General features: G+C 34.0%; 1 protein-coding gene and 1 long non-coding RNA gene across 3 annotated transcripts; one reads left to right on the plus strand and one right to left on the minus strand.

The window, feature by feature from the left end:
* Positions 1 to 25,644: 25,644 nt before the first annotated feature.
* Positions 25,645 to 36,482, plus strand: LOC114280896 (uncharacterized). Of its 2 annotated transcripts, XR_014362184.1 has the most exons (7): positions 25,645 to 25,892; positions 26,437 to 26,503; positions 30,637 to 32,268; positions 32,365 to 35,159; positions 35,262 to 35,351; positions 35,448 to 35,571; positions 36,212 to 36,482. It is a non-coding gene; the product is annotated as an uncharacterized LOC114280896 (long non-coding RNA). The 2 variants fall into 2 exon arrangements; XR_003635735.2 differs by lacking the exons at positions 35,262 to 35,351; positions 35,448 to 35,571; positions 36,212 to 36,482 and adding an exon at positions 29,993 to 30,249 and having other exon boundaries at positions 25,658 to 25,892; positions 32,365 to 32,501.
* On the minus strand, positions 26,953 to 38,921 carry LOC114280895 (putative ABC transporter C family member 15). The gene is made up of 11 exons (XM_028223302.2): positions 38,418 to 38,921; positions 33,186 to 35,536; positions 32,941 to 33,027; positions 31,939 to 32,574; positions 30,621 to 30,785; positions 29,968 to 30,262; positions 28,984 to 29,198; positions 28,421 to 28,726; positions 27,901 to 27,964; positions 27,575 to 27,814; positions 26,953 to 27,442 (listed from the first exon to the last, which is right to left on the minus strand). The coding sequence occupies exons 1-11, from the start codon at positions 38,455 to 38,457 to the stop codon at positions 27,315 to 27,317; spliced, it is 4,527 nt and encodes a 1,508-aa protein (XP_028079103.1). The 5' UTR covers positions 38,458 to 38,921; the 3' UTR covers positions 26,953 to 27,314.
* Positions 38,922 to 72,089: the final 33,168 nt, after the last annotated feature.

The raw sequence follows: 72,089 nt of genomic DNA on the forward strand, positions 1-72,089 counted from the left end.
GGTATGAACACCCCTTAACACTCACACTTGGTTTGACACCCCAAACCAAGTAATGCAATGCATGTTATGCAAACATTGCTCAAAATGCAACATGATAGCAAGATACAAGGCACACCAAGTGTCATGCAACTAATATGGCAAGCATGCAATGTTTTAGGCATCAAACATGGACAATTTAAGTAATGGAATCATCATGCTACAACACCTAATGAAGCAACCATGCAACAAACATGAAACAAGCATGCAATGGTGGCTTAAAATGGTAAAGGGGCAGACCTTCACCCACCTCAAAACAGTGGCAAAAAGTGTCCAAAAGTTGGACCAATGCTCATGCCAACAAGCAAACCAAAGGCCCTAAGGTTAAGGCACAAAAAAGGAGGCACTTCACTCCCACCAACATGACCACTCATGGTATGATTAAGACAAGTAAAAAATAGAATTTTACATGCAAAAAAAGGACTCCAAAACCTCCTAATATGACAGCTTTAATGGCTCCAATGGGATGCATGCACCAAGGCTTATTTCTAGGCATAAAAGGGTATACCCTAAGAGCATGAAAGAGGTCACAAATGCAAGCATGCAAGCATGATTCTTGGACTAAAATGTGGTCCTAAATGATGCCAAATCATGAGGATGGTCAAAACTATGCATGCTAGAGGTCAACATACTCAAGGCTTACAAGCCAAAACACAAAGAGATGTTATCAAACAAGGCAAACATGACTGAAATAGATGACCAACAGACTTCAAACATGATAAAATAATACCAAAACCTTCATGGAACCATGTTAATACATGCAAGGATTAAGGCCTAAACACAAGATACAATTCTAGGCCAAAAGGAGGAGTGTAAAGCAAGTATATTAAGCATGCAAATGAGTACAAATCTGGCCAAAAACAGAGATCACATATGACCCAAAACACCCAAAAAAACTTCTGAAATGGGGCCAAAAATGATCAAGCATGCATGTTACCCTTTTGAGCCCAAAATGCAAGGAAACAAGACAATGAAGGGATAGGGGTGTCCCTCCCCTATGCAAGACTTCAAACCACCTCCCTCACCACTGAAAATCCACTGGTTTTCAGTGGTGAGAAGACCAAAACACTTGAGCAAACAAAGCCTTACCAAAGAGGCTATGAAAAGGGCCAAACAAGGCCTAAGGGGGTGAGTTCGAACTCAAACCACCAAAGACCCTTAATTAAAGTTCTAAAGCATGAAAATATAAGCCTTTTTTTATGTTATGCACAAAAACTAAATCAGCAAGAAAGATAGGCAAAAGACTAGTGCAAGTTTAGAGAAACTAAAGTAAAATGCTCACCCTTGAAGCACTCTTCAAGAACAGCCAAGGCAGCCTCCTTCTTTTGATCAAAAACAGCCCAAAAACTCAAGAATCAACCCTCAAAGTCCTCAATCTCGGAGCAAGGTGTAATAGTGTGTGTTTTGGTGCAAAAGTAAGGTAAAATCACACTTTTAGGCCAAGAAACACACACAAAGGGAGAGAGTGAGGGAAATATAGAGATAGGGTGTATCTATAAGTGTAAGCTCTGGTTTTTGCCTCCAAAGTTTCTAACCTAGATCAAAGAGGAGAGCCTTCCTCTTATAGGAGTCCCTCTTGCAAAGCTTATTCAACAAGCTTGCTTAGAGGGACATCCCTTCATACACGTGTATGGAGGGAGGCAGAGTTGGTGCCAGCTATCACAGCTGGCACAAAATATCTCCATAAAGTAGATGAACAGTGGTCGGCTGCCCAAAAATGTCATTTTGACAAAATTTAGTGCCGACCGGCAACAAACAGTGCCGACCGGCAAGAAATAGTGCCGACCGGCAATAAAAAGTGCCGATGGCAGCAAAAACCAGCCGGTGGCCTCTAGCCACTGCCGGTGGTGTGTGGGGATGCCTCACAAGGCATTCCCTGTCCCTCCAAGGCAAAACACAAGTGTTTGGTGCAAAACCAGACACTAAACGGTCAAGTTCGGAGATCCTGAGGCAAGGCACGTAGCCGAGACCTTCGGGAACTCCAAACGAACACAAACATAGATGACCACCGAGTGTTCAAACGGTGACGTCCAAGTCTTGAGGACGGTCAAAAATGGGGTGTCTACAGTTGCCCCTCTTTGACAGAACTCGAAAGTCATAACAATGACGGGAGTGAATGTCAAAGCCCAGAGACGACCCATTTTTGACAAGGGCGAAAACTTAGACAAACATGCAAGACAAACAAGGTATGCGCCCGAAGGCAGGGGCAAAATGCAAGACAATGCACGAAGCCGAGCATAACTTATGATCATGCAAAGAAAGCTGTAACGAAGCATACATGCGACAGTTTTAAGCTAACATACACTAAACTACACTACAATGCAGAAAGGATGTAAGAGAATTATGTAATTCTGATACGTCTCACTCGGAGGATACAATACCTATGCGGCTCGTCTGGTTGCACCAGCCTCAAATGAACCGTACATACAATATCGTGCCTGCAAAGAAAACAAACTTAACAGGTACAATATTGTTAACAACATGCATAGTAGTGTACTCGAAATGCGTGACAGCGCAGAGCAAGTGGGAAGCATAACAATGCTGTGAAAATACAGACATGTAAGTGGAGCATGCGGTCTACGTAGGCAATGAATTGATCATAAACATGCGGTCTACGCAGGTAATGATATTAACAAATATGCGGTCTATGCAATCAAAACATGCGGTCTACGCAGGTAATGATATTGAACAATAATGCGGTCTACGCAAACAAAACATGCGGTCTACGCAGGTAACAAATTTTGAACAATTATGCGGTCTACGCAGGTAATGAAATTTTGAACAATTATGCGGTCTACGCAAGCAATACATGCGGTCTACGCAGGTAATGAAATTGAACAATAATGCGGTCTACGCAAACAAAACATGCGGTCTACGCAAGTAATGAAGTTGAACAATAATGCGGTCTACGCAAACAAAACATGCGGTCTACGCAAGTAATGAAATTGAACAATAATGCGATCTACGCAAACAAAACATGCGGTCTACGCAGGTAATGAAATTGAACAATAATGCGGTCTACGCAAACAAAACATGCGGTCTACGCAAGTAATGTAATTAACATGCGGTCTACGCAAGTAATGAAATGATTACAAATATGCGGTCTACGCAGGTAATGTAATTAACATGCGGTCTATGCAAGTAATGAAAATGATTACAAACATGCGGTCTACGCAAGTAATGAAATTGATTACAAACATGCGGTCTACACAGGTAATGTAATTAACATGCGGTCTACGCAAGTAATGAAATTGATTACAAACATGCGGTCTACGCAGGTAATGTAATTAACATACGGTCTACGCAAGTAATGAAATTGATTACAAACATGCGGTCTACGTAGGTAATGTAATTAACATGCGGTCTACGCAAGTAATGAAAATTGATTACAAACATGCGGTCTACGCAAGTAATGAAAATTGATTACAAACATGCGGTCTACGTAGGTAATGTAATTAACATGCGGTCTATGCAAGTAAGGAAATGTACTGTTACACAGCATAATTGAAACAATTTATGGAATCCACAAGGCATGAAAAGGATACGGGACGGGACATTCTTCGCACGCATCGAGCATTGCTCGCAGAAGTTATGGCCTGAGGTCAACTCGAAGGTTCACGTTTCAAAGGTGTGCTTTCCCGCATTGTGAAGGCGTCAAAACGATGTGGTTGAGCCGAACAGAGGTGCGGAAGGTGCGTTGACCGCAAAGGGGAGTTTCACTGGTATCAATTCTGATACTTTGCTACCCTGCCATTCTATGCTTTACTTTCCTTTTTACTGGTAGTTTAAGCACATTGCACTGCCTCGGACAGGTTTTATTTTTTTTCAAAATTATGCATTTTTGCAAAACACGTGATGGGAATGAAACAACCATTTTGTTCAAAGATGTTGCGTTTGTAAACTTTCTATGTGCCGCATCGCAGGGTCTCACACCACAATGTGAACGAAATTGAACTTATTTTGAACACTGAAAATTCGCGTCATAATAATCAGGTAGTGAACCAACTTACAACTCGATAAGCAAAACAAAGACATGATACAACCAAACAAGTGTGGGTACAACTCGATAAACAAATCAAGAGCTCAAAGAAAGTGAAATACAACTCGATAAGCAAATGCACAATAACTGGCAAGCAGACAGGTGTGACTCTGCAAGAATCGATCACCGGGGGAGAAATCGGAGGTGGTGGAGTTCCCCATTCCCTAGCATAAACAGCTCGGGGAACCAGGAGGAAGCCCACCGGCCAGGGGTAGAGGCCACCGGCCGAGAGGAATGGCCACCGGCCAAAAGTTTGTTCGGTCGGCAAAATATAATGGTCGGTCGGCAAAGAGTTTGGCCGGCCGGCACTTAATAGGGGGATCAGCAGAATGTTGACACCTGTCCTCCACTCAACCTTATCTCCTACAAAAGATCCCAGCTTCGTAGTTTTTCTCACTTTCACACTGATTTGCTCCAATGGAAGAGTTTCTTGCTCAAAATCTCACAGCTTGGATTGCTAGCTTGGATGGCTCGGAAAAAGTGAATTTTCGGGGTTTCGGCATAAATGCTCTATTCACTCTGGGTCGTACCCCATTGCATCTCCCGTTTCTCCATGCTGCGGCAAGGTTTTGGAATCCGGTGACGCATGTCTTTAGCTTCGCTGGACAAGAGATATGTCCTACCTTCGAGGATTTCCGAGCCTTAATGGAGTCCGAGCGCGACGAGGAGCTCCTGCCCCAACTTAACTTCGGCCATGCCCAATCCTTAGGGCGAATGTGTGGACTCAGCATGCGTGACGCTCGGTCTCTGATTTGTGACGGGATGTTGGATATTCCGAGTTTGATCGATCAGTTTTCCGATGCCGGCGATCGTAACAACCATCACTGGCAAGGCTTCCGGCGACACGCCCTCTGTTTGTGCATGCTATCTCGCTTTCTATTCGTCTCAGGCTCCGGAGGGTCTAGTGTCCGGCTGACCGAGGTTGCCCAAGGCTTGAAGGAGGGCAAGAGCTGCATTGCCATGACTCTGGCTGAGACGTTGATGGGCTTAGACGCCTTTTATCGTCGTGAGACGACCAGATTAGCAGGGAGTCCACTACTACTACATGTAATGTTTCCCACCTAATCTCACATATATGCATTGCTCACATCACTCGGCCCTCGAGCTCGGTCTTTTCTCACGAAACCCTATTCTTACTTTTCTCTCCTCGTACATCTCTCTATTTTTTATTCTTTCATTTTTTTTTATCCCTTCCCAGGTATGGTTAATGGACAAACTGCAGGTTGTGGACTCTTGCCCAGCATATTCAGCTCGCGGCTACTTCTTCCGGCACCGTCTAGTCAATGCCCTGGACGAAGGATGGTGGTTCGCTTGGATGTGCCACTTGTCTGTAGACCGTATTGCTTGGCAGTGCCCTTGGCTGAGCCTTCCGGCAATGAGTTACAATATGCTCCGGCAGACTGGGATTCAATTGATTGGTCTTACTCACTGTGTATTCTACTTCCCATTCCGGATTCGACGTCAATTTGGCCATGATCAGACCTGCCCGCCAGAGGGGATAGAGTATCCCGCTGCATTCCCAGCCCGAGGCGCACAGCTTGCTTGGCAGGCCACCGCGTGGAGGATGAGAGAACTCCTGGCTCCCGCTCCTACTTTCAGTTGCACTTTATCTGATGAGTGCTTGGATTGGCTTAATGAGGAGGCACAGGTCGGGCCCATCTTGGCATCAGAGGCTTCAACCAGCTCCAAGAGGGGGCACAGGAGCACCTGACTTGACTATGCCCCAGATTTATTGCTTTATTAGTACTTTCAAGTTTTCTCTATGAATGTAATAAAAAGCAACTTCGATTGTATGCAAGAGTAGGAGAACTCTATTTTGAAATCAACGAAATTGAAGATTGTGGTACTAAAAATTTTCCGCTTTGGTCCAAAAATGGTCTTAGTTGTAAAAAGATTAATTTGAACAAAGTCATCTTTATTAAAACTTTTCAAAGACATTTTCAATGTGGATCAGAACTGGACACGCCTGAAATCTGTCATTGAGATGCACAACCCCGGATCCCGGCAACTGGAAAGTTGCCCCTAGTCTGAATAGTACCGCAGCACTGCATGGCAACGGAAAGTTGCCCCTAGTCTGAAGAGCACTACACTGAAGATCATAACCGAACTCTTGAATGCTGAATAAACAAAGATGGCCGAGACGATCAAATAGACAAAGGTGATAGGGGAAAAAAGTTATGGCTGAACTCCAAGGTGAAGTTGCCTACGTATCCCAAAGATGGGAATCAAGCCTTACGTAGTTCAGGCTCAGGTTCACTCGAGTATTTTCACTCTCCTTTTGCGCTCTAACTTTTGCCAAAGCCGCCCTTTGCGGGTTTTCAGCCTTGCGAGCTCAGTTTTTATATTTTCTAATTTTTTGTGCTCTAACTTTTGCCTAGGTCGCCCTTTCGGGTTTTCGGCCTAGCGAGCCTCTCAAGGGTAATATTTCTTTAACTTGTCCATGTTGATCGGTTGGGAGAACTCCAGACCATCTAGGTCCATCAGAACCACAGCTCCACCTAACCAGATAACTTTGATAATGTAAGGACCGGTCCAATTAGGTCTGAACTTGCCCCTTGGGTCGTGGATGGGGGCTCGGTTGTCTTTGAGCACCAGATCTCCTTCCTTCAGATTCCGGGACTTAACCTTCTTGTTGAAAGCCCGGGCAATTCTGCGCTGATAACTTTGAACGTGGTACAGTGCTCTCAGTCTTCTCTCATCAAAGAGCATGAGTTCCTCGAACCTGCTCTGCTGCCAATCTGCTTCGGCTATTTGACACTCAGCCAATACTCGTAATGACGGAACCTCAATTTCGATAGGTAGAATGGCCTCCATCCCATAGACTAATGAATACGGGGTTGCCCCGGTAGAAGTTCTAATTGAAGTCCTGTAGCCCCACAGAGCAAATGACAACTTATCTGGCCAGTCCCGGTAGGTTTCCACCATTTTTCGTAGTATATGCTTGATGTTCTTGTTGGCGGCCTCAACTGCTCCGTTGGTTTGCGGCCGGTATGTGGATGACTTATGAAAAGCCACGTTATATTTCTCCAACAAGTCAATTACTTCCTTCTTAAAGTGGGAACCATTATCCGAAATAATCTCGTTTGGGACCCCGTAGCGACAGATGATGTTGTTTCTGATGAACTTTGCGACGTGCGACGCCTTCAACACCGCGTATGATTGGGCCTCGACCCATTTCGTGAAATAATCTATCGCTACCAGGATGAACTCATGCCCGTTTGATCCCTTCGGAGTAACAGCCTCGATCACATCAATTCCCCAAACTGAAAATGGCCATGGTGAAGTCATGTTATACAACTTTGACGGCGGGATGTTCATGCGGTTCGCATGGATCTGGCATTTGTGGCATCGCCGAACAAAACCGATACAATCCTCTTCCATTGTAGACCAGTAGTAGCCCTGTCTGAGGATCTTCTTGGCCAGCATTACTCCATTCATGTGTGCACCGCACTCCCCTCCATGGATGGCCTCCATCAGGCGCTTCGATTCTTCAGCTTCTACACAGAGCTTATGCATCCCCAGTTGACCTCTCTTGTACAGCTTACCCCCGCAGATGATGAACTGAACAGCCATTCTTCTGATTGCCCTTTTATCCTTGGCATTTGTCCTTGGTGGATACGCCTCATTTTCCAAGAAGTTCCAAATGTCGTAATACCAGGGGTTGTCGTCCTGAGCCTCATCTATGGCGGAAATTGACTCGTACGCTGACGCAAACTTCTGGTCAATAATGACTGGACGCATCCGGACTCCGGACGGAATGTCTATCATGGAAGATAGAGTTGCTAGTGAATCTGCGAACCTGTTGTTCTCTCTTACTAGGTGGGTGAAATTTAGCTTCTCAAATCGAGGAATTAACAAATCCAAGGTTTGGTGGTAAATTATCATCCTTTCCTCTTTGACTTTCCAGTCTCCCTTTGCTTGAGACATAACAAGGTTCGAGTCCCCAATGACGTCCAACCGTCTTGCCCCTAGTTCTAGGGCTGCTTCTAGGCCGGTAATACATGCCTCATATTCTGCTTCATTGTTCGAAACTTTGAACCGGAGCTTGAATGCTAAAGGGATACGGGAATCATCAGGTGCTATCAACAACACCCCTATCCCATACCTGTATTGGTTCGACGCTCCGTCAAAGTACATCGTCCAAGTTTCATCTTCGATATGCAGAATGGCTTCATCTGGGAACAGGTACTCAACCACTTCATCCCCTTCAACCGGGTGGTCGGCAAGGAACTCCGCTACTGCTCTTCCTTTTACTGACTTGCGTGTTACATACTTCAAATCAAACTCTGAGAGCAACAGCAACCAGCGAGCTAGCCTACCCGTAAGTGCCAGTTTCTCGAAAAGATATTTGATGGGATCCAAGCGTGAAACCAACATTACAGAGTGAGCTAACAAGTAGTGTCGCAGCTTCCTGGTAGCCCATACCAAGGCCAGACAAGCCTTCTCGAGCGGAGTGTAGCAGGTCTCGTAATCCAGCATCTTCTTGCTTAGATAGTAGATGGCCCTTTCTACCTTGTCCTCTGACTCTTGTGCGAGCATGCAGCCCATGGTAGTCTCAGTTACTGACAGGTACAATATTAACGGTCTTCCCGGCTCTGGTGGTGACAACACGGGCGGGTTCTGTAAATATTCTTTGATCTGCTCAAAAGCTGCTTGACATCGGCCGTCCCATTGGAATTTCTTTCCTTTCTTCAGGAGACCAAACAGTGGTTCGCAAGTCAAGGTTAATTTTGAGATAAACCGTCTTATGAATTGCACTTTACCTAGAAAGCCTCGCACCTCCTTTTCAATCCTTGGTGTTGGCATTTCTAAGATGGCCTTGATTTTGGAAGGGTCGACTTCGATGCCCCTTTGTGTAATCAGAAACCCTAACATTTTCCCCGCTGTAACACCGAATGTACATTTCTGAGGATTTAGCCACAGCCAAAACTCTCTGATCCTTTGGAAAAACTTTTGCAAGGCGGTGTAGTGGCCTTCTCTTTCTTTGGACTTGATAATCATGTCGTCCACGTACACCTCAACCTCTTTGTGGATCATGTCATGCAGTATCGTGGTTGCAGCCCGTTAATATGTGGCTCCAGCATTCTTCAGCCCAAACGGCATCACTCTATAACAGTATGTCCCCCACGGGGTGGTGAAAGCAGTCTTCTCCCGGTCTTCGGGTGCCATCACTATCTGGTTGTATCCTGAGAAGCCATCCATGAACGAAAGCAAAGCATGCCCTGCTGTAAAATCTACCAACTCATCAATATGCGGCTGGGGGAAGTCGTCCTTCGGACTGGCTCTATTCAAATCCCTGAAATCCACACATACTCGGATCTTGTCATCCTTCTTCGGTACTGGAACAATGTTGGCCAACCAAGTTGGGTATTCGGATACCAGCAGGAAGCCTGCATCAATTTGCTTGGTGACCTCTTCCTTGATCTTAATGGCCCAATCAGGACGGATCCTTCTGAGCTTCTGCTTGACGGGTCGGGCTTCGGGATCAAGAGGGATCCGGTGCTGTACAATCTCAGGATCGATTCCAGGCATGTCTTCGTAGGACCACACGAAAACATCTTTGAAATCTTTTAATAAAGCGACTAAGCGCTCGCGTTCCTCCAAAGACAACGTGGACCCGATCTGGACCAGCCGCGGGTCCTTCTCAGTACCAACATTCACAGTAGTGATTTCATCCATTAAGGGTTTAACAAATCTTTCCTGCTCTTGATCAATTAATCGTTGCAAAACCGGAGGAATTTCTTCCTCGTCGTTTTCATCAAAAATTTTGAAAATCCTGATTTAAGCAATAAATCAAAGGCACAGAAAAATACTCAGAAACCACATCCGCATCATTCTCATTAAATACTTCCAAGCCGTCCGATTCTTCTGTTACAACAGACTCAAAAGAGAAAGAAAAAGACGACCTAGACAAGACTGTGGCATCCGGGTTATCACCCCCAGGAATACCGGATTCAGACTCAGTCGAGCTGGAACCTGATTCCGACTCACAGGACTCGATGGAATCAGATTCCGGCTCACTACCTGACCCGGTGCTGCTGGACAAAAATCCTTTTTCATATTGCTAGATGAGAGAAGGTGCGATGGATGCATCCAAAATAGCTGATGGTAGGCCCGCAGCCGCTTCATTCCCAATCATGCATACCGAGGAGTTGTCCCCCAAGCACTTCTGTTCAATCGGAGGATCTGACAGTAGACATGCCAGTGCTACTCCCATTTCATTTTCAGCGTCCTCAGACTGCGCTTCCTCACTCTGCTCAGCCTCAGCTAATGAGTGTGTCCGCTCTTCGGCGATGTCATTCTCAGGTAGCTGGAGGTCAAAGAAAATCTCAAACCCCGGTACGCGCTTCCTCTCTGCGTTCAACCACGGCTCGGGGAAGCCACAGAATGGAAAGTCCTCCCCCTCCCGGACGAAGCGTCCGTTCAGGGTACCCTGAATGGGCTGGTGCATTAAGTCAAAGGGCTTCCCCATCTGTTTTGCTCTGGCTCTTCCGGCCATCTCCTTTCCTTTCCTTATCCAGTCCTCTTTGGTGGGTAGGTAACCCAACCCAAAGGTGTGAGGGTTGTGTGGTACTTCGGCCAATGCCGCGACGCCCTTCCGGCCACTTTTCCCCAATCCCATCTCGGGGATGTGCTGGAGTTTGTTCATGAGATAGACTGCTTGGGCACTGACATATACCCCTTCATTAGCTGCCATGATGTCCTGTACAACCCGAGCCTCAGCCAAGGTAAAACCTGATATGAACACGTCTTCCGTACCGTGCTCGATTTCTAGAACAGGCGTAGACACCTCCGGTGGCGGATGAATCGATGAATTCCTAAAAACAATGGCTACTCCCTTCCCATAGGGGTATTTCACCACTTGATGTAGGGTAGAGGAGACCGCCTTTACCTGATGCAGCCACGGCCGCCCCAAAAGCAGGTTGAACGTTGCAGGGACCTCCAAAACATGGAAATCTATCTCATGCTGTCCCGGCCCAACCTTTGTTTGAATCTTAATTGTCCCCATTACTTCCCGGCTTGTGTTGTCGTATGCCCGAATTACCTGGGCTGTTGGCACAAAATCCGCGACTTTCAAACCGATCGCGTAGGCTGTTCTTGCCGGACAGATGTTGATGGCGGACCCTGTGTCGACAAGCACCACGGGTATCCATTTATCTCTGCACTCCACGGAGATGTAGAGTGGCTTGTTATGGTTCGCACCCTCAGGTGGCAGTTCTTTATCAGAAAAAGTCAACATCGGGGCAGCCCCTCCCGAAAAGACTAGGCCTACCAACTGTTCGGGCGTGGTGTCTATGGAAAGCTTGGCTTTGTCCATGGCTGAGAGGACAGCCTGTCTATGTACCCGAGAAGCCATAAGCAGCCCCCAAATGGAGATGTCTGCTTGTATCTTTTTCAATTGTCTCAATACGGCCTCGTCCTCGAGTTGCTTTTCCTTTTGCTTTTCTGCCTCCCTATCTTTTCCAGACGCCTCTGGTTGATCCAGATGTGGAGGTTTGAAATACCGTCCACTCCTGGTCATGTGATCGACTTCGCCGATATACCAGGTGTCATCTGGCTGGTTATTCCCCCAATCTTCGTCGGTGTGGACAAGACATAGATCTTCGTCTTCCCACCACATCCCATCTGCAGCCGACAGGCACCTGTCCGGTTTTGGCATGACTGTTCCCATACTTGTAGTACCTTCCATTCCTATGCTCGCGGCATTCTCCATTTCTGTACTTGCGGCGGTCTCAACCCCTACATGGGCTTTTGCCTTCCTGATTCTCTCAGAATCTTCAAATTTTTCCCGTTCTGACTGTGTCAATGCAGTAGATTGTTCGGTAATCCCTGTACTCAAAATGCTCTATTCCTGAGCGAAATTCTTGACACCGGCGCTCCCCGGCGATGTACTCTGTTCTCCAACGTTCCCGGCTGTTACTGACATTCCTGCCCCTGCCGGGCCTTGTTCTGACTGAAACTCTCCTACCACATCTGGCTGATCGTCCAACCATCCCATGGCCTCTGCCGATTCCTCATAGTCGAACCAGTTGACGACTGAGTCTTCTGGATCTTGGTTACTGTAAAACTGGAACTTGGCGAGATCCTCTTCCACAGTTGTCAAATCATCCGTTCCCTGTCCTGGACTGTCCCCTTGGATTGCACACAGCTCTCCCTCTGCTGGAAACATCACATCTGGTCTATTCTGGTCCATCGGTGAAATGTAGTCACTCGAACTATAAGCATTCTCCATATCACTCCCAGACTTCGCAGACTCTGGTTCGACAACCCCCTTCTCCTTTGGAGTCTTTTCTCTCCTGCTCTCGATGGTCACCACCGCTGGCTTGGGTTGGGTTACGGAGACGTCCATCATGCACAAATCGGTGCAATCAGGAAGGAAAACTTCTGGCTTAGGCAAGTAGGAAGGTGTGATATAAATACTAGGATCGTAGGGCACGACCCCAGTATGGATGAAATTGATTCTTTTGGGTGGTGGAGCTTGGTTATGTGTGGGGAGAGGATTTGTAGTAACATTGGGTTTCTCAGGAGGTGAAATCACTCCGTTATCAATGAGATCTTGAATCTCATGGCGTAATCGAAAGCACAGGTCGGTGTCATGACCGTGTTGTTGGTGGAATGCACAATACTTGGCCGGATTGTGGGCGGCGGGGAGTCTTTGTGGTAAGGGCCGCGGCTCTAGGGGCTTCAGATGCCCTTTTCTGATCAAAACCCCCAAAGCTTTGGACAGGGGCATATAAAGCGGAGCGAAGGTTCTGGTATTTTTGGGAAGGTATTTGGCTGTTTGCGGGCTGCTTCCGGACGCATCGGAAAATGGTGTGGCTGCCATATTTCTTGGGAAAGGGTTGGTGGTGACCATACTCACTTCGGAGGTTCTGGTAGTTGTAGTGCCACTCGGGCCTGCATTAGTGTTACGATTGAAAGTTTTGCGGGGTTGCTCCCGGTCATTATCAATCAATCCTTGCTTTAAGGCATCCTCAATCTGCACTCCCATTTCATGTAGATCTGAAAAGGTAGGGAAGGGGAGTACAATCATCTTCTACATTAGCTTCGGCTGAAGATTGCGCACAATCATCCGAATCTGGTCCTTGTCCGTGAGCCTTAAGGTCATCATCGAAGCCTTAGCCCGCCATCTAGCTACGAATTCTGAGAAGCTCTCCTTGGGTTCTTGCCTCGTTGTCTCGAGATCCCGGGTCGTGATCTCGATTTGTGTATTGTATGAGTACTGCAGGATGAAGGCCTCAGCCATCTCGTCCCAACTTCTCTTGACGTCATCCTCCAATTTGGCATACCATGTGGCCGCTACACCTGACAGGGTCCAGCCAAATAAAGACAGCTTCTGCAGTCTAGTGAGGCCCATTGGCCTTAGGATGTCCGAAAATAATCTTAGGTGCACCATAGGGTCTCCAAACCCATCAAAACGATCAATTGGTGGCATCTTAAACCGATCTGGCAGCGTCACGGCTGCGTTGGTGTATCCGTCTCCAATGTCTGGAATGGACTTCACACCTTGAGATTTCTTAAACAGCTTTTCAAGCTTGCTCATTTTTAATGCCATGGGGTCCACCTCGGACTCGAAGGGAGAATCTGATTGATTGATAGGAGTGGGTGCTTTGGATAGTTGAGGCGGGATCGGGGGCGGAGCTGGCCCCGTTGGAAGGTCGGTATCCTCTTGGACATTCAGGGCATTTGGCGTTTCTTCGGGTATCGGAACCCTTAGTGGAGGAGGGACTTGCTGTGAAGCTGACGCCCCAGTTTGCTGCTGCAATCTCACGATTAAGTCCGCTTGTTCACTCACAACCGTGGCCTGCTGTTTGGCGAACTCTGCCTGCCGAACAGCATCCTACTGCATCATTTTCATGCTATCTTGGAGTTGGCGCACCATCTCCTCTAAGCTAGCCATACTATTCTGCTCTGATTGGATTACTAGCATATGTTCTCTTTCTGTAGGTGAAACAGGACCCTGATCCCTACTGAACTCAGGCGGGGTAGATAAGGCCCTCTGAACTGACTGTTGAACTGATATCCTCTGCCCAGCTGTCCTCCGTCTAGTAACCGGGGGTAGGGAGCGGTACACTGGTTGTCCGTCTACCAGATCCTCAGATCGATGGAGCCGATGACCTCTGATCCAGAGTGCTTGGGGAATATCTACCGGGTTGGAAGCAATGGTGCTAAACTACCTAGCAAAAAGATAAATAAAGCAGTAAATAAACAAACAATCGGGCGGCATAACTGCATAAAATAAACACATACAACACGCAGTTGGGCATTCACAATGCACAGTTTGATAAGCTGAACACACTGTTCCCCGAATTTCTGTTCCCAAAATACTGAATCTGATACCCGCGGATATAACTGATTCTCGAATTCTAATACCCATGCCCTTAGGCCTGATGCCCCAGTCTCGCAAACTGGTATGTACGTTCCTGTAGAGATACACTCTAAAAGCACATAGCAAGTAAGAAAGAGCCAAAACACCCCTATGTTGGGGTAGGGTTTCCCTGTCCTATTTTGTCAGGAGCTAGGGTTTCACTATGCACACAGCAGTTTCAAACAACCTAACATCGGGTGAGCAACCTGTCCTAGCTTGGAATGGTCACTATGGATCCGAATATGCACTAGGTCGAATGGTCGAAAAGGGTGCCCCGGTAAAACCAGGGTTTGTGTTCCCATACTGTCAGAGCCCATAGCCGGTCAGCCTTATGGTCATGCCTTGACAAGACAAGCCTCCGGCAAAACCGTTCAGGAATGGCAGATGGCAAACACTGTGTTCCTAGGCGCACCAATGCACATGCAATGCAAAGAAACACGTAAGTGAAATCAAAACAGGATATCACGAGTTCGAGTCAAGCTCTCTAAATTTCCCCAACAGAGTCGCCAGAAACTGTAACACGTCCGCGTGGGGACCTCGCTACAGTTCGGACTCGATTTGTTGTCACGGTTCTTAATCTGAACCAAAGAGTCCAAATCTGGCAAATCGTTTTGAGAAACAGATTTTTTTGAAAAGAAGTGCCAAACATGGACTGCTTTGCCAGATACAGAGTCGCCACCTAAATATTTTTTAATGGGGAAATTTAGGAAACCCTGACTCGGTGCCGAAGGCCACATGTCCGTCATCACCGGAGTTGTCTCGGCTCGGGAGCTTGGGTACGATCGGGGAAGGTCAGCTATGAGCACCCCCTTTCGCCCGGTCCGAAGACCGGCCTCTACTAACCATGATATCTATTTTTGAAAATGTTATGTGTTCTTATTCCGGTTATTTAGCCTAGAATTACTATGTTATGCGCGCAGCAAACAAGTATAGACTAGATTGCCTAATTTGGAAATAAGCATTGCATATCCGTTTGTTTTGAAAAGTGCTTTGGAATTTTGCTACTCGCAAGTAGGCTAAAATACGGATTTCAACGAGTTTTTCCAACTCAAGCAATCCAACCTTCACCCACAGGCATTCAAGCAATTTATCATATAAGCATTTAGCTGCATGGCAAGCATACTGTCATGGCAACACTCACACTCATACGGGATGCTAAAACATAAATACTTACATCGTACTTCGTGCCAAAACAGTAAACTAGTTAGCAAACATGCATGTCCTAGTTCATGTTAAGAATGGCTAATGCATCGCATGCAAAAATGCAATCTAGACAGGCTCGGCTAACCTAAACATGGCATGTGAAATGCGATCAACTATCACATATTCAAATTGTGAATTAAAGTACAAATGCAGTTAGCGTGATGTACCGAGCCTAATGCATGCAGTACAAATGCATGAATGCACGCATGCATAGCATAAGGTATGCTAATCTTAAAAAATGCCCTAGTCTACCACCATAAGCAGGTAAATAAAAGGGAAGAAAGACGTGAGGTTGGAAGACATACACACACTCACGCACACTTATTACATAATTGCCCTCGCTCGGAGGAACCAAATAAATATTACAGTCCGAATGATAAGCAAATAAAATTATTACAGAATTTCTAATTAGTTAATAGAAAGAATGCAAAAGAAAGAAGAGGATGGCCGCAGCCTCTGCCTCGGGACGCGCGAATGATGCATGCTCGAAACCCGGCCCGCCTGGAAAACCCGCACCGTACCTCTGCCACCTCTGTTTATACTGCCCTGTCTCTCTGAAAATTGCTTAAGCCCTGGAACAGGTTCCTTGCATGCTGCAGAGTGCCATCGGCTAGGGGGAATCCCCATCGGCAGCCCAGGATTTCCATCGGCTGCCTTTGGATTTATCGGCCGTTCAAAGATTGCCGGTCGGCACTAAATTCTGCCGGTCAGCAGTAGCTTCCTGCAGAAGACAGTTTTGACAGCAACAAAGAGTAGACAGTATATGGCATGGGGTTTCAGGCATATGTGAGCATGGTCATACTTTCCATCATGCTTTGAACTCAGGGAAGCATGACCCTCGATCCTCGAGCCATTAATAGTGCATGATAGCCCAAGGGATCAAGTTTGCCACTTGATATAAAAATGCATGCGACACACAAATGAGGGCCAAGGCCTTATCATGTCGAAGTCAAAGGCCCCGGTGACCGAGAGTTAAGGCATGTTTCATCACTTATGGTATGAACACCCCTTAACACTCACACTTGGTTTGACACCCCAAACCAAGTAATGCAATGCATGTTATGCAAACATTGCTCAAAATGCAACATGATAGCAAGATACAAGGCACACCAAGTGTCATGCAACTAATATGGCAAGCATGCAATGTTTTAGGCATCAAACATGGACAATTTAAGCAATGGAATCATCATGCTACAACACCTAATGAAGCAACCATGCAACAAACATGAAACAAGCATGCAATGGTGGCTTAAAATGGTAAAGGGGCAGACCTTCACCCACCTCAAAACAGTGGCAAAAAGTGTCCAAAAGTTGGACCAATGCTCATGCCAACAAGCAAACCAAAGGCCCTAAGGTTAAGGCACAAAAAAAAGAGGCAGTTCACTCCCACCAACATGACCACTCATGGTATGATTAAGACAAGTAAAAAATAGAATTTTACATGCAAAAAAAGGACTCCAAAACCTCCTAATATGACAGCTTTAATGGCTCCAATGGGATGCATGCACCAAGGCTTATTTCTAGGCATAAAAGGGTATACCCTAAGAGCATGAAAGAGGTCGCAAATGCAAGCATGCAAGCATGATTCTTGGACTGAAATGTGGTCCTAAATGATGCCAAATCATGAGGATGGTCAAAACTATGCATGCTAGAGGTCAACATACTCAAGGCTTACAAGCCAAAACACAAAGAGATGTTATCAAACAAGGCAAGCATGACTGAAATAGATGACCAACAGACTTCAAACATGATAAAATAATACCAAAACCTTCATGGAACCATGTTAATACATGCAAGGATTAAGGCCTAAACACAAGATACAATTCTAGGCCAAAAGGAGGAGTGTAAAGCAAGTATATTAAGCATGCAAATGAGTACAAATCCAGCCAAAAACAGAGATCACATATGACCCAAAACACCCAAAAAACTTCTGAAATGGGGCCAAAAATGATCAAGCATGCATGTTACTCTTTTGAGCCCAAAATGCAAGGAAACAAGACAATGAAGGGAGAGGGGTGTCCCTCCCCTATGCAAGACTTCAAACCACCTCCCTCACCACTGAAAATCCACTGGTTTTCAGTGGTGAGAAGACCAAAACACTTGAGCAAACAAAGCCTTACCAAAGAGGCTATGAAAATGGCCAAACAAGGCCTAAGGGGGTGAGTTCGAACTCAAACCACCAAAGACCCTTAATGAAAGTTCTAAAGCATGAAAATATAAGACTTTTTTATGTTATGCACAAAAACTAAATCAGCAAGAAAGATAGGCAAAAGACTAGTGCAAGTTTGGGAAAACTAAAGTAAAATGCTCACCCTTGAAGCACTCTTCAAGAACAGCCAGGGCAGCCTCCTTCTTTTGATCAAAAACAACCCAAAAACTCAAGAATCAACCCTCAAAGTCCTCAATCTCGGAGCAAGGTGTAATAGTGTGTGTATTGGTGCAAAAGTAAGGTAAAATCACACTTTTAGGCCAAGAAACACACACAAAGGGAGAGAGGGAGGGAAATATAGAGATAGGGTGTATCTATAAGTGTAAGCTCTGGTTTTTGCCTCCAAAGTTTCTAACCTAGATCAAAGAGGAGAGCCTTCCTCTTATAGGAGTCCCTCTTGCAAAGCTTATTCAACAAACTTGCTTAGAGGGACATCCCTCCATACACGTGTATGGAGGGAGGCAGAGTTGGTGCCAGCTATCATAGCTAGCACAAAATATCTCCATAAAGTAGATGAACAGTGGTCGGCTGCCCAAAAATGTCATTTTGACAAAATTTAGTGCCGACCGGCAACAAACAGTGCCGACCGGCAAGAAATAGTGCCGACCGACAATAAAAAGTGCCGATGGCAGCAAAAACCAGCCGGTGGCCTCTAGCCACTGCCGGTGGTGTGTGGGGATGCCTCATAAGGCATTCCCTGCCCCTCCAAGGCAAAACACAAGTGTTTGGTGCAAAACCAGACACTAAACGATCGAGTTCGGAGATCTTGAGGCAAGGCGTGTAGCCGAGACCTTCGGGAACTCCAAACGAACACAAACATGGATGACCACCGAGTGTTCAAACGGTGACGTCCAAGTCTTGAGGACGATCAAAAATGGGGTGTCTACACTTGCCTCATCGTAGACTCCGACAGTGATCCGGATTGTAGGTGTCGGAGAATGAGAAGGAGGAGGCTTTTGGAGTAGAGAAGAGAGAGAGAGAGAGACAAATCAAACCCAAATGACAAATATGGGAAGGCTAACAAATCACCCTCCTTTGTCTTGTCCTTCTCTTTGTCTTCTCCGTCTCTTCTTCTGTCTTCCTCCTCCTTCTGTCTTCTCATTCTCCTATCTGTTCAAAGACAAAACATAGGAGAAGAGAAAAAGAAAAGAGAAAGAGCGCAAAAAAAAAAAAAAAAAAAACCTACGTCGTTTTGGGTAGATTCGAGCCATTCGAGCCGAATTGTTTCGAGTTACGAAACATTATTGGTCCATGAAAGCCCCATTTACTAGACCATATTTTTGAAGTACAATTTTTTTAGTTTTTTTTATTTTTTATTTATTCAATGTGTTTGATTTCAGTTTTTTTAATTTAGTTTTTTAAAAATTGAATTTTTTATTTTTTGTGTTTTTTTATTTTTAGTAAATGTTTTTTAAATTATAAGCAATTTTTATTTTTTTGACTTTTCTAGATACACCTTACTTAGATGTATCTAAATAGTAAAATATTTGTACAAAAATATTTTAAAATTTTAATAAATACACAAAAATATGAAACTGTACTGAATTTTTATAATTTTTTATATATTTTTTGGTATTTAGTGTATTTTTTAAAGAGTTTTTTTTCACAAATATTATGCTTTTTGAGTTTATTTATGTTACGTGTGTCTAAAAATTTTTAAAAAATTGCTTAAAATATTAAAAAAATTTATTAAAAACATTAAAATACAAAAAATAAAAAAACATAATTTTCTGAAAGCTAGAACTAAACAAGCTGATTATTATTATTATTATTATTATTATTATTATTATTATTATTATTATTATTATTATTATTATTATATATAACATTGTTTGCTTTTTTCCAATGTAATGCAATTAAATTACAATTAGTGTGTTTGGTTTGAGTTTTTTGAATTAAGTATTTGAAAAGTGAGTTTTTGTTTTTCGTATTTTTTTACTTTTAGTAATATTTTTTAAATTTTAAGCATTTTTTTTTAATTTTTTAGATATATCTTACTTAAATGTGCCAAAAAAGTAAAATATTTGTAAAAAAATATTTTAAAAAATTAATAAATATACAAAAATATGAAAAATGTACTAAATTTTCGTATTTTTGGTATTTAGTGAATTGTTTTTAAAACAATTCACAAAAATTATACTTTTTAAGTGTATTTATGTTAGGTGTATCTAAAAATTAAAAAAAATTGTTTAAAATATTAAAAAAATTTAGTAAAAACAAAAAAAAAATATACGAAAAATAAGAAAGTAACATTTTCTGGAAAATATTTTTAGAAAACTTATTTTTTCTCAGAATTTTATAGTCAACATAGATATTGTTTGTTAGATCTCGACTAAAAAATTATAAAAACCATGATTTTATCAAAAATCGATTTCACATAAAAAGTTATGAAATTTTAAATTGTAAAGAATAAAAAGGACATTTTTGTCCATAAATCAGGCTTGTAGCATGAAGAACATGACACACTTATTGAACTTTTAGAATAATAATATCCGTTATTAATTTTTAGGGTAATAAATCTGTTATTAATTTTTTTAGGACAATAATTAATGATCTCATTTGCCCTTTGTCTCCTTCAAATCACCAAATAATGACATTATTGACTTAAAAATTTAGTAAATGTGTTATGTGATTTACATACGATCTAGTTTTATGTAAATTCTTAATAAAGTTCTAATGTAAAGGAATTAATTGTAACAAAATAATATTTTATGGTAGCTAACTGTTGAGTTTTAAAATTAAAGGTAATAAAATATAAATAAATCATAGTTTTGACTGTTTTATTGTACTTTATTTTATTTTATTTTTTTTGGATGGGTGTACTTTATTCCGATTATAAAGGATTTGGCCCACAAATCCTACCTAATAATGTCGAAGCTGTGAAAAACAATCATAGTCCAAAGGAGATCACAATCCCATGGATCACATTATGGATTAATTGATGCAGTTTCCAACAAGTTGAAACTGAAAATCAAAAAATAAAAATTTGAACTATTTTATTTTTTAATTAATTTTTTTTAAATTATTTAAATTATTTTTATCTTGTAAATGATTAATAGCAATTGTAGTGTTGAAATAAAATAATACTATAAATAATTTTATAAGTTATACCAAAGAGATTGGTGCATATCTTTGTATTGGGGTCATATCATAGTTGAATTGGACTGTTGATTGTGAACCAGTTGATGTGTTAACGTGCTCCTTAATCATTGTCCATGAAAAGCCCCATTTATTAGACCATGTTTTCGGAGTATAATTTTTTTAGTCAATGTTATTAATTTTTTTTTTTGGGTGTGGGTTGCCTTCATTCAATGTGTTTGATTTCAGTTTTTTGAACTAAGTTTTTTTAAAATTGAATTTTTTTATTTTTTTATTTTTCGTGTTTTTTTTATTTTTAGTGAATATTTTTAAAATTATAAGCAAATTTTTTTTTTTTACTTTTCTAGATACACTTTACTTAGATGTATCTAAATAGTAAAATATTTGTAAAAAAAATATTTTAAAATTTTAATAAATACACAAAAATATGAAACTGAACTGAATTTTTGTGATTTTTTTTTTGTATTTTTTGGCATTTAGTGTATTTTTTAAAAGAGTTTTTTTTTTTCACAAATATTATGTTTTTTGAGTTTAATTATGTTAGGTGTGTCTAAAAATTAAAAAAAAATTGCTTAAAATATTAAAAAAATTCATTGAAAACATTAAAATACAAAAAATTAAAAAGTAGAATTTTTTGAAAACTGTTTTATGAAAACTAGAACTAAACAAGCTAATTATTATTATTATTATTATTATTATTATTATTATTATTTAACATTGTTTGCCTTTTCCAATTTAGTGTGTTTGGTTTGAGTTTTTTGAATTAAGTTTTTTAAAAAATGAGTTTTTTGTTTTTCATATTTTTTTTTTAATTTTTAGTGAATATTTTTTAAATTTTAAGAATTTTTTTTTTACTTTTTTGGATGCATCTTATTTAGATATGTCTAAAAAGTAAAATATTTCTGAAAAATTATTTCAAAAAATTAATAAATACACAAAAATATGAAAAATGTACTAAATTTTCATATTTTTGGAATTTAGTGAATTTTTTTAAAAAAAAATTCACAAAAATTATACTTTTTAAGTGTACTTATGTTAAATGTATTTAAAAATTAAAAAAAATAGCTTACAATATTAAAAAAATTCAGTAAAAATAAAAAAAAACGAAAAGTAAGAAAGTAAAATTTTCTGAAATGTATTTTTAGAAAACTCAAACCAAGCAAAGTGATATTGTTTTTTAACAAATGAGTTATAAAGCAACGTGCACAATGTGAATAAATGTTAGGTTTAGAGAAAAGAAAATTCTTAAATTTTGTACAAAAATTAACAGTCTCATTTTATAAATATTTCCAATATATATGTTTGAGAAAATCTTAAATCAATTTATTTACTTATTACTTTTTTTTTTTTGAGAAACGTAAAAATCTTAAATCCATAGATTTGACAATTACAATCACTATCATCGCCCCTTTCATATTATGAGAAGAGTATTAGGAACACATAAGTATTTTATATAATAAAATAAAGACGTGTAACAACAGAGTGAGTCTTATATATAGATCTCACATTATGTAATATTTACCTTTATTTCATGAAATCTTATGTATTCTTAATACTGGTCTCATAATGGAGTCTTATAAAATCTTCATGAGATGTTTTATGATATTTTTTCATGATTCCTAATATTATTCCTTACCAATAATGTTAGGAATCATGAAAAATATATCATGAAATCTATCATAAAGATTTTTCTCTCTTGATTAGTGTGTGGTGTTTTATTGTATAAATAATCCAAAGATGAATAATCTTTCATGATATTTTTTTCATAAATCTATATTTCATTATATTTCATGATCACCTTACTACACACCCTCATCGTTTGATGTTGACAACCGTAGTTCGCACTTCACGGCATCCATTCCACTCCACTTTCGTGTCTCCTTGATCACTAATCCATACTTATTTCTCTCTCTATACATCTCTTGTCCTCTCATTTTATTTTTCTTCTCACTAACTTGTGTGTTATTTAGTAGAGATTTTTTTGTTGAAAAAGCAGTAAAAATTTACTGACTTATCACAGTATAATTTCACTTCGCCACAAATAAATGTCAAAAATTTTCATTACAGTCCTTTTGCCTTCCTCGTTCTTCTTCTTCTTCTTCTCCACTGCTAACCCAAAGAAGATGAAAAATGGAGTGGGGGGTCGCCAAAGAGCGAGGGGACAAGGAAAGGGTTGCAGTGGGATGGAGGTTTGAAAGAGTCACTAGAGGGAAAATGAGGACTAAGGGAGTCATCGAAGGTGAAAGCAAGGGCTGTCAAAGGAAGTATGCAGGGATATGAGTCCAAATGATATATTTGGGACTATGGTTTTGCTCAAAAAAAAAGAAAAAAAGAAGATAGATAGACAATACACATAAGGGTAAATTACACTAACACCCTCTGAGGTTTATATTTATTACAGTTTCTCCTCATATTTTGAAAATTATATCTCTCTTTGAGATTTAAAGTTTCATTACAGATTTTCCCTCAGCCTTTTTAATTTTTTTAAATACCAATTTTACCCTCATTGGGTAAATTTCATTGGCACCCCTCACATTTTAAAAATTACAATCCCCACCCTAAGGTTTAAAGTAGCATTACCAATTGCCTCCTCGGTTAGTATTAGTTGAAAAAAAAAATTAATTGAAAAAAAAAATTTGTTAGCAATTTTTTTAAATTTTTGTTTAAAAACCAACGTAAACTCATTTTTTGAATATGTTTTTTTTCTCAAATTTACAAATTAAGACAACCATTTATAAATAAAAAAAATTATCAAACAAGTTTTTATGACAATTTTTTAAATTTTTATAAATATAAATTGAAAACTAAAAACAAAATGGTTACCAAACAAGTCTCAGATGGTAAAAATGTCGTAAAATAAATAAATAATTAAATAAGTTACCAACGTAAGAAATGACTTATCAAAATATTCTTAGGCCATTTCTTAAACGAAATGAAAATTACTTTTTAAACGAAATGAAAATTATTATTATTTTTTTATTTCTTAACCAAATTAATTTTTTATTAATTTTTTTTTTTAAATCAAACCATACATAGCCTAAGAATCTTTTGATAAATCATTTCTTAAGTTGGTAACTTATTTGATTATTTGTTAATTTTATGGTATTTTTACCATCTGCGACCTGTTTGGTAACCATTTCATTTTTAATTTTTAACTTATATTTACAAAAATTTAAAAAACTGTCATAAAAACTTGTTTGATAATTTTTTTGGTTTATAAATGGTTGTCTCAGTTTGTAAATTTGAGGAAAAAACATAAATTCAAAAAATAAATTTACATTGGTTTTTAAACAAAAATTTAAAAATTTGACTAACAATTTTTTTTTTCAATTAATTTTTTTCCAATTAATTTTTTTTTTCTAACTAATACTAACCGAGGGAGCAATTGGTAATGCTACTTTAAACCTTACGGAGGGGATTGTAATTTCTAAAAGGTGAGGGGTGTCAATGTAATTTACCAAATAAGGGTAAAATTAGTATTTAAAAAAATTAAAAGGGCTAAGGAGGAAATCTGCAATGAAACTTTAAACCTCAGGAGGAGATGTAATTTTCAAAAGGAAAGGGGGAACTGTAATAAATATAAATCTTAGGAGGTGTTAGTGTAATTTACCCTTTCCATAATTAGGTGGGGCTATTCACAACCAATTTAGATATTTTAGGTTGTATTTGGTTGGGAAATTTGAGAAATGATTTGAAAAAAAAAAAGAAAAAAATTAAGTGAAATGTGAATAAAATATACTTACATTTCACCTAATTTCACACACATTTTTTATTTCACTTTTTAAATTTTTTTCCAAATCTCTCAACTAAATACAACGTCAAAGTGAAATTTGTAGTGTCATTTTCGGAAGTGTTGATTCAACAGCTGGCAACAAATGAGAATAAAATGATATCATTTTTTCTTAAAAAAAAGTAAAAGAAAAATTGAGGGTATGTTTGGTTTGCATTTAGGAGATGAGTTTTAGAAAAAAATTTCTAAAAAATTGTTTGGTTTGAGTTTTTTTCAAAAAATTTTCAAAATCACTTTCTCTCTCTTACACATCAATCAATCACTTTTTCTCTCTCCTCTCTCCTTCTCAATCACTTTTTCTCTCACACACATCTACTTAAATTCTCCCAAAATATCAAATCATCCCAAACTCCAAAAAAAACAACTCTCCCAAAATATACAACAAAACAAGCCAAAAAAATTTCTAAACTCTTCCTAAATTTTTTTTCAAAAATAACTCTCTCAAAAACAAACCAAACAAGTCCTGAATAACCCAGAAAGGATGTTTGGAAAGAGACTTTTTAGACTAAAATAATACTAAAAAATAAAATAAATTAAAATAGTAAAAATATCATATTAAATTTATAATTATTTTATTATTTTCTCACGGAGATCACATACTAAGGGGTTGTTCGGGGTGTCCTAAACAAGTGTACTTTTTGCCTTTTTGGACTAAAAAATTGAGAAAAAAAATATGGATGTTTGGGTTAATTTTTTGACTTTTTATGAAAAAAGATGTAATAAAAAATTATAAAAATTGATTTGTAAGGAAAAATTATGATTGAGAATTGTGCAGCCATAATTATTGACTTTTGATAAATAGTGTTAACTTTTTAATTTTTTTACAATATGTCAAACTTGTCCTAAAAATTTATTTCCAAAGACAACTATTTCAGCAAGTAAAATACATTTACTCATTTATTGTCAGCCATTGGATCGACAACTGAGAGGATCACTCTACAAATTTCACTCTAGAGCATCCAGACCCCCGAGATTGTGGTTTCGCATTCAAGGAAAAGAAAAAAAATATTCAAATCACACCATCTCAGCGCTATGTAGGAGGCTTTATCGATGTTTTATATTTGTTTTTTTACTACGTCAAAGAAGGTTTAGGATGAGTTTGGTTAATGGATTTTGGAAGAGATTTGGAAAGGAAAATTCAAAATGTGTAAGTCCCTTTCCAATTCTATGAAACCAAACACAACATTATTGTTTGTTGTTCTTTTGGATTAATTGATAATGTATAGTTTTGAGGCTTTTGAGTTAGAAATGGATGAGCTTTGGATGTAGCATCAAAGTTTTTGTTGTTTGCTTTCCTGTTGGTAGATTGATTTGTTCTATATATATATTATCTGCAAACCCTATTTTTCTCATCATGAAATGAGAAAATTATTCGAAATTGTTGAAATTGTTTTCTTTTCCTGTCTCAATTGATCTGTTTGGAAGTGCCCTGGTATTCAAATTATCCACTTTAAAAATTACTTTATTCATGTTTAAAATTGCATAAGAGTGGAAACATACTATATTTATATTGTAATTGTTCTGTTATATCTGTTCTGAATCTACATTGTTTGGGAACTTTTATTTTCATTCTAATTGTGGAACTGTGGCTTTCCATTTTATGTCATAGATACTTTTGTACCGGGTAACTAATCCGAATCTATTGTTTTATGTATATATTAATTTGTTTTAAGCTTGTCTTGGATTGCTAGGTCATTTGGTTGTGATATTAGCAATGATTGTGGGGCGTGAATCCTGATGGCGTGCAAGCACGTTCAGGTGAACTTCCCGGTTATATATGTCCTTGATTATTATCATTGTATTTTGCGCAATAGTAGTATGGCATGATAATTATTTTCACAATAAGGTTGTTTATGCATTAATGCTCTATCTTTTCGTGCCAAATTTACTGTAACATAAAGAGTAAATCAATGCACAACCAAGTGAAACGAAGGCAAAATTATAGAATTCATTTGTTTAAACAACATAATAGGCTGCCAATGAAATATTTGTGTAGTAATATATCACCTGAAGAATTGAAGCATATAAATGGCCAAAGGCTTTGTGAGCTTATTAGTACTCTATTGATTGCTACTAAAATTATGCAATAGGCTTGTATACTATTTAGGAATTTTTAATTAATGATTTACAACTGACCAAAAAGTTTACTTTCCACAATGTCATAACAAAACCTCTAAATGTTTAGAATTCGAGACATTCTTGGCTCATTTTGAAGAATCTACGCTACGTAGATTGCACAAATTTATTGTAAATTTAATTACTAGGCAAAATTTATGCTGAAAATTCGCTGACAATATCTTAGTAGATCTCATATAAACTTATGAAGAGTATCTTTTTTTATTATTATTGTTTTTTATTTTGTTTATCATCAATATCGAAGCCTCAAAGATGTTGAATCATAATGAAGAATGATTTGGGGGCTTCATTGTAGAACCCCTACTAAGATGGACGCTACTTCACTCCAGGTTGTTGATTCATCTCGTGTTGCTGATGCCTCACCTTTAGCTGATAATCTCTCTTATATGGGACGGCCCTGCAAGTTTAAATCTGAATACTGTGGGAATTAGATTCAGTTATGTAACTTTGGCAAGCCATTGAAACCTTGTGATCTTATGGAGTACTCCTTTATCAATCTTGAGAAGAAAGAATCATCTCTTTCCAGTAGTTTCGCTGGTGTGTCGAACTCTGCTATTCTTCCTGCTCATGGAGAAATAATTTCACTTACATTCATTAACCTCAGAATCAAGTATAAGGTCAATTAACTCATAAATAATTTTCGTCGAACACTTGGAGGTGTGTGTGTGAGAGAGAGAGAGAGATTTTACTTACCGTCACTAAGGATCAATACAAGATCACTATCTATGACGGTGTGGATTCTGTGAGCTATTGTGACAATTGTTCGATCTCTGAACTCTTGACTAATAATCTTTTGTATCACTCCGTCAGTTGCAGAATCAACTGATGCTGTTGCTTCATCTAGAACAAGAATAGTGCTTCTCTTTAGCAAAGCTCTTCCAAGACAGATTAACTGCCTTTGGCCCACACTCCAATTTTCTCCATTTTCAACCACTGCGAGACCAGGTTTTATTAGCAATTTTCACTAGCAAATCTTTACACTAGAACTATGGATAACAGAATTAAATGATGAATTTGACCTGTAGAATCTAGCTTCTCTTCCTTTGCCCGCACTAGATCACCTAGTTGGCATTTGTCGAGAACCTAAAAGATTATAGAGTTATTCAGTGTTAACGAGTTAAATTTTAACTATATGGAAATAACGGAGAATTCACATTGAGGCATAGTTCTCTTTTGCAAGTTTGTTAGTAAGCATCATAATTCATAAGCACTACACTCAGTCATTCGCAGTTTGTTTGTAGAAATGTGGCAAATTGGTCACACATAGTCTACATTGCCTACAGGTCCATCTTTTCCCCTTCCTAGCTATTTTCATGCCAAAACTTTACCTGATCATTTAATTATTGTCATTGAGCCATGCCATTAAACTGAGCTCCTGTAGTAGCCAGACCAATGTAATAATTTTTCTTAAAAAAATTCTTTTTTTCTTGAGTAGGTAGACTAATGCAGTAGTTAATGACAACATAAAAATGTAGTGCAAAAATTTGTGCTCGTATGATTATAGCTAACTGATGTAATGTTTAGAAGGCCAATATCTACCTCCCATATTTTGTTGTCAGAGTATTGCTCTAGTGGGTCAAGGTTTCCTCTAACTGTACCCTCAAACATCGTTGGGTCCTGTGGTATGATGCTAAGCCTTGATCTCAAATCATGAAGTCCTATCTTGGAAATATCGACATCGTCAATGATAATGCTCCCCTCTTTTGGTTCAACAATCCGAAAAATAGCCTGTATGAGGGTTGATTTCCCACTCCCTGTCCTTCCCACAACACCAACCTTCTTCCTTCCCGGAAATGTGCAGGTAATATGTTTCAATACTGATGGGAGATGCTCAGCATAACGAATCTGAAAATGCAGGCATTGCATACACATCAGGAAATGTTCACAAGTGAATAGGCTTTTGAAAGATTAGAAACTATAATATAGTGGAACTTATGAAGGATGAATGGAATTTTAAACGAGATTCCCAAATTCTGAATTTTCGTTTTAAATATTAAATTTTCTATAATTATTCAGATTATTTATGGAACTTTTGACATGAAAACATTACTTAAAGCATCTGACTTTGTTTTAATAAATAACACCTTGCTATAGAATCTAACCTGCAAGTTTCTGAAACAAATTGTTCCAAAATCTGGCCAGTTATTTGGTGGTCTGCAATCTTCAATCACCAAAGGTGCTTCACTGGGAATTTTTGAATACTGAAAAATTCTTTCAACTGATATCATTTTATTTTCTGCATTGCATATATTCCATATAACTGAAGCTTGCTGGACATTAAGATTAATTCCATATGTTACCGCCAACCCTGCAATGCCTGTAGAATATCCAATTCCTATTAACTTCTCTGCGAATGACTTTGTGTTTGTTGACATGAAAATAGGATACTGAATAAACCTAAGTAGCACAGACGCATACATGCGACGCGTCAATTTTAAAGAAATGTAAGACATGACACGCTTGGAACACGTTAACATTTTATATTTTTTTACAAATTTATTATATTTCGTATATCTGAAAAATTTATTCAAAATTAAAAAATAATGAAAAATATGTAACATAACACTAATTACATAAAAAAGTTATATAATTTATAGCTTAAATATCAGGATACCATTCACATAACAATTATATTCTAAAGAATGCAAAACAATTATAGAACATTGTTATATATATGATGTATTCATCTTATGATTGTTTCAAAACACATTTAGAGTGCCTAAGTTGTGTTCTGAAGGGATTTGTCACATAAGGAAGTATCCGTGAAGTATCACCAAAGTGTCGATAAAGTGACCGATATTATGACTATTTTTTTAATTAAGACATGTTGAAGAAGCGTCGGACACACTTTTAAAAGTGTCTGATATGTCACTCTTCCTTCACAGAAGTGTTTGTTCTGCTGAACTAGACATGTAATGTGTGTGCATTTGAGGAGCACCCACTCTTTGGTTGTTAATACCAAGGAAAATTGTCTAAGGAAGCAAAATATTCTAAACTCCTACTTTCTACATAACTCACATCAACAAAATATATCAACCTTGTGACCCCAAAAAAATAAAACTTTCATAAGAATTTATGATGCTCACTGGGATTGATAATTCCTTCAGGCAGGGTGACAAGCAAAACCAATGAGAAGGCAAAAACAAAATTAGATAACTGGTTCAGTCTGAAAGAGAGCCATTCCATTGCTGACACATTATGGAACCATGACCTTGAGTGGTTGTCAATAAGGCTGAGATTTTTATCAATGAAGCGATCTTTTTGGTCAAAAGCGCGGATTGTTGCTGCTCCTGATAGTGATTCTCCAAAGTGGTGGAGGATTGGAGCTAGTTGTATTCCTGATAAGCGGCCCAGTTCTCTTGCAGTTGGTATGTAATATCGCTGAATTTATTGCCAATAAAATATTAGATCAATGTTAACATATGAGAACTATCATAAAGGGCGGCACTTGAAAAGCTCAAAATGAGTGATTGTTTTTACTCTTTAAGGTCTGCAAGAAGTTTATTTGCTTTTTTGAAAATTTTATTGAAATAGTGCTAGAAGTTGTCAAGAAATAACCCTCTTTTATTGTCTTATTTTCATAATGGAAATGTTATTGTTGACTCTGTTTGTTACTAGTGAACTTGAATATTCAAACATTATGAGCGCTAGAAGCGAATTTCTGCCAATACTATTTGCTTTCCAGAGATCTCCATTTATATTTGGATGGTAAAAACAGACGTTGGAAGAAGTATCTTACTTGGTACCATATGCAGATTGCTGTTACTGGAATGAAGATTGCAAATACTTCCCATGCTACCTGTGACATGACAGCGATGGTCCCCAAAAGCTGAATTATTGAGAAAGCGCACCAACCTAATCTGTTTGCCATCTCCAAGTCTACTACACTTTGGTCTGTAGATGCCTGTGAATAAAGATAACTAGTTGTTATATGCTTTCATTTATTTTATGAACACAACATATAAGTATTGAAAAGAAACAAATGTATTGAAATTTATGGGATTTATGTTAGTGAAAATGAATGAGCAAGACTTATCATTAGCTGGAACTTCACCTTAACAGCTGCAAAATCAAAACTATCTTTTTCATTTGTTCTTTTTGCCGTTTGCTTTTATTTATACATATTTGTTATCCTGTCTATGATGGAGGTATGACTGACAAATTTGACTGCAGTCAGAAAGCAATGGTCAGTTTCTGGCATTACAATAATGGAGGACTTGAGGTAGTGTAGTTTCTATACCTCAAAAAGTTTTTACCTTCATGTGGGGCACTGGTACCTTTAATACACTAGTAATAGTAAATTTGTGATTTATTGATTCTGAATCAAAGAAAGAAAAAAAGGAAAAGGAAAGAAAGTTTCTTGATTCTCATGGGTGAAATAATGTCTATAAGAATTTGAATTTTCTTGATCCATGACTTTAGTAGCCATTGATGTTCCTGCATGGCTTTTTGGTTGAATGTGTCCTTTGAAATTTTGTTATCCATTAACTGATGCAAATTTTCATTGTTAGTGATTTTGGTAGTGTTTTGTTCACTGGAATAAAGGTGGAAATGTTCACTCCATCGGAATGTCCATTCTCATGTTCGGTTCACTAAAAAATTATAGAAAATGAGTTGCAAATGTATTCATCATTTACCATTACAAGGGAATGGTCATTCCATAGGAAGGTTGAGGAATGACCATTCCATGTTGTTCCACCTTCATTCCAATGAACCAAACACAACATTTGAGTTCAATACTTTCTATATCGTATGCCTATTTTCTTGTAATCTGTATTTCAGACATTGATGTTTTGTGAAGATCTGTTTCAATTGATGCTATTGATAGTATTTTCAGCTTTTACATGTTTTTGTTAGTAACTTTTAAGTTTTACTTTTTGAAGTTGTAGATGCAAATTATCATTCGACGATGATTCTTCATTGCTTTTAAGTTTTTCCTGTTTTACATATAACAAAACCCAAAACCTATTATTTTTCTCTAGATATCAATGTTGATGCCTGTCGCTTTGTCATTTCATCAAAAAATAAAAAATTAAGTATAGCTGTACGTTGCTCACCCGATTTAAGATTCTTCCAGTTGGGGTTGAATCAAAAAATGACATCGGAGCATGTAGGACACTACGCAGCATGTTGGTAAAGAGCTTTTGTGATGTCATAATTCCTGCTACTGCCACTAGCATGGCTCGAACCAGCACACAAAGTGAACTTCCAACAGCAAGAAGTGTATAAACAAGTAAAATGATATTCATCCCTGTTATTAGTTCAGTGCCACCTGTGGTTGGACAAGCCGATGCCATCCAATAGTTACTTGCTATTTGTAATACTTGGAATGTTGTCTGGGTCAGAACAATGATTGGAATTAAGGCGCCACCCTTCACAATTGTCAGGTAAGACCAATAAACTTCTTTTCCAATGCTTCCTTTCTCTCTCTCTTCATCCTTCACCAATTTTGCATCGTTTTCTGCTATTTCTACTATGCACAGATTCTGCTCTGACTCATGCTTAGTGTATAGAAGTTCTGCACTGGATTCATCATCAGGTATTTCATTTTGAGATGCTCTACTTGAACTTTCGACTGTTAGGACAGATTCTAGAGCTTGGCTATGAGCTCCAACCAAAATCTCAAATCCAATATTCTGTTTCATAAGTTCATCAAATGTTCCAGCTTGTGAGATTCTTCCATTTTTCATCACCTGTAGAGAATTTTGTTTAGTTATAATGGGATACCTTTTCATATAAACTGCAATAATCAATTTCGCACCAAAATCACCATAATTCTGAAGATATCCTTATTTTTACTCCAGATCTTCATTAAATATATTTACATGATTTGATCATGTAGAGAGTTCTTATTTAGATCAATATGAAAATTGCTTGCCATATAGTTTTAGAATGTGACTTTATTTTTCAGAAAGTACAGCTTTTTGTTTAAGACTCAAATTTATACTTGTGGTTTTAAATTTACTGTATAAATATGTTTCTTTTGTGGCCACGCTAAAAATACAAAATATCATGGTTCTAATATATGAAAAGGGAGATTTGTGTTGCTTATTGCATACCAAAATGAGGTCAGCTGCAGGAAGGAACTCGACTTGGTGAGTAACATAAAGTATAGTCTTTTCCTTGAGAATCCCCATAAGGCAGTCCTGTGCACAGAGTATAGAGAAATCAGTGCTCAAAGTTACCAAAGTTTGTTGAATCACATTAAGAGAATGAATGACCTTAGTTCTTAAAGTAGAAAAGACTCATTTCAAATACTCATTTCAAATTGTCAATCTTTAGTTATAAGATTCTATAAACTAACCTCAAAGAGTTGTGAGCCCGTATGGGCATCCACGGCGCTGAAAGGGTCATCAAGCAGATATATGTCAGCATCCTGATACACTGCACGAGCAATTTGTATCCTTTGCTTCTGTCCACCACTCATATTTATTCCTCTTTCTCCAATCTGTGTTAAGTCACCAGCAGAGAATAGCTCAAAATCCTTTATCAAAGCACATGCTTTGATTGTTCTGTCATAGTTGGCACTATCATATGGGTTCCCAAAGAGAATATTATCTTTGACATTCCCTGAAAGTATCCATGGGGACTGGGGAACGTAAGCCTTTGTACCGCTGATTTTCACTGTGCCTGACAGTTTTGTCATCTCTCCTAATACGCATGAGAGCAAACTGGACTTCCCTGATCCTACCGTGCCACAAATTGCTACCTTCATTCCCCTCTTCACTTGTAACTGTATTCCATCAAGAGTTGGGTTTCTCGATTCGGCATCCCAACTAAATGTTCCGCCATTGATTTCAACTTCAAATTCTGTTTGATCTTTTGGAACAAAGTCAATGGCATTCAACTTAATTTCATCTTCTTGGAGGAAAGATGCTATTCTATCTGCTGAGACTTTTCCCTGAGCAATTGTAGAGAGTAAATCAGGTAGATTGAATATGGGGTCTTGTAACATTCGGAATGTTGCTAATGCAGACAGGACTCGCCCAGCCGTTAGTGGAATCCCCATTAAAACACATCCCCCAAAAGTCAGTACAGAAATAAGCGTTGGTGTTCCCCAGAAGATAAAAGTTGTTGTTGCTGACAATCTCAATGACTTCCATATGCTATTGTATTCTGTTCTCCTCAGGCTTTCTAGTTTGTGAAGATATTGATTATCCCATGCTTGAAGTTTGAGAACCTTAATGTTTCGCAGAACTTCTGAAGTGGCTTTCATTCTTTCATCCTTGGCTTCCATGATCTTAGACTGGTATCTTTTCTGAATTCTTGTCAGTGGTATATTTAAAGCCATCACTGTCAAAGTTGTAGCTAATGCCACCAGTGACCCTAGTCCTAGAGTTGTGCGTAAAATAAAGATAGCTAAGGAAATTTGTATAGGCAACTGCCAGACAGTGTTCAAGTACCAGACAAAGTCTGTGATTCGTTGGACATCCACGCTCATGTAGTTGATGATCTCTCCACTGGTTCGGCTTTGGCGAGATTGGCTTGATAATAGGAGGCCCTTTTTGTATATTTGAGATGTCAGAGCAACTCTCAGCCGAAGGCCTAGCTGGCGAGCCCCAAAAATCCATTGTCTCTGTGCTGTTGTCTCAACTATTTTGGCACCCAGAAAACCTAGTGCAATAAGGTATCCACTTGCTAAACTTTGGGTTTTCTTTTCGTTTAGGAAATTCACAAAGCCGTCAATAAGGTATGGGCCAACATATGATGCTGCTGCACTTATCACTGCAAAAAATGCATTAATTGCTGCTTTCTTCCTAATAAACACAAACATCGCCTTGTAGATAGATGGCATTATCGTTCCATCTCTTTCCTTGACATGTTTTAGGTTTTCATCAAAGGCATGCGATAGAAATCGAGCAGAATCCCTGATGTAAACATCGGGGACTTCATCCTGGTTGAGGGGTTTTTTTACTCCAACTGCAAACAACGGATTCAGCCAAGAGAAGGTAACGAGTTGGAATAGAGTAGCTTTTCCATATAGACAGTTCCTTGTGCTTTCTGAATTCTTTTCATCTTTGCCATTGAGAAGTGGGTCTGTGATGCCATTTGGGATGTTGAAGACAACCCCCGTCTTCCCTGGAATTGAAATACCCAGTAGGATGGTGGATGCAAGAAGACCAAGCAATTCAGCGAAATTTTGTACTCTGAGGTGCTCGTGGTTTGTAATAATGAAATGGGCATCAAGAGCTGTGTGGACAAGAGACAGCAAGAAGCTGCAAGCCCACCAGGCTCTTAGAATCCACGGGAATTTGATGTACTTTTTATTGGCAATCTGGTATAGTGCGAACAATGTAATTGCCCATATTATAACTTGCATGATCTCTGATGAAAGAACTGTGACTTCAGCTTTGCATTGTGCTCCATTTCTATTTTGCAGTGTCAGCAACATCATGATATGAGTTCCCAACAATAAAACGGAGCAAGCTATGCTGACTTTGTAACAGAGGCCAAATTTCATGCCATCGGGGTATTTTTCTACACCTGTTACTTGTTTCCTGTGTTTGCATAATGATTCCACAGTTTTCCACACAAAGTGAAGTAGCATGATTCCAAGGAACCCTAGTTGCAGAAGTATGCTGGCATTGTCCCAAAAGCAGGGTGAGATTAGCTGTGGCCATCCTGATTCATACTGAAGAATCTGAAAATTTGCGACTATCACAAAAGAATATCAGAGCATGTCTCAAGAGGTAAAACAATATTCTTTGGCAATTTAGTTGATCTATTTTTGTCTACCTACGTTACATGGACTTGGATATGGATATTGCACGTGGGTAAATGTCAGGTTCATCTAGTTCTTATATCTAAATACACTTGGAGACAACAAAATGTTCATATTTAGAATACTTTTTTTAATTTTCCATGGTAGAATGGTGTGTTTAGAAAGTATCATCTAACATTTCATGGATTATGTAGAGTTTTATGCATACTCATATTAAACTCGAATTACTAAAGATGCTTGGCGTACAACTGGAGAGCAAGAAGAAGAATGGAGATAGAAAAAAGTGAAGAAGAAAATTTCTTCTTGGTGCTACATCATCCATACTCTTACCCAAGTATCGAGTGTCTAACATGGGTATTTTATATATTTAGAAGAGTTCATGTAACATAGTTGTTTACCATGCTTTTCTAGGTTTCTATTGCCTTTTGGTTGTTATTAAATCAATGCAGTGCAAATAACAAACTCAATAATAAACAATATGATTGATGAGAATTTTTTGCATTCACTCAGCATGAAATTTCATTTTTATCAGTTAGAATGTAGTTGCAACTGCTCATTTATGCAGAAGACTTTCAACTAATTTTGCACAATTCTGCACAATTCTGCAGTGTTGCCTAACGGGTGACGGAAAGATATCTGGCTGGTGGAGTGCATTTACGATGAATGGCAGTATATTGGAAGACACGAGTTTGCATATCCAAGTCTATATCCTGAATTATTTGGTGAAGTACATCTTCCCCTTCTCTCTATATCTAGTTTCCAAAATCCTTGTGGGTTATTATTTGTATTTTAGTTAATATTGAAGCCATTGATATTGAATATTTTGCTGAAATCCTAAATTGACCTGGCATCTATAAACTCTTTCAGTATTTGAGACTACTTGTTGAATTTTCCCCCCCTTGATTGCTCAAATGCAATATTTTGAGACCTTTCTAATTAGGCTAGTACTGAAGTATCCTTTTATCTTGGAGTTGGATCTCACTTAGGTCTATTTGTCCTCTAGATCACAAACTTTTTGATGCTAAGGTCCACCAACTAATAATGGTCTTTATGTATCACATATCTAATACATTTATCTATATGTATGAATCATGCCCCTAGTTATCCCATCTAAACTAGGTTAGGTTCCAACATTTATCAATAACTATGCACGGTTAAGAATGCTTGGGGTTAGAATTTTACATGAATCTTGAACAATAATTAGTGTTTGACTCTGAAATAAAGTAATAAACCCAGTTGGAAAACCCAATTATACCTGGGTTTTTTCAATGCTCCTAACTAGAATTCCAAATTGAATGAAATTAGGAAAAGGAAAATTTATTCAATTTATTAATTACGAGTGTTCTTTCTGCAGCTGTTAACATTTGTCTTACAAAATATTCATAAGAGTCATTTCATACATGCATACATCTATAGAGGATTAGTACTATGTTTGGTAGGCGAGATAGGGAAGGGAAAAGAAGATAAAATAGAAGAAAAAAGGGTAAATTACATTGATCTCTCTTGAAGTTTGGAGAAAATACAGTAAGCTCCACAAATTTAGCATAATTACATCATATTCCTTTAAGTTTTAATTCATATAACACTTGATTCCCTTTTCATTAGAAACTTATTAGTCATATGTATGAAAAAATAATGATGTCATATTTTTTACATTGAAATGTGTATTTTACATTGTGTATCTTTATGTTTTCATACATTTGAATTAGTTTGTCTCTATAACTTTATTAAAAAGGAGATCAATGTAATTATATAAAAATTATGGAGTTTGCAGTATTTTTTTCAAACCTCAAGAGATGTTAGGTCATGTTTGTTTGGCTCCATAGGTGGGGGGATTGGACTATCAATCTTGTGGGTCCTACATAGCCTATGTTTGGTTGACAAAAATAGAAGGGGACTAGTAGTCCCATGGGACTATGAATACCTCACATAGGGGGATGAACTTGGTTAGATTTTGGATGGGATTAGGAAAATAGTGAGGGGATTGAGTCTATTTTATATATAAAAATATATATATATATATATATTTTACCAAGTGCACCTGTTTGTTTTAATATTTGTTCTAATTTTTTTTAATATAGAAATAATTTATTTATTTATTTTATATAAAAATAATTTAACAATCTCATCACTAATCATCTCCAATACTATTATCAAAACAAACACACTTTTACTTATTCCCGTCACTAATAATTCCTATATTAACAATCTCTTCACTAACAATCCCATCCAACTTAATCACGCCAAACAAACGTGGCTTGTGTAATTTACCCAAGAAACAATTATGTACTGAAAACAAAGGGTAGAAAAGGGCCATGAATTTAATCTGAATATTTTAAATACTGAATATATATATATATATATATATTTTTAAGAAACCTAACTTTATACAGTAATATTGTACGCCAAATGCTATAAAGCTCAAAACATATAATTACTTGTTGAAAACAAATGTTTTAAATATCAATCCATATACTTAATAAATAAGCACTCACAGAGTGAAATCATAGAGGAAAAAGAAAGAAAAAATATGTGCATACATACTCTTTTTCATATACATATAAATATTTTATGTTGCTTGTGTTTTGAGATCTAATATATGATTGGAAAAATTTTAAAACACAGAAACTGATGGTTGAACCAAACACAACTCTATCAGACGAGACGTATTTTGCTTTTTTGTTGATCTTATACTTATGTGAGAGGATTGTATCTGGTTTTGTGATTAGTTTTTGTACGAGTAAAAGAATTGTTATACAAGTAAATGTTTAAAGTGGTGAAAAAGGTAGTTGAGAGGAATGAGAGAGAGCTTACTAGCAGGCCAGCCTGAATTGAACATTGCTTCCAAAACCATATCCTTCAAACTCCAGCTTAAACCTCCTCCACACACTTAGTGCTTTATGAATGAATGAATGAATGAATGCATACAACAAAATCAAACTGTGAAAGCTTGACAATGATGATGATATGTAGTGAGCGTCTATGACTAAAACAGAGAAAGCTTAGTCAGCAACACCTAACATGCTGGAGAGAGAGAAAGAGAGAGAGAGAGAGAGCATATTTTTGGGATCAAACAGGGGGAGGTCTATGACAAATAAGTACCCGCAGAAAGAGAAAGAAAATTACTATACAAATAGGAATTTGTAAGTATATGTTATGCTGTCATGTAGAGAGAGCGAGAGAGAGAGAAAGGGGGGGGATGGCACGTGACGGTAATTTGGAAGGCGATCATTTGGCCGTTTGTTTGAATTCTAGTGGAGCTTATTTATATGTTTTATTAGGGTTTGGCTCGGCATGTGAGAAGCAAACAAATAATTTGGAGAGAGTTATCTTTAAATTTTCTTTTGTAGGATTTGTTTTTTTAAATATCTTTTACAAAATATAAAATATATATATATATATATATATATATATATATATTTTATGTAGTTGTAACTTTGAAAAATGATATGGCAACAGTTATAATGGTGATACTAGTAGTGTTGGTGTAGTGGTGATAGCGATGCTGATATGGTGGTAATGGTGGTGATTGTGTAGTGGTGGAGGCGGTGATAGTGGTCGGAGGCAACGCATGTAGCAGGGATATTCTTATTCAATTGAATATTCTAATTTTGATTACCTTTGTGTATAGGCAATTTGTGTGTTTAAATATTTCACTTACTAAATTTTGAACAACATAGTGTGAATACCCATTTCTTAAATTTTAAATGAGAATGTTATGTTCTATTTGATTCATTTTCTTTTTTAATATTCCATTAGATCATGTTTAAGGTAATATGACGAAATCACCCTTTTAAACTTTTTATGTGTGTTTCTATTTTGAAACTAACATGCAATAAAAAATAATAATAGTCTCTCATTTCAGGAAGAAAATTTCTCTCTTATTCTAAGAAGAAAATCTCTTCCTTATTTCATGGAAAAAAAATCTCTCATTTTCTATTATTTTAAGGATAAAATATCACATTTTGAAAATCTTAAATCGTCTACCTTACTCCGACATGAAGAAGCAACGGTTCACATCGATTGAAGTGTAGACACTGTGAACATCCACATTGCTGGTGGTTACTTATATTTGTATACATATAACAATTGATTTAATATAAGTTGTGGTAAAGAAATGTTAATGTGAACTTTCACATTACAAATGTATGTTGGTAAAAAAAAAACACATTAATATTGTTTGTGCTTGTATGACTATTTCTGAATGTGAATATTAACATTGATTAATAATGTGATGGTCACAACACCAATTGCAAAACATTACAATGTAATAATTCACAACAAGTAATGACTCCTTATAATATGAATATTCACACCATGTAATAATTATGCAAAATTCATACAATAATCAGTGATATATAAACATTCACATTATGCAATAACTATGCAATCATTGCTTTGCATTGCACGTAATGCAACCATCACGTGTTTTAATGTTGAAGTTCACATCATAAAATGTAAAATATTAAAATATAATAATCGACTACAATAATAACTTTAGTGAATGTGAATGTTCACATTCACTGAAATACCCATCCAATAAGAATATACACACTGATATATGAAGGTATTCATTTTCTACAAAAACACAAAAATAAGGAAGAGAATACTCACATTATAACCACATAATACCATAAACATGAAATAACCAATGATATGTTACATCTTGAAAAAAATAGCTATGTCCATATTTTGCACCGCTAATCCCAAACTGAAAGCTTTATTGCCATCATTACACATCATACATTAGATAAGTTCAAATTCACACCATCAAATATAATAGTAATAAACAACATATAAACATTCCCCCATAATCATATAACCAATAATATGTAAACGTTCACATTGTTCAAGCAATGTGAACATTCACAATATCCAAAAAAAAAAAAAAAACAGAGCCTTATATGAATGCATTACCAGATAAAAATCATAACCTCATTTAACAAAAATAAACTTGCATCTCCATCTATTCCAGAAAATGAAATTAAAACAGAGCATACAATTCTTTATATAAAATCCAAACATAAATGAACATGTATCTCTAAACAAAAAATAATACTAACCTTAAGACAAAATTATTTACTCGTTCTCTCACTCTGATCAATGTCTCACTCTGATCAATGTCTAACTTCGCAAAATTATGTAAAAAAACAAAGCACAAACAAACAACACTAATGCAGCCGTGATACGTCATCTTCCTCTAATATCAACGAAACCCTAGAACAATGAAGCAACACCACAACGAGAGTGAAACTGAATCACAAAAAAAAATGTGAATCATGGTAACTGTCAAAACAGAAAGATAGTAAAAAAGGAAACATATATATCCTTTTTATTTGTAATATATATCAACAATAAATATAAGGGTATAACTCCTAAATGAGATTTATCAATAAAAATCTCATTTTAAACACTTAACTCACTCAATTCAAACTTTACACACCCATCATGATCCACTCGCATTCTCTTTTAATTCTAGGTATAATATCCTCATCATAAATGCTTCATCGAAACAAAAATTGCTCAAAATGTAAAGTATATGATACAAATTTAAACTTGAGATAGTGTGAGTCATTCTCAAATTGCATTTAATTCATACACTTCATAATCTGAATACTTTTCTTGATACTGCAGTATGCCTAATACAAACACGAAAAAAAACTACTCTTTAATGAAAAAGAAAAAAAAATACCAAAAAAGATATATCTCTTGGTAAATATAACTTATGCTGAATTAGAGCACTAAATTTCAACCAAAAAAAAAAAAGAAGAAAGAAAAGCAACCTCATATGATTTATTGATAGCAATTGTAAAACTCCATATATTTTTTAGGGAGACTTTCGTGTAAATCCTAATAGGTAGATTTCTTGTTCAATGGGTCCTATGATAATTAATGGTATTTTTCATCAAACACTATTAAAAAATGTCACAAATTGTTAATTTTCAGCAACAGTTTGAAAGTTTTGTCACAAAAAATATCATTAATCATAAGTTTTAGCAACAGTTTAAAAAAAGGTTACAAAAAAGTCACTAATTGTAAGTTTTAGCGATAATTTGTAAAAACTGTAACAAAAAAGTCACTAATTGTTAATTTTTAGCCACATATGCAAAAAATGGTCACAAAAAATTATTTTTAGCGACGATTTTACTCTAACTTATTTTCAATAAGGCTTAATGAGGTTTAAGTCTAACTATTAGGATCTATTGGTAGTTTACCTTATTTTTTATTTGAATTACAATAATAGTATCAATATTTATTTTAAAAATTGTTATAAAAAAATGGATGATAGAAATAAATAATTGTGATTTATTTTATATAAATTATAATTTAATTTTTAAATGTTTAATCAAATTTTCTAGAGCTGCCACTAGTAGTGGCGGCGGTGGTGTTCAGGTGGTAGAAATGGTATAGGGCAGTAGTGATGGTGGTAGTGATGACAGTATGATAAGGTGGTGGTGGCTGCGTTGGTAAGGTTGAAATTCAAAAAAAAAAATTCATCTTCTAAATAGGAAAATTTTCACTTTAATCAATTCATTTTTTTATTTGCATTGATCACAAAAAAAATGTTTTTAGATCTTTCTAGACTAATGGATCTAAAAACAAAGACTTTTGAAACAATTTTTTTTAAAAATACTAAAGTAAAAAAAAATGTGAATTTTTTACTGTTGCTAAATAGGATTAGTCTAAAAGGAGCTGAAAGTTTTTTTTTTTTTTTAAATAAAAAAATTGACTAAAAAAAAAAGCAAAAAAGGAAAGTAGATTTTTTTAGCTTTTTCTTTATTGAATTTTTTTTTTTTTTTTCAAATCCGTCTAGTAAGTGAAAAGTTTGTTAAATTTTTTTTATAAAAAAAAATTCATTAAAAGCAAATAAAATCAACAAAAAATTACTAATTAAGCAATTGACAAACCTGCTCTAAATGCAAGAACATTCGGAAAAAACATTTTCTAAAATTAAACGTTTTTTTACTGAAACAAAAAAAACAGGGCACTAATCAGGCACTAATGACGAAAGATGAAAGTGATATGCATGACATATTATTGACAAGTTATAACACTATGAAAACTTAGTAATTATTAAAATATGTTAAATTTGATAATTACATATGAATAATAAACTTCACCATGTCACATCCCTATGGTGATGTAAAATTTAAATGGTGATGTCATGCATATTGATAATAACTTGTATCATTTTATTAAGGGCAAACAACCTATACCCATTTAGATTTAGTTAAATTATAGATTTTTTTTTAACCTTTCAAAAATTACATCTTGTTCTCTAAAATTTATTCGTATAATAATTTAATCTCTGTCGTTAACTAAACATTAAGAACGATTAACTGACATCACGAAAACATAAATTGATGGATAATATTGTCTCTGATACCTTTACAAAGCACCAAACAACCTAATTTAGCCTGAAATCCTTTTGATAAATCAATAAAATTTGCAAAAGAATTACATTAGATGGGAAAAAAAATTAAGTTTTTGGAACCATATTTAGTTTGTTGTTTAGAAAAAAAAAAATAGAATTTAAAAAAAAAACTAATTTAATAAAAATGAATATGAAAAAATATATTTAATTTGTAAAAATTATTTCTAACCACTCAAAAGATAAAATTATATTAAAAATTTATTATTTTTAATTTTTTATTTCTCAACCAAATTAATTTTTAATTTTTTTATAAAATAATTTCTAAAAATCAAACCAAACATATATAAGCCATTTGTTTTGTTGGTAACTTATTTAATTATTTGTTAATTTTATGATATTTTCACCATCTGACAGTACAACATATAAGAGTTTTAGAAATCAATTTTTTTTTTTAATCTCTAAAAGTAAAAAATTTGTTATAAAAGATATTTAGGGACTAATTTCTATCGTTGTGAGAATTGTCGCTAAAATGTCGCTCTGAAAAATAAAAAACAAGGTTTTTAGTGATAAAATTTTGAAAATGTCACTAATAAATAGACTTTTAGGGACAATAATTTGATTTCAAAATGGTTTATTTTTTTAGACAAAAAATTTGGTATCAAAAAGATAATAATTAATTACTAATATCCAGTTTTCGTTACTAAAAATATAATAACGATATTTTCGCAATAAAAATATTTGGTCCTCTAAAAATAATTTCGTCCCTTAATTTTGGTCTCTAAAACCTTAATTTTTTTATAGTGTGATAAGTATTTTTTCCATTTTAATTTTACATTTCATAACTTATTTAAAAATGATAATTTAGTTAAACTTCAGAAAAGAATATATAATTTAACTAAACTTTAAGAGGGTGTCGGTAATTTGCCCTTATTTACTAAAAGGTAATTTAGTTAATTTATCATCTCTGCGTTAATTGCGGCGAAATGAGATGTAATTTTTAAAGTTTTAAATTATTATTATTTATTTATTTTTATTTTTATTTTTTGTAATTCAACTAAATCTGAAGGGTAATAACTTGCCCTTTTATTAATTTGGACATATAGTGGTGGACAAATCAATCACCATCAACTTTAGATGCTCTGTTCAATACTTTTCTTTTGTCTTTATTTTGTTTAGTCACGTTTGTATTATTTTTTATGAAAAATATCTCGTAACTTAAATTTTGTGGCTCAAAAGTGGCTCAAATGGCCAAAACGATATCATTTTGGCCATTTTTATGTTGTTTTGTACTCAAAACGACGTCATTTTGACTATTTAAGTCACTTTTAAGCCACAAAATTTGAATTACGTAGCATTGTTGCTTATTTCTTTGTGCTACTACATTATTGATCTTCGTTGTTATGGTCCGAATTGTATTTTGTGTTTTTCCTCTTCTTTTTTTTTTTATTTGGTTTTTCCTTTTTTTTGTTTAAAACTATGTTTGAATGATGGTTAGAACAAAATGAGAAATTAATTTCTGATTATCCATTTTAACAGGAGTCATATTTTTAAAGTAGGAATTTGATTTGTTTACTTCTCCAACGGAAACTTCAACATATAAGGGTGTTAAAAATTAAATTTTTTCATCTCTAAAAGTCAAAATTTTGTTAGATAAAATATTAAGAGATCAATTTCTATCGTAAGTTGTTATCAAAAGATCGTTTTGAAAAAAAAAAAGAAAAAAAAAAGACCATCAGTGACGAAAATTTATAAATGTCCCTAATAAATGCACTTTTAAGAACAAAATAATTTTGTGCAAAAAATAATTACTTTTTGGATGAAAATTTTGGTCCCAAAAAGACCGTAATTCATATCTAAATATCCAATTTCATCACTAAAAATGCGTCAATGACATTTTTGTCAACTAAGATATTTCATTTTTTAAAAAAAAAAATTATCCCTAAATTGTATGTCTAGACTGTGATGTCCCGGGTCTTGGACTTGACTTGAACGTGCCTTTCGAACCTACCTTTTTCTTGTTCAATACCTTGATGGTTTGTGTCGCGTTGATGTTTGAGAGTTCGGACTTGTTTAATCCACTTAACGTTAGACCGATTTAAATATTTTGAGTTTTGGGCGTAGGGACGAAACTGAGGAGACCAGGATCACCTCCAGAAGTTCGAGCCAAGTTGGGTGGAACCGCACGTGTAGGGGCTTAGGCCGTACGTGCGAATTGGGGGCCACATGGAGGAAGGGCCGCACATGTGGGGTTGGGCTGGGTTGAAGTTTTGGTTCTGCTTTAATTGCACGTGCGGTGGGAAATTCCGCACATGTGGGAAGGGCTCCGCACGCGCTGCCAGGCGCGTGAAATTGCCTCGATTTTCGTGCTTTTAAGCCATTTATTGATCATTGGCCCCTCTTTCTCTCATTTCAGAATATATATATATATATATCTACAATCTTTTCTCTCATCACTCTCTCCCCAAACCTTCAAAACTTTACATTTCCTTTTGATCCCATGAATCCATGGGGATTTTGGTACTAGTTCCTTGTACCAAAATGACAAGCATACCAATGGCTTCGTTTTGAAAGGTAGAGATCGAATTTCGGCAAAGTTGATTTTTGGCTTTTCTCCTTTTCTCCCTTTGAGGTAGGGATTTCTTTGATCTTTTTCAATACCTCGTCTATAGATAGACATGTGGTAGGTTTATTGCATAAAAACCATGTTCGTTATGGATTTTTCAAAAATCATGAAAGGGGATCTAAGATTTGATAATTGAGTTTGAGATTTGTGAAATTGATTGTTGTTTGGGTTAATTGGGGAGTGGTTTAACATGTTTATGTTGAGAAAGAGGTAAAGCCCTAATGTTTGTAATAATGCCTAATAGGTAAAAAAGGTTGAAATTGTGAAATAATCATGTTATGAATTAAGGAATTTGATTAATGATTTGGTAATTAATTTGAGATTAAATTGGGTCTCATGATTTTAGCATTAATTTTGTGTTGGGTTGATTATAGTTGAGTATAACGAATGGGTAGTTGTTAATTGCTTAAAATGAGATTAGAATAATTGGGTTACATTTTTGTTGAGTCGAAATTGAGTGGATTATGGCTTTGTTATCCATGGATTGGGTTTTTGGTTAAATGAAGGAAATGAGGTTTTTTTTTTTTTTTTTGAAAATATAGTTGGTGTATTGTGAATTGGGAATTGTGGAAATTGATTTTGGAAAGAAGAGGTAATTATAACTCTTTTGCAAATTGAGAAAGAACTTTAGGTAGAAGTTGAAAACCTTTGAATATTATTGTTGTTGTTGGACATAATGCCTCATAAGAATTGGATAATTGTATTACGTGTATTTAATATATATTGTTTAGAGGTTTTGTCATTGGTCATCGATGGAGGATGACACTGTGATGTTGAAATGATTACGTGTATGTAGTACACTCGAGTTATTTATGCTTGTTGTACAAAGTGATGGGTGGAAATTTTTCTCGCGCTGAAAATATGAGGTACCAGCACATTTCAGCTAGCGTTTGGAGAACTTGGCCGCGCTAAGAATAAAAGGTACCAGTACCTTCTAGTTAGCACCTGGAAAACTTGGCAGAGGTACCATTACCTTACAACCGGTGTCTGAAAAATTGGCATTTTGTTATGAAAAGATATATCGTTGGCTTACTGTACTTAAAGCAGGTAAAGTAGAGTGGTTTATTATTATTGTTTCAGTGTGATTGTGATATGTCATGTGTTATGATGATTGTGGTTCTAGGAGACCAAGTTGTCTTAAAAGTTAAGTAGGTAGTGGTTGGGTGTGTGTTGTTTTCATCTCTTGAGTTAAATGGTTATGTGTACACGTGGGTGCATCAAATTGATTGTTGATAGTATTTTCCTTAACCTTGGGTTTAAGGCATGGAAATGTGATGAATGTATTTATGCATTGAGGTTGTAAAAAACAAGGAAAAGAAAATCGGATCTTTGTGATTTGTTTCAAAGGCAATGCAATTATTATGTAATACTTTGTTAAAGATGGAAAATACGGTTATTATGTGATATTTTGTTAAAGATGGGAAAATGAGAAGTAAATGTGAACTGGTTGTGTTGTTGAATAAATCAGATGATTTTGAGAAAAGTATCTATGTATGTATACTTTGGTTATAAACCGTCACAATATGTATATGATATAATGTGAAACATTCATGATTATGGCTATTTGTATGTTGTTATTGTTTAGGATCATGTTGGAATCCCTACTAGACTTTATGTTCATCTCACGTTGCTAATTCTTTTCGGGTGATGTTAAGAAGTGCTAGAGATCGAGGATCATTCTTAGTTGTTGGCCACGGGGACTTTTTATTTGTGGGCGGAATGCCATTATTGTAAAAGAGTTAAACCCTTTCTTTTACTTTTAAAGATGTAAGCCTACGGACAATTTATTTAGTTATACTCCTGTTGCATTCATTTTGTATTCGGACGAAATAATCTTTATTTACTCTTTCTCGTTGATGTAAACAATTTCCACATGTTATCTCTGAAATTGAATTAATTTAATGATTTCAGTAATGGCTTCGGAGTAATAAAAAGTGGGGCATTACAACTTGGTATTAAAGCGAGCTGGGTTTGAATACCTTGGACTCGTGGGAAGTAGTTTTTACCACAAAAGGTTTACTATGCTTGGTGAGGACGTTGCATATAGTTAGGATAAGTGTTAGGACTTATATGTTACATTTATGAGAGCATGGGATTAAGCTTCTTGAATAGCACTTGTAGCCGGTGAACTTACTTTGAGGTCCTATTGGAGACATGCCTGATCAACGTGGTTTCTAATAGGAATTCCTTGAGAGTTCCGGGATGAGTGGCTATCTTTGTGGACTTGATTCGATTATGTGTTTAGATGTTTAATTGTTTATATGCAATGGAAATTGTATGTTTTGGGGGCTAAGTGTGTCTCGTAGCTTAGCGGTGGCGAGTGTGTGCCTCGGGAAGGCTGTTGCAATGTGCACTAAGTTTGATTTTGTTTTTTAGGTTTTATAGGATGTCTACACAAGGGAATAGAGGATGGATGGGTAATAGGAGTGCCGGTAGGGCCACGACGGTTCCTTTAGCACCTGTTGTTACAGCATTGGCTGTCAGCAAAGAAGTTGCACGCGAGATTGTGAGAGCTGTGCAAGATGCTCTAGCTCTCAATGAGGGGGATAACGGGCGTACCCTCAAACTTACTAAGGAGTTTCTTCTCTCCAATCCATCGGAGTTTTGGGGGGAGACAAAACCGTTAGAGGCGGAGGGTTGGTTGGAACAGATTACAAAAACTCTTGATATGCTTAGAGTCGAGGACGAGGGGTTGAGGATTTCTTTGGTGGGTTTCCAATTGAAAGGAGATGCAAATTATTGATGAAAGTATGCTAAGAACACTGTAGATGCCACTTGGATTGCTTTTACTGAGGTTTTTTTGGCCAAGTACTTTCCTCTTTCTTCTTGGAAAAGGTTGAGGGAACAGTTTATTGAGTTGCGCTAGGATGCTATTCCTTTGGCTCAGTTTGAGATGAGGTTCACTAGTTTGTCGAGGTTTGCTCCAGAGTTGGTGGCAACAGAGGAGCGTTGTTGTTATGAGTTTGAGAGGTCATTACGTGATGATATCCAGGAGAATGTGGTTGGATCTATGTGGAAGAATTATTATGCTTTAGTAGATGCAGCGACCCACGTGGTGGCCATAGTTAGAAGTGTTGGTCAGGTCAAGAAGGAGGCCACTTCGGTAACTCCTACAGTTTATAAGCACTATAGGCTCAATAAGAAGCGGAGGTGAGCGCATGCTTACTCCCAGACTTAGTCCTTATCCTCGTCGAGGGTTTTGGACTCGTTCATTGGGAGACCTAATGAGGTTCGGGCTTCAGGCCAGACTCCGAGTTGAGAGACTGTTGTTTGTGGTCAGCTAGGCTATGTTAGATGTTTTTGCTCTTTACGTGTAAGTTCTTCGGGTGTTTCAGAACCTAGTCGGACTCTATCTCATCAATCTAGTCAGGGATAGGCTTTGGGAGCTTCACGTGGGTCGACTTTTCAACCAACGCAGTAGTATCACCCTTGAAAGGGACTTTTGTTTTAGAGACCGATGATATTATATGTGAACCCCCTTGTTATTGATCAGTGTACTGTGGGATGTTGAGGCACCGTGGTTATGTGTTGTATATGTATATATACTGTTGTTTATTTACCCTCTTATGTTGGGATGTGTAGTGAATCTTGAACTCTTTTTATGTGTATGTAATGAAAAGTTGTTAATGGGATTGATGATCCTAGTGTTGTTGTATATCAAATGTTGAATTATGAGATGGTCATGTGATGGCCTTTAATCCTTGTTCAGTTTGAAATTTGTTTGTGGAGAATGAGAAATCCGTGAAATTTTTGTGATTAGTGTGGTGGTATTATAAGAGCCAAATTATAAGGCTTTGAATGTGTTGAGTCTATGGAAATGTGAAACCTTAGAGTTTTGTGAAATTGGTGAAAGTTATGTGGGAATGTATAAGGGAGTGTAAGATTCGTATCTTGGCATAGTGAGAATGGTACTTGTGTGTGTTGCTTAGTGTCTTGAGTTGTTGATTAGTGAGTTCATTGTGGTCCTATCGATCGTGAATAGGGACAGTGTTATGCCATGGTTAGTTATGAGTTGGTATTTATGTGTGTGTGAAATGAGTTTGTTGTGTTATTAGATGGGTGGAGTTTTGAGTGGGAAGAGAATTTCATGGGTAGATGCTCGAAGTATTTCCTAGAATGATGAATGGTTTGTGTTCTCAAGTAATGAGTGTAGCATTGGTAAGAATTGTCTCGTGTGACCGGGATCGTGTGATCGCTGTTGACCTATTCAATCTTGTGCTGAGATATAATGATGTGTTTGCCATCTAGGCGTACGAGTAGTAATTCCTTTGGGAGCAATAGTGGTGTAGTCTATTTTGAGGAATCCGAGGAGATTCTAGAAATGTGTGGAATAGTGTTTGTAACCCTGTCTCTGAGTAAACAGGACAGGAGAAGAATGTAGATGTTTAAGTGCTGGGGGCAAAAATTCTTGGGTAATTTTTTTTTTTTTTTTTGGTATATTAGTCAGTTGATCAGTATTGCAAAACCTTAACGAATGGATGTTTATTCTTAAATTAGTGTTTAGGTGTTTTATTGGACATTTTTTCTTTTTTATTTGGCCTAAAATAAATGAGTAATGGTTCGTAATCTAGGAAATTCTATTTTGGAGTGTGTACTATATACCTTATAGTTACGACTTTTGAGATCTTTGGTTATGACCTATTAAGGTGTAAGATACGATTTGATTATGATTTGATTATACACATTGTGGTGTTAGTTATAATTTATTATGATATTGGCCATGACATCATTTTGGTTATGATCTAAAAGTTCTTTAGTTATACCTTATATGACTTTTAGTTATAACTTATTTTTTTTAGTTATGATTAAGATTGCGTTATGATATTTGTGGTGAATTACAATCATAATCATAATCATGATCAAATACAACATATAATTAATACAAATAAAATCCTAAGGTAGGAAAAAATACTAATAAGTCTTATTTTGCTTTTAAGATGACTATTGAGTCTTATCAAGTTTTAATATGGACAGGTCAGTCCTATTATTCTAATGAGTTATGAAAAATAATACTATGACAAATATATATATTTGTCAATGTATGAAATAGTTGATGAATCTTATACTTATGAAAACTCATTTAATTTCAATAATTAAAAATATTTTATTATAAAAAATTATATAAAATAATTATTTACGACATTTTTCGTTCATATTTTAATGAGAAAATAAAATTAAAGTAAAATATACAATTATGAATAATTGATTTTTTTTTAACCATTTATAAATTTAAATATAAAATAGGACTTATTTTTTAATATTGAAATTTGATATAACTCAATAGTAATTTTCAAAACAAAATAAAACTTAATTAGTATTTTTTTGATTGTGATTTATGATTTTTTTTAATACAATATCATAATTTTTACAATTAAAAATATACTTTTACTTGGATTAAAATATTTATGAAATTATTGTTCATATTAAATGAGGGATAAAAATGGGATAAGATATCTCATTATGGAATAATGAACTTTTTTGAGAATATTTTATAACAAATAGGACTTAATTGTTTATATTGAAACTTAATAGAATTCAATAGTTGCAAAAGGATGAAATATTGGCACAAACCCAATCAATTAAGTGATCGGCTCAAAAGAAAGGGAGGGCTCAAATGAGCTTTTTAATGAGACCATTAGAAGTGACTGGCAGCATGCTGGCATGTGGCTATGAGCGTGAAAAACAATCATACATAAAGATATCATTCTAGAAGAAAGATCTATAGAGCGAAAGAGGAGCATCAAATTAAGTTTCATCCAACGGTGGAAATATTAGACAGCAAATGCAGGAGTATAAGTCAAGCCTATTAGACAGTAAGTCTGTTCGATCAACCTAATCCAACGAATACAATTCTCAGTAAGTTGGCCACTAACATCTGATATAATCTAAGATGTCCATAATCCAACGATCAAGGGCAAAAGCAACTTGGCCACTTGTCCGACCAAAGTCACATACAAGCAGAACCCTCAAATCAAGTATTGATCCAACGGATGATATTTAAGTTAAGAAATTACAAAGGGCGAAGCAGGTAAAGCATAGAGGACAGACCGAAGGTAATCTAAGAATCCTCTTTTAAATACAAATCATCTGTTAATGGCTAAATTCTATTTTGATTTGACCGTCAGAAGATCCGCCCAACCAATCCTGGTCGGAGGTAATCATTGATGTTTTGATTTCTCTCAAACGAAGTGACACGTCATTTTGCTTTCCCTGTGAAGATATTTTCACCTTCCACGATAGTAATCTTAAGAGCAAAAATATAAAAGCCAAAAACTATAAACTGGTCAGGTATCTTAAACTTCTCAATAAACAAAACTTAACAATTTTAACTTTACTTCTCAATGAACAAAACTTAACAACAACCTTATTATTATTTTGCAACCATGGTTTGAGTGGTAGTTAAGTGTTGTTTTTGTTTTTGGTTGTTGTAGTTGAATGTTGAATGGTAGACTCACATATTGTAAATTGTAGCATCAAAGTTTTATAAGTGTGCTACATCTATGAATAGGTTGGTTTTTTAAGAAGGGACAATTACACTGCCATGGCATTAGTGAAAATTAATTATAAATAAATGAAAAATTTTATAATTTTAATTATTAAAATTTATAATTTTTTTCACCTTTTGGTAATTACTTTTCCCTGACGTCATTATTTCTCGTCTTAAGAATGTCTAATTTGTTTTTGCTTTCCAAAAATGATTAGCATGTCACTATACTTCAAATCAATTTCATTTCACAAACATTCGTTCCTGTTGAAAGTCCTACTTTAATGATATTATTGACAAAAAGACCACACACCTTTCTTTAAATTGCGTCAAACATTATTTGATTTGGTTTTAAATAAATTGTAAATTTCTTTACAATAATTTAAAACTAATTTGCTAAAATAAAATGAATTTTTATTTTTTTAATAGGATTTATTTTTGTATCCTTTTCGAACTAGTTTAATATTTCTTTTGTCAGATTAATTTTTGTATTTGAAAAAAATAAATTCTAAAATCTAAACCAACAGGTCGGATTTGCTAACTAAACTAAGGGTGTTTATGAGTTGGTTTAGTTCGATTTGACATTAAATTTAGAACCAATTCAATTATAGTCGGTTCTAAGTTTTGGAACCCAAAATCAAACCAATCATGCACTAGAACCAACCCAACCCAATGTAGCTCAGGTCCAATGTAGCTCGGATTGGTTTGGGTTAAAACTACTGTTTCACTATATTAAAAATAAATTAATCAATTGATTATAAATAATTAAAATAAATAGGTTTTTAAAATTTAAACATAACACAAACAAAGAACAAAATAATGTTTAATGCAAGCCAATAGAAATAAAATCCAAATCAAGCTTAAATATAACCAATACAAATTAAATCTATTAATACAACCAATACAAATTAAATCAAATATGAAATTCAATTCAAACTTCTAGTACTTCTTTCGTTTACCTAACAATTATTGTATGTGAAATTTATTTGGTACAATCAAGTTAATTATAATCTATATATATATATATATATATATATATATATATATATTAAAGAAAATGGGGTTTCCAATAAGAAGCCTTGTGAGAGTTTCAAAACTTCAACCTAATTATGTTAATTTTTTTTATATATTTTTTACTAATTAAAATTTTTTCTATTGGTTAACCAACTATAAAAAATAAAAAAAAAATAAAAAACTCTAATTATCTTTTAAATTTGAATTTGAAAATTCAAAAATCCAACTAATATGGAAAATCATAAACCTATCCCATATATTTTCCTCCCTTTTAACCTTTCCAAATAATGTCGATCAAAAACATAAAATAAAATTACAAAATATCAAATTTTAAAAACCCTAAATAACATATAGCAATTCAACGTGAGAGGCATTTTAGAAGGCAAAATCGTACACAATTAAGCAATTTAATGCAACATGTATTTTAGAAGAAGTTAGTATTATACATATTCATATATTTGTCTCTTTTTATTACTGAGGATTGGTACAAATATTTACATTTAAATGAATGTTTGAATATCTCTCCGTTTCGTATTCTCTACGAGTCTTTTGTCTTGAGTATCTATACGTAATGTTGAACGTATAAATGAATCTATATTTAATGTATTTTAAAAAAAAAATATATATATATATATATATATATATATATATGTGATGTTAAATATATGTGCATATGTATAAATGTATATATTTTGTATGTATGTATATGTGTTGATTATGTATAATTTATTATAACCTTTATTCATTCCCTTTTTTTTTTGGTAAATAAATATATTCATACATTTGCTTTTAAATCGTTATTCAATTTATTTTGATTGATTGATTGATCCTTCATACATTACTAATTCACAAAATTTGTTCTTGAAATCCTTCTTAACTGTCTTGATTTTAAGTTAATCTTTTCTCCAAATGTTTATCATTCAAAATATATAAAATATATCACTCAAAATCTCAAATTTCATATGAAAAAATTTTGTGGTGCGGGAGATGAGGATTTTTAAAATCCTGGCATAATTAGATGCACCATGCCAACTTTATATAGGATTGACTAATCTATATGTCTATATATTAAGCAAAGTGGATTTTTCATTAGTTTCAAAGTGTTAATCTAAATTTCTTAATTTTTAAAAAATTTATAGACACTAAAAAATACGCATGGCACATAAATATTAGTCTATCTAATCATATCTATGATTTTAGAATTTAAAAATCTTAATATAGAAAAGTCACCAAAAAAAAAAAATAGCCATATCCAACTCATATTTAATTTGAAATTTAAAATCTTTGAAAAGAAATTTCAAATATAACTTTAGTCTTATATGATTTCAAAATTTAAAAATATTTACTTCAAAATTTTATATTTTTATTTTTAAAAACTGAACAAAACATGTGGTGTTATTAAAAAAAGCTAATAACTTTTTAGGCGTCAAAAAACTTATAGAATATTTATTAATTAAAAAAATCCGCATGGTACATGTGAACATAAATTAAAAAATATATGTATAGTGTAAATTTTTATGCCATATAAGAAAATACATGTCGTGTTTAAAAACATAACTATTGTGGGAGCCGAATAAATAGAAGAGTTGGAAGATGCGTATTCCAGAAATTAGATACTATCCGGCTTCATATTGCGTGACTAGGACGTCGAATACATTAGGAAAGCCGAATAGACGGAGGTCAGTGCCTCTGAATGAATAAAAGGGGAATGGGATAAAAGTAGACTCAGGCCCTGAGGCCCAAAAAGCAAGTATAAATACAAGAACCATAGATTTAGAAAGGTATGTAAGAATCATTTCACTAAATTTGAGAAACAAGCTGTTCTGAGTGTCTGAACTAACTTGTCCGTCGGAGTGCTAATTCCGGCACCCCCGACCGGAGTGTTTGTGTCTTTTCAGTAGGAATGGCAACGGGGCAGGGCGGGGCCGGGGATCACACTCCCCGTCCCCGATCCCCGATGATACAAATTTCTCCGTCCCCGGCCCCGATCCCCGACGGGAAGCCTATCACCACCCCCGCCCCCGTCCCCCAAAGGGGATCGGGTTTCCCCGACCCCGATAATTCCCCGACTAAAATTAAAAAAAAAAAAACAACAACAACAGCAGCAACATAAACATCCAACAACAACAGATCTGAGCAGAGACTCATCAACAACAAAAACAATCATCAACAGATCTAAATAGATCATTTTATTCCTATATTTATAAAAATATAAAAAATAAAAATAAAAATAAAAAATAATTGTAAAAAATGATCTAAATAGATCATTTTATCCCTATATTCATCAAATGTAAAAAAATTATCCCTATATTCATCAAATGTAAAAAAATAAAAATAAAAAAATCTAATAAATCTTTTTCTTCATCTTCATTAGAGGCTCAGATGGTTGAATGATGCGACAGAAGCGAGAGGCAGATTGGAGGGACGACGACAACGATCTGAGCTTAGACGGAATGGAGGGACGACGGTGATCGGAGGGAGGCAGAGAGATCGCCGTGAGGCAGGTCGGAGGGAGGGAGAGAGATCGGCGTGAGGCAGATCGGACGGAGACAGTGATGGTGGTCGGGGTGAGGCAGTGAGGTCGGAAGGAGGGATGGAGATCGGAGGGAGGCGAGGGTTTTTGACTCAGAATATTTGTTAGTGTACTGTTTGTTTACATCTTCATTAGGAAACATATATATATATATATATATATATATATATATAGGAGGGTTATATCTGTAATTTCCTATCGGGGAAACGGGGACGGGGGACGGGGACGGGGACGGGGCCGGGGCGGGTCTGGGGCTGGGGAAGGTATCACCGTCCCCGGCCCGAAAGTAATCGGGGATTTATTTTTTAATACCATCCCCGACTCGTGGGGAGTTTTTTTCGGGAAAAAACCATTCCATTCGGGGTCGGGGGGTCGGGTCCCCGTCTGGGCGGTTTCAAATTGCCATCCCTACTTTTCAGGTGACTAGCTGAGGATCACTAGCGTCTCCCAGAATCTGAAAAGTATTTTCAAAACCACTTCTCCACAACTATGTATTTTAACCATATCTAACCCTTCTATTTCAAAAAAAAAAAAAAATTAAAAATGTGTGGCATAAGATATATATATGGCATAAAACTGATGGTCGATCTAATTTTTTAATTTATTAGATGGAAAATTAAAAATAAAATTTTAACCATATCTAAATGCATCTAATTTGAGATTTAAAAGAACAGTCAAAATAAAATTTATTTATTTGTAATTTAAAATTATTTTAATAAAAACTATGAATGAAATTCTTAGTTATATATAATTAGACAAAGTTTAACATAGAATAAACTAAAACTAAAAAGTTTATAAAACAAAATGTATTTTTATTTTATCATAAATATATATATATATATATTTTAATTTATTCTATTTTTTTTATCTTTACCAATTAAATTATGGCATTTATTTCTCATTGTGAGCTTAGAATATACAATTAATGACATAACAATTGCAACATATATTCTAATAAAATATTTAAAATTTAATTTATTCTAAATTATTTTCTGTATATTTTAAATAAATTTTATGTTATAATTTAATTTTAAAATTATTTTTAAATATTTGTTTAGTCTATGCATTGCACGGGGTTCATATGTTAGTAAACAAATTAAGTAAAAACATGTCAATATAAATAAAAGTGTAATATATATATATATAGGTTCAGTACTCAAGTTGATTCGATTTAGGTAAGATCTAAACTAAGAATCATTCCAATTTTATTAGTTTGATGATTTGAAAATCCATAATCAAACTAATGTACTCAAAAATCAAATTAACCGAGTCCAAAGAGGTTGATTTTATTAAACTCTTTGGTTTACTGAATAATTTGATCATTTATTGGCTACGTTTGTTTGGCATATTATGTTGAATAAAATTGTTAGTGAGAGGATTGTTAGTAAAAAGATTGTTAATATGTGAATTGTTAGTGAGGTGATTAAGTAAAAGTGTGTTTATTTTGATGATAGTATGAGATATTTTTAGCGATTAGACTGTTAAATTATTTTTATATAAAATAAATAAAAAATTATTTCTATATAAAAAAAACTAAAACAAATATTAAAATAACAGGTGCACTTAATAAAAAAAATAATTTTTTTTAATATAAAATAGACTCAATCCATTCATTATTTTTCTAATCCTACTCAAAACCAGCCAAGCTAATTCCCTTCCTAAACCTATCACACTGTTAATCGCTTCTCCCAAATCATTTACCAAACAAGGTGTGGATGGAACTCACACCCACGATACTCCAATCCGACCCCTAACTTGCTATTGTTGGGCTAGCGAGCCTGGCTTTATAAATGTTTATAAGTGTTTTGTCGGTTTGTGTTTTTTTTTATTTTATTTTTTAAACATCAATTTTTTAGTGTAAAAACCCATGAGATGTAGAAAGATTTGAAGTTATATAAAATAAAAGAAAAAAAAAATTAAAAAGAAAAAAAAAGCCAGAAAATGTAGTTCCCAACCAAGCTTAAGGTAGTGTTTGATTTATTAGAATGGAGTGGAATATAATGATCATTTCATTAGAATAAAATTATATTCTATTATTTTGGATCACATCATCTTTCTATTTTTCTATACATCGTTTCATAAAAAATAAAAAAATAAACTTATTTAAATCATCACAAACAAATTACAAAGTGGCACTTAATTAGAATGGATTGTAAAAGGAGAAAGGATCGTAAAAGGTTTGTAATACATGGCTAAAGCAGCACTTATTAAATAACGGGCGCTGATTGAGGGCCCGAGGCTTCGGGGCTCGAATGCCCCGAAATGCCATTTTAGGTAAAAAAAAAAAAAAAAAAAAAAAGGAAAAAAGAAAGAAAAAAAAAACAGTTTCCAAAAATGGAAATTAGGGGTATTAGGGCCAACTTTTTTAGGGCCACCAATCATTTTCCTTAAATAACTTATCCCAAAACACTTATTACAAAGCAACGCTTATTAAATAACTTATTCTAAAAAGACTTGTAATTCATCGTTACATGTCCAATTTTGTTGTTAAAAATATAATAATAGTATTTTTAGTGACAAAAGTATTTTGTCTCTAAAAAGTAATTTTATCTCTAAATTTTTATCTCTAAAACCTTAATTTATTGCCGTGATCATTTCAATAAAACTCTCAAATTCAGTATCGAAATATATACCTAAATTATCATATTTAAATTGAAGCCACTTTAATTCATTGAATGATTACTTTCAAATCCTTTCTTACCGTTTGATGCTATTATACATATATAGTTTTTACACAAAAAAATAAAAATAAGCAAATTGATTGATCCGATATTGTGTCAAACACTAAATGATTAATGTTATGAATTTATTCTAATATTGGCCAATTAGTATTCAAGACGAATGTCGATTTTAAGTCAACATACAATTTAAGTAGGTTATTTATTTTTCTTCTTTCATTTTCTTTGTTTCTTTGTTTCTTTTTAAAAGAACATCATGACAATCATGGGTTACATTATTGGTTTGGCCCACTAGTCCCAAAGATCAATATTTGAAGCTGTAAAGTTTTCTATAATTCATTGGAAATCATAGTACCAAGGTGATCACAAAACCATGGACTTTGTCGAGATTAGAAATGTATCATGTTTCTAGTCACATGTGTTGATGTGGCAACTGTGATAATATTATGAAGTTAATTTTATCAGAATCTCTAGTCTTGCTTTGATTTTTAGAATTTGTTTTTAGATTTTTTTTTTTAAAAAAAAAGTTAGTTTTGTAAATTAAAAAAAAAGTACTTTTTATTTTTATATATTTTTATTTTTTTTTGACGGGTAGAAATAATTTTAAAAAATATATGTTTGATATTTATTTTTGTAAAACTAATTTCTATTTTTTCAAAAACAAATATTCAGAAAATCAAACCAAGCGGGGCCTCTGTTTTTTATTAGGAGGTTATGTGATTGAATTTTTTCATATATGTGGGGGTTTTATTATCAATATATATGTTTATATATATATATATATATATATAAAGTAAATTATACTGACTTCTTCTGAAATTTAATGAAAATATAACCAGTTTCATAATTTTGACATAAACCTTTCTTTGAATATGAAGATACAAAAATAAACATCATAAAATATACATTTTAGTATTAAAAAATGACATCATTTTTTTAAATCTACATGATTAATAAATTATTAATAAAAATGAGACTTATGTGAATTAAAATCTTGACAAAATTCAATGTAATTATGTTAAACTTATGAGACTAATTATACATTTTTTTTTTAAATTTCGAAAGAGATTGGTGTAATTTATCTCCAAAAAAAAAAAGGACAAAATTACAAAAACAAATTTATAACAAAATAAACTATGAGTTTGCAATTTTGTTAATTAAAACCTTAACTTTTGATTTATTTTCGATATAAACCATCTATCTATTTCTGTTAAGTAAAACCGACAAGAAAATAATATTTTAGTCATCAAACTGAATGTATGTATACATAAAATGTCAAAAATACTATTTTTATTAAATTTAATAATTAAAATATCTATTTTTTGGTTAGTTTTAGTTAACTCAAATAGACAAATGGTTTAGATTGAAAATAAATTAAAATATCAAAATTTAAATTGACAAATTAAAAAATTTAAGGTCTATTTTATTACAAATGTCAAACCTTAAGATTTTTTTATATAATTTTTCAAAAAAAGAAAAAAAAAATTGTGTATCACTGCATGTTTATCATTTTTTATGTCATATTTATATTGAACATCAAAACTAGATGCGTAACCCTTTAAATCAATACAATCATAACACATAAAATAATAAACAATTCCATTCATTATCATCCCTCTCTACAACATTTTTTTAGTTTAGTGACATTTAAAAGTGTCACAAAACTATTCTTCTAATGACATTTTTTTGGTCTTGTGGCATTTTGAACAAGTGCAACTTCTATCGGTGCCACGGTAGATACGAGTGTCACGGTAGATACTTGCAAGTGCCACTGCACCATCATGGCTGAAAACCTTCAATGACATTGTCACGGTAGATATTATTTGTGGCACTATCAAGCGTCATTAAAAAAAGAGTTAGTGACACCTGTAAGTGTCATTACACCATCAACACTAAAATCTTTCAGTGACACTTTAATGTCATGGTAGGCCCTATTCGTGACGCTATCAAGTGCCATTCGTGACGATAATTCGTTGTAGAACAATTTAATCCGCTCTTGCGGAGACTCGAACCGCCAACCTTTCGCACCATAAACCTTATACACCACACTCTTCCCACTACACCTCTATAGCACCACATGATTATATATGCAACATATATTATTTATATAGTACATACATCCATATTAATATAAAAGTATATGTATAAACATAATTATTTTATTGAACACAATTTATGTAAAATAAACTATTTACTACCAAAATAAAAAAAAGACCACTTTGGGCGACTAAAAATATTTTTTAGTCGCCAATTCTTTACTTTTGGCTACTAATTATTTTTTAGTTGCTAAAAAACTTAACTTTTGTCAACCAAAATTAGATTTGGTCGCCGAAGATGCACTTTCAGCTGCCAAAATTTTGGTCACCAAAAAATTTTATTCCCACCTTAGGATTTTAGTTCTCCCGCGCTAAAAATGACCACTTTTGGTGACTAAACTTATTTTTTAGTCGCCAATTGTAGACTTTTGGCTACTAAAATTTTTTTTGGCACCAAAAAGCTTTACTTTTGGCTACTAAAATTTTTTTAGTCGGTAAAACCCATATAATCAGCGACCAAACTTATTTTTAGTCGCCAATTGTAGACCTTTGGCAATTAAATTTTTTAGTCGCAAAAAAGCTTTACTTTGGGCTACTAAAAATTTTTTAGTCACTAAAACCCATATAATCAGCGACCAAACTTAATTTTAGTCGCCAATTATAGACTTTTACTAAAATTATTTAGTCGCCAAAAAGTTTTACTTTTGGCAACTAATGCTGTTTTGGTCGCTGAAAGCTATACTTTTAGCGACCAAATTTTTTTGGTCAGGAAATTTAGTCGCCAAATATGTTTTTTCCTGTAGTGTATATTGAGTTTAATTCATTTATTTTTAATCATTTACTGCATTTTAAAAATTTAGAGAATATATTGGCATTTTTTGTTTTTTCAAAAATGTCATTATAAGCTTGGAAAGTTTTTGGCTTAGTGGCATTTCTCAAAATATTATAAAATATTTGTTTATGACACTTTTCACCTAAGTGCCATAAAAAGTAATTTACACCTTCCTAGTGTCTTGACATTTTTTAAAAAATGCCATTGTAAATATTCATAAAAATTTTTTGTAGTGACATTTTTATTGTAGTGAAGTGACACTTTTTTTAATTGAAATGCCACTAGAGCCTTATATGCTTGTGGTTCTATGACATTTTTCTAAAAAATGCCACCAAATATTCTTTTTGTGACATTTTTTAAGAACATGCCACTAGTATGGTGTCACTAAAATATGTTTTTGTTGTAGTATTGTGACACTTATTCATTGAAATGTCACTAGAGCCTTTAATGTTTGTCATTTTGTGGCATTTTTCAAAACCGTGCCACTAAATATCATTTTTGTGTCATTTTCTAAAAATATGCCATTAGTGTAGTGCCACTAAAGTATGTTTTTGTTGTAGTTTTGTGACATTTGTTCATTGAAATGTCACTAGAGCCTTTTATGTTTGTCGTTTTGTGGCATTTTTCAAAAACGTGCCACTAAATATCATTTTTTGTGACATTTTCTAAAAATATGCCACTAGTGTAGTACCACTAAAGTATGTTTTTGTTGTAGTGCCTTTCACATTAACCATAATGGTTGTTGAATTAATAATTTTTTTAAAATGTTACGATTTAATGAGTTTTATTTTTAAAATTTGTTACGTTATTGAGTGGTGTTTTAAAAAATTGGTAAAAAGTTGATTTTTAGTCGTTTTTAGCCAAAAAAACTAGCTTCTTAGGTAGTGATTTGGGTAAAAAAAAACTAATTTTTTTGACTAAAAAAAGTCAAAAGTTAACTTTTTACCAAAGCAAGTTTTTTGCTAGCTTTTTTGTAAACTAATTATGCATTGGATACAAATATTAAAACTTTAAGTATAACTTTTCTCACTCTCACCTCCAACAAAACAACTTAATATGTTCAAGTTCAGAATCATGAAGGTTGTGTTTTAAATTTTTGTTTTTGTTTTGTTTTATTTTTTATTTTTATACATAACCCAATTTTTAAGAAACATTAAAAACTTGCTTTCAAATTTCTTATTTTCTTTTTTGCATAAAAATAAAAATAATATGATAAGCTTTTCTAACTTTCTATTATTTTTGTTTCAGAAAAGTACAACCAAATAAACTAGCATTTTTTTTTTTGGAAAAAAAAAAAAAAATTGGAGCGCAATATATTTAAATTTAATCATAAGTCTAAGAGAAAAAAGTTTTATTGTTAAAAAAAAAGGGGGGTATTACACTTTATACTCTTAAACTATTGTCAAATTGTCTATTTAGTCCTTGAAATATTGATTGAATCTATTTAGTCCCTAAAGTATATGAATCAAAATCTATAGTTCGATTGTGTCTACTAGATCCGTAAAGTATATAAATCAAAGTCTATTTAGTTCCTAAAAATATTACAAAAATAAAATATATACTCATACATGTTATAAATTAGTAACAGACCCTTTCCAATTAAGATTTTATTACAGAAAAATCTTTAAAATTTTTATTTTGTCTTTAAAAGATATTTTATTTTGTTATATGTTTAAAATAACATTAACGTCAGATTTTTCTATCTTGCCAATAAATTATATGAATATTAGATATACTGAAGAAGTAGAATTAGATAATTGAAATAATAAAATTTCTCTACAAATAGCAATAGAGCAAAATAATATATTAATTAAGTAATAAAAAGAACTTAATGAAAAACTTAAAAACAATCAATTAGAAATTATAAATGCAATGTGACATATTAGGTCTCGTTTGGAAATATGTCATTTTAGTAATTTTTTGACTTTTTACAAAAAGATGTGCAAAAAAGTTGAGAAAGTGATGTGATAATTTATAGTGACTTTTTGACTTTTTCACTAAAATGTATGGTTGACAAACAAAGCCTAATACTAGATAAAAGCAAGTATGTATCCATTGCAAAAGATAAGTAATAAAATATTATAGATAATTATTTTTATCCTTATAAAGGAAATTCAATACATAAATTGATACTTACTTTTCAAAGATAGAACAAAAATTTAAAGTTTTTTTTGAAATAAAATTTTAACTAGATAGGATATTTACTAATTTATAGTATTTATGCAAAAAGTCTAGTTGCACAGACGATTGAAGACAGATCTGAACACAAAAATTGTGCATCTGGTCGTCCGACTGGATAATCTCTCAGACAATTGGCCAGAGCTTGTCAACCGATTATCATGGTGTCTTTCAGTTGTTCGGACGAAAGTTCAATTGATCGTCTAGTAAAAGAGTTTTTATGTTTGATTTTGTGCTTAGTTCTCTATATACGTAATATTATTAATATTCATAAGTTTATATTTTATTTTTCCTTTAAAGAGTTTTAAAAAAAAAATCATAAGTTGAGAAAAAGTTTCCCCAAGTACATTTTTGTCTGAATAAGAACAGTGTCCTACAAATATATTTTAAAAGATTCACGCCACGAATTTTTATATAGTTTCATCTATTTTTTTATTTTTATTTTTTTTGTCATTGATTCTTTTTTATTTTTTTTGGTAAACGTCATTGTTTTAACTTGCAAGGCAACTCAAATCAGATCCAAATTTTCAGTTGATGTGATCGAGTTGTATTTAGTGTAAAAACAAAATTTTGGTAGCATGTTTTTCAATTATACTGGTCAGCTTGTCTCCTGTTGAATTTCTTTCCCCCTTTTTTTTTTTTTCCGTGTTTTAATTTTTAACAATTGATAAGAGACATAATTGTAAATAATGGTATGGAGAGATCTGTCGGTATTGTTAGGGGTTATAAACAAACAAAAAAACTCAAACAATTAATTATTTAAGTTTGGTTCGGTAATTTTAACGAATTTTAAAATTTGTTTAAATTTGATTTATTAAATTTTTGAGCCGATTTTAAACGAATTTTTATTGAACGAGTTCAAGTTGTTTGATATTTTATATTATTTTAGGTTTACTAGCCGAGCCAAACGAGCAATTGACTGTTCAAATTTGGATTGAAAACCTTAATGAACTTTAACGCCGTGTTAAGTTGGGAGATTTTGAAAGGGATTTAGAAAGAGAAACAAAAAAAAGTAAGTAAAATATTAATAAAATATATTTATATTTCACTTAGTTTCACACTTATTTTTTTTTCCTTTTTCAAATTCTTTTCTTAAATCTCTCAATCAAACACAGCATAAAATGTATTTAAATTTAACTTATTTATTTAACAAATTAAACTTGAATGAATTTTTAATAAGCCAAACACGAGTTAAGCGCAAACTGTTTGGTTGTATCGGTCAGTAATTCATGCAAAAAACGAGTTTTTTTATCAGTTGAACCAATTGTATTGACTATTAATCAGTTATAGACCAATAGATATTGGAAACGGTCAATACATACGTGGTTTTTGGTTTTTTACAAAAAAAAGTTTAATTAATAATTAAGTAATTATATACTCACAATTAAAAAATTGCATACCATATGGTGTGGTTTTAGAGTTTTTAAAAATAGTTTTTGAGTTCTCAATTAGTATTTTTTTAAAAATATTTTAATCAAAAATTTACATTTTAGATTTACTTAATCTAGATACATACAAATTCATAAAAAAAATCTTTTAAAAATTCCCTAAATATAAAAAAATACAAAAAATAATACATTTTTTGAATTTTTTTATATTTAATAAATTCTATTTAAATTCCTTACGTATATTTTATTTTTTAAGTACATTTAAATTAGATGTATCTATATAAAAAAAATACTTAGAATAATAAAATACAAAAAATAAAAAATTTAAAAACTTCAAAACCAAACTATACAACCCAAGTGTTATGCATATTGTAGGAGGAGAGTTTCTATTGTTTCTGCTGGTAGGGTCTTGGTTGGGGTAATTTGCTTTGGCTGGTAGTGCTGAAATGCTTTGTTGGTTGTTTTGTATTTCCTTTCTTTAGTTTGTTTGTTTGTTTCTTATTGGTTTCTCACCAATCTTGGGTTAGTGCTTGCATTTGATTGTGTTTCTTTTGCGGTGCCAACCTAATTGGAATCGTTAAGGTTAGCTATGATGCTTGGTGCACTCTCTCGCTTTGTTGATGTAATTTATGCATGTCTTGCTTTTTACATTAATAAAAATTTTTTGCTGTTCAAAAAACAAAAAACCCAAGTGTTGCAAAACTGCGAGTATGATCTCGTGTTTCTGCAAATTAAATATACAATCAGATACACTTATCCAAGAAAGCATTTCAATCTATCAAATAAATAAACAAACATATCAAGATCAACAATAAATATTCAGCTGCCGTGCTCATTTTGAATTGGTCTTTTCTTTTTTTCTTTTTGTTTTTTTTTTTTTTGTTTTTTTTTTTTAACATAGAAGTCAACCAAACATATGTACCATGATTTTTAAATTGTGGTAGACCTATCAAACTCAAGGTGTAAGGTTTATAATTTAGAATTTAGGGTACTTAGGGCTTTTTGAGAAGAGCTAAAGATGTCAAAAATCAGCCTTTAATTTATTTTCAGTTATATTATATTTTATATTTTTTTACATATTTTTTTAAAAAATGTCAAAAAAACTCAGAAAATTAACTTTTAACCATCTTTATAAAATAGGCCTTAATGATGTATCGAGAATTGAGTATTTCACTTGTCAATTTTTGTAAAGAGATACATGTCAAGTGTCAGCGAATATTATTTTATTCGATTATTTATAATTTGTGTATTTTGATTCTCTCACTATTAAAAATTAAAATGCATCACTTTCATCTCTTCAAAGGGAGAAAATAATTAAAGGGTTAAACTATATATAGATTCATAAATGAGAGAGATAAATTGATATTTGTAAATAATTTAGGAGGTCTTAATATAATTAACTTTTTTTTAATCATTGGCTAAAAAAACGAGTTCATAGCTGTCAAACTGACCATAACAAATGGAAATTCCACAAATCAATTATAAATCAATATAAATCGAACTGAATGAAACATACGTAATTTTTATTTAGGAAAATTTACCCATAAGTCCTAGTTTTTGAAACGTTGAACCATTTAGTCCTAAAAGTTTTCTTATGCTCCATTTAGTCCCATTTTTACATCAACATGATGTGAATGATGTAAATGATCTGATGTTTCATTCTATAATTTCAAAATTTATTGAAATCTGATGAACATTAGATGTTTTTCATCCTATATTTTCAAACATTATTGAAATTCGATGAACATTAGATGTTTGAAATCCAATGTTTGTAACATGACTCTGATGTTATTAACATTGTATCTGATGTTATTAACATTGTAATGGGACCTTTCAGTCTATAAGAAAACTTTTAGGACTAAACAGTGCATAAGTTATTAATTTGGGATTTATTAGTACATCCCCTTTTATTTAAACCCATATATCAAGATATATCAATTTTGGAAAAACAAAACTCCGGTACGTATGTTGAATATGATAGATAACGACCAGTCTTTAAAATTTGGATTAATTATAGTTAGCACCGTTGAACTTTCATTATTATCTCAATTTGAATGCTTCGTTTTTAAATGTGATAGTTAATATATTACATTTTAAATCAACTTGCAATATTATTTTTTCATCTATTTATTGTTAATGAGACTAACAAAAATTAAAATTGAATAGACCAAATTAGAGTTTTAGCTAAAGTGTAATGATTAAAGTGAAATTTTGATAAAAATGTAAGACACTAACGAGACGAAAAAAATGTCAAGTTTAGATCACATGACAATTTTTGTCAACTTTATTAACGGTAGATTGACAAAAAAATGACATTGTTATCTAACTTGAAACATAAAAGAGTAATTGTCTCAATTAAAAGTGAAGATATTAAAGTAAAATTACAATAAACAAGTTTCGTCAATCTATTAATAATAAATTGACGAAATAATGACATTGTAATTTTATTTAAATAAAATATAAAAACCTGATTGTCATAATCAAAAGTAAAGATAACTACAAAAAAAAATAAAAAATATATATATGAAAATTATAATAAATAGGCAGAGGTGCTATATGTAACTAACCCTTAAAATTTTGGTGGTTGCTATGCATCTATAATATAAAATCTGAACGACCCAGAAAATCTTGGAGCATATATGCACAAAACAAAATGCATTTGGACTATTGATCCTAGGCTTCTGACAAAGTAAAGGTAGGTATGGCATTATGCAAAAAAAAATTCATTGGGGCTATTGCTACTAGGCTTCTGACAAAGTAAAGGTGGTATGGCATTATGTTATTATATAAATTAAATTATAGATAACTTAGTTTATGGTTTGTATTTCGAAATTCTCTGACAGAATCTCAAAAATAAAAATTGCTCTGACGTCGGTGCATTGTATATATTTCATTATTTGGCAAAAAAATAATGATTCATCTCATTAAAAAATATCACCATTAATAACATTAATGCATTAAAAAAGTAAAAAAAAATAAAAAAAATACAATTCTAAAATCAAAACATCACATCATTAATAGCGGGACCCACTGCCACCTAACTAGTGGGAGCACTAATTAATACTCCCAAGCATTTTTCTTTCGCAAAATAAGTGCGAATAGGGGGGGACTACACTAGAGTAGGAGGGGTCATGGCACCCTAAAGTGCTGTACAAACCCTCGATAGGCGTCTTTTGAAAACACACTAAAAAATTTTTTTTTAAAAAAAGTTAATTTTTCAACTTTTTTTTAATTAAAAAAATTAATTTTTTATTCAAAAGAACCTAATTTTTTATCAAAAAAATAACTAAAAAAGTCAATTTTTTTTATTAACTTTTCAAAACACCACGTATTAAAAATTATTTAGTGTAATTTATTTGAATTAGTTATACTTTTTTTTATTTCCAAATAATAATTTTTTTAAAGGAATTTAATTTTTTTAATAGTACAATTATTATATTTTAAAAATATTAATTTTTCAAAATAACTTTTAATAGTATATTTTTTTTAAAATATCAATTGTCATAATTATACTTTGGTTAAATTACAATTGTACCTCCTAAGGTTTGCTTAAAATATGAATTGTCCTTGTGGTTTGGAAAATTACAAATACCTCTCTGTTAGAAATCTTTGTTTAACAGAATTAATTGAAAAAGTTTGGTTTGTATTTCTGAAAAATTTTTGGGAAATTTTCTCTACAAATAAGTTTTTAAAAGTAATCAAACCAAACAAATTTTTTCAAAAAAATTTCTCAAAACTTGTAAACCAAACAAGTTTTCCAAACAAATCTCTCTCTCACACACATCAAATCAATCACTTTTTCCAAAACTCTCTCTCAAAATAATTTTCCAAAACATTTTTTGAAAAAAATCAAACCAAACAACTTTTCGTACTTTTTATCTCTAGCCTCTGTTTGGCAAGTGAGGTTGGAGGCTTTTTTGGCTATTTTAGCCACAAAAAACAAAATAGGCTATTTTAGCCATAACAAACAAAACATCACATCCAACCCATAATCATTACATTCTTCTCTCACAAAAAAACTCAAAAAATCCAAAAAGCCAAAAAGCCCTTCCCAAACCAAGCTTTTAAGCCCAGGCTAAAATAGCCAAAAAAGCCAAAAAGCCAAAAAGCCAACCCACTTCCCAAACCAAGCCTAAAACACATCTCTCAAACACAAACCAAACATACCCTAAAATTTCTAACTGTTTACCAATACAATAATAAAATTATTTGAATTATTAATTGAAATAAAATTTTAACATTATTAAATACTGTTAATTAACTTGATGAATTATTAATAAAAGGACCTATTTGTTATGAAATTAGAAACCTTAGGGGGCATAATGTAATGTAATTTCTAGAACTACAAGGGATAATTTCTAATTTAAGTAAACCTCAGAGGGTATGTTTGTAATTTACCCTTATACTTTTTGTGTTATTAATGAATTTAAAAGAATGGTAAAATAGAAAATTCATATTATTTTATTATTTATTTTTGAAAAGAGACTAATATTTTGGGACAATGAAAAATAGAATAAGAGATTAATATTTTGGAACGAAGGGAGTAATTTTTTTTTCAAAAAATTGTATTAAACTGTTTAGTATAATTTTTGCTTACAGATTATTTGACAGAAATAACTTAAATAAACTAAAAAAAAATATTATCTAGAAGTTGGAGGCATGGTGCTTTTGATTTTTGTTTTCTGATCATAAATAAGTTAAGTAAATTGAAAAAAAATAATTATTTAGAAGTTGGAGGCAAGATGATTTTAATTTTTATTTTCTGATTATCAATTTTTAAATAAACTGAATCAAATCAACATGTTGCATCCTGTACGTAACTCCTAAGCAATTTTCAAAATTGTTAATAATGTGGTTTAATTTTGATAATATCTGAAATATTATGCAATAAATTGTGATTTTTTAATATACATATTTTATATTATTTGACACAAATATTATCTGTTAAAATATATGTTGTATAATATATTTGATATAAATATTATTTAAATCAAAATTATTGTGCAAAATCTGATTTTACAAAAATATTTTAAAAAATTTACTATTCACGTTTTGAAAAATACGGTTAGTCACTATTCATCTTTTGATAAATTTGATATTGATTGGTTATATTCTTTTGACAAATGTGATATTGTTGAGTTGTTTTCTTTTGACAAAATTTGACCTCCTCACATGAGATACTTGGTTATTTTTATTAGAATGTTTCTAAAATCTTTTCAATAATTACAAAGATTTTAAAAGGGATATATATTTTCATATCTAATATACACTACAAGAAAAAGGCTTATATAACACGGAGCTTTTTGCGACGGCACTTATCTCGTCACAACAAATGGTCTTTTGCAACGGTAGTTTACAACGTCGCCAATAAGTAGCTCTTGCGATGGTAGTACCCCGTCGCGAATGAGCATACAAGAAAATGTATATTAAATACGGAAGTATTTGCGACGCCTTGTGTACCGTTGCACCAAAAAAAAAAAAATTGAGATGGGAAAAATTTGTTGTCGCAAATAATGGACAAATTGTTACGGCAATTGTCCATTGCAAACAAACTCTTATTAAAATTGCGTCATTTTACTTGTTAGATTTATCATTTGTGACGGTTCAAATATGCCGTCGCAAAAAGTTATGTTAAATTTCGGATGTCTCGCTCCTTCAGCCCATTCACGCTTGTTTTCCCCAAAATCCCTAAAACCTTTGAAGCAACCAAAACCCTTGAAACAAAATTCTACCAGCGTATGCTTTCTCTCTCATTCAGCAAAATTCCACCGGTGTATACCCAAAACCCTTTAGCCCATCTCGCGACTGCCCCGACAGTGAACGGTTAATGCCGAGTAGGAGTAACGATGGCTGGCAGCAGTCAGTCTCAATCACATTTCTCTCACTCACTCAACGAGTGACGACGCTTGTATGTTCTCTCTCTCTCTCTCTCTCTCTCTCTCTCACTCATTCATTTCCATTGCATCAATCGTCCTTTCCTTTTCCATTTTCTTTCCAATTCTTCGCATTTCCCCAGTTTCGCATCCTTCATTAGTTTCCTTTTCCATTCGAATCACATATTTTCTCAGCCACCAAACACATACTTCATTTAGACTTATACACCCTTCTCTTTCTCTTTGTTCCGTTTCATTCCATCATTTATTTTTATTTTTTTAATTTTCTTTTTTGGATTTGTCAGTATCATTGAAATTGTTTATGTACATGTTCTATAACCACATGCAAAACCCATTGTCTTTCATATATATATATATTCAATTAACACCATTCATTACAACAATATTCTTCTCTACATCGAGATTGCTCTTTTTGAATTGAATTGAATTGAAGTGGGTTTGGGGATTAAGTTGGGTTTTTGTGCGTGGATTGGCAATGAAGCTCTTGGTATGCGTAATCGAAGTGGGAAATATATCCTGTTCAGTTAATGCTATTTTATTAGGGTTAATTTTTTCAATTAACAAAAAGATGTAGATCTACTTTATAACAGTAACTTTGGACTTCTATATGGTTCAATAGTGAAATATTATGGATGTAACTACGCTAGTGTTCTCAGCAATTTAGTTTTTTTACTAATAGGTTAGAGTTCCTATTCGCTCGTTAGTAACCCTTGTTAGGAGAGTGCTGATGGTGGATGGATCCATGACTCAAGCTTTATTTCCTTTCATGACTGCCATGCAACAAGAGATAATTTGTTCGGAACTTCCAATTTTGCATTTGTACTGCTTGGAACTCCTCAGTGCTATCATAAAGGGTGTACGCAAGTGAAAATAACATAGACCAACACTGAATTATCTATGATGATTGTTACTTGATTAAATTTTGACAAAGGCAATTACTGAAATATTTTGTGAGAAATGTTGCATAACTTTTTATATTTTACAATTTATGGTGTGCTACTGTTAAAGATATTTGTTATTTTTAAAATTGTTAGAGGTGTCTTTTTCATTATACCAGAAAGTTACGTAAATCAAACCTCATTTTATGACTTTGTTAGACTTTTACTTTTCACCTTAGTGGAATCTATGCTTATACTAACATATTTTGGGCATAATTTTGGTTAATTTATCTGAATCATTAAATACTTTAGGTGCCGTTTGGTAACACTTACTGTGTGAGTGATTTTCTGATCACACTGCCCGTTTAGTAATCAGCTAGAGAGCACCGGCAGAATAGATGGCTTCAGCTAACCTGTAACAGAAAGAGAAGGCTCCGGCGGTGGTTCTTCCACCCGGAGGCACTCCGACGATCAAGTCAGTATATCTTTCAAAGATATTCAAGTGCTAAACTTACTACTCAAAGCATAAAATTGCGTACCTTAGACCCACGGGGGTGTCTCTCTTTTATAGTT

This window comes from Camellia sinensis, chromosome 2, assembly GCF_055761805.1.
Source record: "Camellia sinensis isolate YWXY chromosome 2, ASM5576180v1, whole genome shotgun sequence".
Lineage (NCBI taxonomy): Eukaryota > Viridiplantae > Streptophyta > Magnoliopsida > Ericales > Theaceae > Camellia > Camellia sinensis.

Excerpts from the sequence above, each read along its gene's own strand:
- LOC114280895 (XM_028223302.2), bottom strand. The coding sequence starts at position 38,457 with ATGGTTTTGGAAGCAATGTTCAATTCAGGCTGGCCTGCTA. Across the intron at positions 35,537-38,417 it reads CAATTCAGGCTGGCCTGCTA|TCGCAAATTTTCAGATTCTT; the intron begins GTAAGCTCTCTC and ends CTTTTGTGATAG. Across the intron at positions 27,815-27,900 it reads AGAGAAGCTAGATTCTACAG|TGGTTGAAAATGGAGAAAAT; the intron begins GTCAAATTCATC and ends CTGGTCTCGCAG.